Here is a 62,067-nt window from a genome sequence, read left to right as displayed (position 1 = left end):
TTCGACCATCGACCTGATGGAATCTTGGAAAATAAATAGGTTGGTTAGATAAAGTAGCTTCTTCTACCTTAAAATCATATAGGGTACATCAAGTTACTAATTTTGGCTTAGAAGATATTCTTGTTAAATGAATAAAAAAAGAAATGAAAAAAAAGAGAGATTTTTTTTATATGCTTATATATACATATTTATATAAATGTGTATTAGAGAAAATTTTAGGTAGAATAAAGTTATCCTTGTAAAAAAAAAAAAAAAAAAGTGTACAAGTGAATGTGGAGCCTACCAAAATCATGAACATTGAGTGTGGGGCTCATTCAAAATTATGTGGGGCCCACGATGAGACCTATTATGGGTAAAAATGGCCTAAATAAAGAGAAGAGGTCGGCTTAGATAGCTCAGCGGGACATGAGGTCGGCCAATGCCGGTCATGACTAATGAGCTCCTCAATGACCAATGTAGAGATGTCGACCAAAACCAACTCGGCTCGACACCTCTGCTCGGCCTCGCCAAATTAGCTCGACTCGGCACCTCTGCCTGGCCTCAGCAGGTCAGCTTAGCCTTGGTAGCTCAGCTTCGCTTCAACAGGTCTACCTGGCCTCGGTAGGTTAGCTCGTCCTCGGCAGGTCTACTTGGCCTTAGCAGGTCAACTCGGCTCAGCCAGATCAGTTAGGTACGAGATTCTCTTCCAGTAATACACGATAGGAGTAACCACTCACGACGTGATTCTTGCGTAACTACCGGCATCCATCATTCCCTGTAATGGCTGAAATTGTGTCTTAAATTACGGACCACACTGTCCTATCTTCACTATAAATAAGAGTCTCATCTACATTGGAAGGTACGTAACATCTCACACTCTCCCTTTACTTTTCAACTTAGACCCAGATTCTCTTGACCTGACTTAGGCATCGGAGGGTCCCCTGCTTAGACCAGGGTCTCCTTTGCTCATTGCAAGTGTGCAGGTCCAAGGGGCTGAAGCGATTCGGAGTTCGCGAGTCGGAGCGGAGAGTCGTCCAGATTTTGTCATCAACAGGACCCATCCAATTAAAAAAAAAAAAACTGGATGGTACTATTGCCCAGACATCCAGAGGTCGGTGACATTACCGCCGAATTGGCGGTACTACCACCCAGATTAAACTTTCTTTAAATGGCTACGGCTATGGCTACGGTTATAATCCGTAGCCATAGAGATCCCCCCAACCTTCAACCATCCACTTGAGGAAAAAGTAGGGGCATTTTCGACCTAGAAAAGCTGTCCTTACAGCCGAGGCTTATTCTGGTGAGGTAAAAAGAAGTGGGCCAAAAAAGGAAATGGGCCGTGAATGGGTCGTGCAATGGTAAATTTCTCTTTCCCCCGCGGCCACCGAATCCGCGTCCGCCCGTTGGATAGGAGCGGATTAGGTGTTACCCGGGAAAGACCTTAGTGGGTGTCATTCTTAACGAGTGGGCCAGCCTTATAAATATGTTGTACATCCACACCGTTCATCTTCCTTTTTTTAATCATTATGTGAGTTATTCCAGAATAGAAAAATATCTAACTGTCTGGACCACACCATTGGAAAAAGTGATAACTGACTATTAAAAGCTTTTTGTACGCCAAAAAAGTTTTAGATCAAGCTGATCTTTGTTGTTTACCTTCATCTAAGCTTGTTTAACCTTATCAACAGATTTGATGGAAAATAAATATTATGAATCTGCGTTATGGTGGGCCCTAGAAAGTTTTCAATGGTACGCGTTCAATCACTGCTATTTCTTACGGCGTGGTCCACCCGAGATTTGTATTTATTTAGACCGCGTCCTGGCAACACCTAATCCGCTCCCCCAGTGGACACCCGTGACCAGGAAAATACCCTGCGGCATGCACTGCTACCACAGCTCGTGGTGCATTACGATCTTTCACGCTAACATGCCACGTTTTCAGAAATACAGTCTCATGAAGACGATGGTCCCTACTACGAAGCGAGTTTTGTCGAAATTCAGGCTGATCCTGCTGACTAGGTGGGTCACACCTGGATGTTGAGCAAGACCAACGGTTTTCGATTTTTTCCAACGGTGGAGCGTACCTGATTATCTGATCAGCCTGATATTTGTACCAGGTGATCTTCACGGCAAGGGTAACCGTTTTCATGGTGCCGATTTTCTCCGCAAGTGGCATGCAGCTGGGAAAGTTGGAACGGTACCACAAGTGGTACATTCACAGTAGGTGATCTGTGCTCTTAAGCTGATAGTAAAATACACGTATTAAGTTGATGTGTTTCATCCACTGTGCACGTGGCACACATGAATGCCAAAGCAGACCGACAAATCACAGGTCCCAACGTGGATGGAGCCTAACATTGAAATCAATTTGATTAAAATAAATGCGCACTACGAATAACATGGTCTCCTCACCAAATTCAATTGGAACAATCAGATAGTTAAGATAGGTTGGCAAGTTTAAAAATTTTTATATGCTTCATGTAAGATGCTTGTTAGCATTTGGACGGTCCTGATCTCTGCAAATATAGGGCACGTGTACAATAGATGGGACACCACAACTTAGGAAAATGATGGTCAAATATTACCGGTTCCGCAACGGCCGATTATTCCAAAGGGTAATCGAGGGCTGACGTCACCATTCGTAGGTTCGAGCACCGAGCCATGTAGGTCAGGGTGGGCCCCACACGCTGGCTCGTGTCACCTTGGCGTGAAGCCCAAATGAGCAGGTACTTTCGGGTTCTTTTCCCTTTGGTTGACTGGGAAACGGATTGGCTACTACCCCTGACACCAGCCCCGGGGCTGGTGGTCGGTGCTCTGTGGGCCCAACCATGATGTATGTGTTTCATCCATTCTGTTCATCCATTTTTAAAGATCATTTTAGTGCTTGATCAAAAAAAATTAGAGATAATAAACCTCATATGGACTGCACATGAAAACAATAGTGATGGATATCCACCATTAATATCCTCCCAAGGTCACTGTACTATTTATTTGACATCCAATCTGTTGATTAGGTCATAGATGCCCAGATGAAGCAAAAACAAAATTAAAAATCATCTTGATCCAAAACTTCTGTGGCCCCCAAAATGTTTTTAATGGTCGACGCTCATTAACCACTGTTTCCTGTAATGTGGTCCAATTGAGATTGATATATATTTCATTTTTGGTCTTATATATTAAAATGATCTGTAAAAATAGATGGACGGCATGGATGAAACACATACATCATGGTGGGCCCCACAGCGCACCGACCATCAGCCATTGGCTGGTGTCAGGTGGAATCGCCAATCCGTTTCCGGTTGACCGGGCCTTCTCCTGCAAATATCTGGACTTTTGGAAAAGGATTGGCTACTCCCCCTGCCACCAGCCCGGTGGCTGGTAGTCGGTGCTCCGTGGGCCACCATGATATATGTGTTTCATCCATTCCATTCATTCATTTTTCACGATCATTATAGATCCTGATACGAAAATTGAGAGGGATATAATCTAATGTGGGCCACACCACAGGAAAACAACAGTGATTGAATAGCCACCATTAAAATAATCCTAAGGCCCAGTGTAATTTTTATTTGGCATCCAATCTGTTAATTAGGTCATAAAAGTCCAGATGAAGGGAAAAAACAAATATCAGCTTGATACAAAATTTTTATGGCCCCCAAAAGGTTGTTAATGGTCAAAGTTTATTCAATACTGTTTCCTCTAATGTGGTCGACTTGAGAGTGATATGTAACTCATTTTTGGTATAATAGCATAAAATGACATGTAAAAATAGATGGACAGAATGGATGAAATAAATAAATCATGGTGGAGCCCACAGAGCACCGACGACCAGCCATTGGCTGGTGGCAGGGGAGTAGCCAATCCGCGTCCTGGACTTTCTGGAAGTCGGACGTCAGATGGTGGAATGTTTGCTAATTCCACGGGCGTAGAGATCCGCACACACCCACACGAATACACACGTGCAAAAATGAAGCAAGTGTGTGATCTGATCTTTCCATAAGGTTTTAATTAATGCCTAGAAAATTTCACTTTTCATAAGGGCCACAACGTACAAAATAAATTGGCAGTTAAAAACTTTTTCCACCCATCCATTTGTTTCAATTCGCTGTGGCCCACTTGAGGTGTAAAATGATCTTATTTTTATGCCAGAAGATCCAGAAAGAATAGGTCACTTGATGGAAAGCTAGGATCTGATGCATGCATGACATACTGACACGTGTGCTCCCTGCAGATGTGCATAGCCCACACGCGTGTGAAATTAGCAAACCTTTGAAATGGTAAATTCAGATCCATACCTATCGAATTCAGATCCATATCTACCATCAATCCAACTATACCTTCCACTTGGTGGGGCCCACCATAGATTTCTCACGGCCTGAAGATATCTTATCTCCGTCAAAGAATCCATAAGCTACAAAGGACCGGCCAAAACAAGGATAGGATGTGGTCCACATCTGAGGATTCAAAATCTGAAGGTCCGGATTGTTCGATTTTTTTTTTTAAACCATGATATCTGAGTGGACCATTAAGTGGACACTCCAGATCTACGATTGAACCACCATAAATAGTATTTGTCGTGGGAATGATCCCTGATCACTGTCTTCGTTCCAGTTGTATGTGGGACACACCTGTGATGTGTATGTGGAATTCAAAGCATCTCCCTGAGTTGCAGATCAAGCTGGATTTTGAGACATAGCTCCAACATTCGTCCACGCATCTAAATGACGGTTTGGATGGCACTTACACGTTGGTCCATATCACGATCATGGGTCCCGTCTATGGACAAACGGGAAAATAAAAATCATTGGTCAAATGTTTTAACATTCAATTGGAATTTAAGTTTGGATTATATAAGAAACGGTCCATCAATTCGGTGGGTAGGTAGGATCATCCGTTCTGAGAAATATGAGGATAAGGTCCATCCATGGGGATCTTCCCCTGCCGAACATGGAGAAAATAGACCATCACAAGTGTCCACTTACGTGTCCTATCCATTTTCAAAAGGGAAATAACCCACTAATTACCTAATTAAGTTGGTTGAGCCCTCATAGACGTGTCATAGGATTTGATGATCCAGACCGTTCATCGTGTAGGTCTTATAGCGGACCGACTTATGGTAAAAATATCTCAGCTCATTAGAAGACCTTGACCATCCATTTGGACCTAAGCAGAAAGCAATGTGTCCTCAAGGAAGAAGACAAAAGAAGAAGTAGACCGTCTAGATTCTTTAGAAACAAAAGTTTAGGTAAAAGATCCGGTGATGAACAGAATGCTGACTGTTGATTTGATGGGCCATACCATCCCTGGCCCGTGTATCGTGATCAACCCAGTCAAATAATCCTTGCTAGTTGAGGGGGCGGATTGGGTATTATCCCTAAAATGATCGGTCAAAATAGTTGGATAGGATGGATTAACACCTGACGTGATTGTCTATCTCTAGCTAGACCCTGGTGAAGGTAGTAGCCAAAATTCGTGCCTACTAGTTGAAGGCTTCCCACCAGGGCATATAGATAAGGCCCCGACGACGTTCCATAATCCATTTCAAAACCTCCAATTAGTTGTTAGGCTCATAATCCATTTCAAAACCTCCAATTAGTTGTTAGGATCATTTGACAGGTGAGAGTTTTAGGACAAAAAAAAAAGAAATGGTGAGAGTTTTTGAAAAGGCCAAGCTATATGTCCTAGAGGGGGGGTGAATAGGACAATGCCAAATAAAAACTTATAACAGCGGAATAATAAAGAAAATGATAGCCAAATTAAATAATAATGCAGGAAAGAAAAACAACCTCAAAATTCAGATCTTGAGAGGTTGATACAAACGTTATTCTAAGGACAACGTTACACCAAAAACAGAGTTTATGGTAGGACAACCTTATTTCTAAAAAGGTCTTTGTATCAAGTCTCAAATCGAAGAGGAATACAAAAACAAATATGAACTGAATTGAAATAACTTGTAATTAAAGATGTATTGTTCTAGGGACAGCCATACACCATAAAAATGGCAGGGCAACCTTGCTGGAACAACTTTCAAATGAAATTGAAAAACAAGCTTATAAAGGAATAGCAGAAAGTAAATTCTAAGCTATCACAACATTCTCACAAAGCTTGAAATAATTACAACATTCACCACCATACATACATCCCACAAAAAGAATAAAAAAAAATTAAAAGAATAAAATAAACAACCACAACACAAAAGATTTATAGTGGTTCGCCTGTGTGTTCACCAACTGTTATCCAACAGTCACACAAAAAGCTACTCCACTCCTAATATCCTCACACAGGGGATATTAGCGTTCACTAAAGATAGGTTTTCCCAGGTTCACCCAAAACCCTTACAATTGTGTCTTTGTATGTGGGCTTACACAATTAAAAAAACCCCCACTTCTGAGTTTTCCTGGCTTTCCTCAGATAACCAATATAACAAGATTTTTCTGGCAAATCTTGAAAGAAACCAAAATAATAGAAAGGAATTTACAATATGTAAAATACCTGAATATCTTCTTCGTTGTAGCAGCCCGGTAGAACCAAATCAAAGTAGATGATTGAATGTCCAAGTTCAATGTCCAGTACTCGATTACAATGGTTATAGTTCTAATAGATTTTAAATTAAACCAAATAGGGCTTGCCTTAATTGATTTTGATTCCAAAGAAAGGGAATAACAATTCCTCTTTTCAAATCAGATTGGAATAGCAGAAACAAAATCAATTAAAATAAAGCTAAGGAAAGAAGATATTAAATAAGCACACTTAGCTTAGATGGAACACAAAATTATCTCTCAGAAGTTCGACGAAGATTGGCTTGAATACTATAATTAAATCGATGATTTCTTTTGAGATTCGTGCTCTATTTATAGGTGAGAAGATCGGGTCTTCGACTGGTCTAGAGTGCTCTTCGACTAGTCGAAGCCATAACAGATATTTGAAAGATTAGGCGGGATAAGCTCATACCGGTCTACGACTGGTAGCCCTCCTACGATCGGTCGTAGGTTTCCTTCGATCGGTCGAAGAACCTCAAAGGTTCGCTCGACTTCGAGTCGTAGATTCTACGACCGGTCGAAGATGCAGTCGACACTGTCTCTACGACTGGTCGAATTTCTGGACTAGTCGAAGGCTAGCAGATTTTATCCTAATATGTAACAAACTTACGACTGGTCGAGGATTTTCTTAGACTGGTCGAAGCAAGTCTAGGACTAGTCGAAGAAGCCCTAGGACTAGTCGAAGAACAGACCAATCACATGTAAAATAACATTCGGTTTATGTATCCGAAATGACCTACTTCTAAGGTCATCTTATGGTCAAACAAACCTCAATCATGAAGTATGGACATTGAAACAAGAGACCATGAAGAATGAGCCTTGAAGTCTTGATGAAGATTAAACCTTAAAGTAGCTCAATCTTGAAAGTGGCTTGAGTTTCAGCTTGAGTCTTGATTTCAGCTTGACTTTCAACTTGAGTCTTGAGTTTAGCTTGAGTCTCAACTTGAGTCTTGCCTTGTACTTTCTTTTCGGCTTGAGTCTTGTTTTGTGAGCAGCTCTTGCATTCAAGATCTTGAGTTTTGTACTTGAGAGCTTTGCTTGATGTGAGCTTAGCTTGTTCATGTATGTTGATCCTTGAGAGAGCTTCACTTATGCAAGTTATATATAACAGAGTATAATAGTGATTTTGGCACTACAAATTTGACAACACATAGGGATAGAAACTATAGCACTTACAGTTTTAGGACACCGATTAGCTACTGACTAGTTGAATAGCCATACTTGCGACCGAAGTGACGTCACCAACTTTTGCAGGCCCCACCATGATGTATATTTTGTATCCACACCGTCAATACATTTTGAGAAATCATTTTAGGCATGATATAAAGAATGGGGCAGATCCAAGGCTGGAGTGGATCCCACCACAGAAAACAGTGGAGAGAGTGACGCCCACCATTGAAATCTTCTTAAGGTCCACCATGATGTTTATTTGAGATCCAACCTGTTCATATGTTAAATCAGACATGAAAGAAGGGAAAACACAAATATCAGCTTGATCTAAAACTTTTGTGAACCTTAGAACTTTTTAATGGCAGGCATCACTCTTCCCACTGTTTTCTGTGGTGGGGTCCATTAGAGCTTTGGACTTGACTCCTTCAGCTTTGGACTTGGCTCCTTTGGATTATGCCCTAAAATGATCTCTACAAATAGATGGACGGTGTGGATACAAAACATACATCATTGTGAGTCTCGCTACTCAACCGGTAAGTATCTAATCCGCGTTCAGAGTTTTAGCACGTGGCTCAAGTATGCTAGGTCCCAAAAATGGCCTCTACAGATCCGACAGGGACTGCGTGGTGACTCCAACACCATGCAGCTACTTGGTGTCAGGAGCCATCAAGATGTGTGTGTTTTATCCATGCCATCCATCCTTATGCTAGCTAACTCATTTAATGCATGGTCTCAATTTTAAAACATATCCAAAGCTCAAGCAAACCACACCATAGAAAACAACATAGATTGAATGCATGTAATCCAAAACTTCCCGGAGGCTATGGAAGTTTTAGATCATGTTTGATATTCATGTTTTACCTCCATCCAATTTTGTGATGATAAATAAACATCACAGTGTGCCCTAGAAAGGTCTTAATGATGGACATCATTATACCGATGTATTTAGTGGCGCGCTTTATTTGTGCTCTGGATATGCTTCAACTTTGAGCTCATGCTTAAAATGAGCAGACAAAACATGTGAACAGCATGGATAAAACACATACTTCATAGTGGCCCCCACATATTCCTAACACTGTAGTTGTAGCTAGGTGGTGTTGGGATCACTATGCAATCAATATATGTTTAGATTTTGTACTTGCATGGCACATACACTGAGAAAGATTGGAGTAGGCAAGTTGTAACACCCTGAAAATCGGGGGTCGTGCATACACTCGACTCCCTAGTTCCCGGGGTCACTTATAACTGGTTTTCATTAATATGCGCTTAAATCAAGTATAAATGCGCAGCTTAGAGTTACCTGGAACATGGAACACAACCACAACTAGTCTACTGAAATGAAAAGATATATATATATATATATATATATATATATATATATATATATATATATATATATATATATATATATATATATATATACATGCCCCAAAGAATATATAAGGGTCGCCCAAGGCGTTGCCCAATAAAATTACAAAAATATATTAAAAAAGGATGATAAGCTGAGTTCACCACTCAGCGATCCACAATAGGCTGCTAATTTATGACGCACCGCCCATCAGCTGGAAGTAGAATAGCTCTTCCTCCTCGAACTCATCGCTATCTACAGCTACTAAAGAGTCTAGTTGGTGTTTTAAAACACTGTCCCAGAGTGGGAGTGAGTGATCAACTCAGTGGGTGCTATTAGTCTTAAGTTGCAACAAGCATCAATTTTAATAAGAATTTAATGAAAAGCAATCAATCATTAACATCTATCTAGTCTTGTTAATGTGCATGCATGCAGGATGATATGATGTATGCCCTCACCACAACGTTCCCTCGTGCGACAATATCTAACGATTGCCAATGCCAACACTCCCTCAGTGCGACCTCGACTGCCGAGTCGCCAACCTAACTAATGCCATGCAATGATGATGTTAACCGGGTTCTTAGTTAAGTCCATTCATCCAGTAGATTTAAGAATCTGATACACCCCACGTATCAAATGCCCTGAACTAGTTGCGAGGCTAAGACCCCTCAATATGTGAGGTCGAGACCCCGCGATCCTTGACCCCGTCGGGTTTCCCCCATCCCCGACTTCAAGCACATGGGGGGTGCTGAATATGGGGTCGCTCGCGGTCACTACGGGGAGGCGCGTCACCCCAGCGTAGGTCGACAGCTCGGACATAGTGTCCCATTCCACCATGCCCGGCTCACGAGACTGTGAATCAATATTCCATCCGGTATCGATAGGCTACAACGGTGGTGGGGTGTTTCAGTTTCCATACATATGTGAGCAAACAAGGTTAATAAACTAGGTGGGTCAGCCAGAAGACTAAACCGCATGAGCCCAGGCAAGTATGTGGCGGAACGACATCGGGTACAAGCGACCCATGTAGCCTAACTACTGCCGCCCACACTTACTCGTCCAAACCCATGGGTTTAACCTCAAGGTGGTCCTACCAACGGAACCACCTTCGCTCTCCTCATGTTCCTGACCAACCCAAGGGTAGGAATAGTGACTCATAGCATGCCAACTAGCAGGGTTATTATCTAGCATAAAATAATATCATATTTCATATTTTCTCAACATACAATTTAGATTTTCCTATCAAGCAAGCTACTAATATCATGAATCAAGAGTGCATGTGTTTTGTGTGGGTTAGTGAGGAAGCTAAGCACTTCCTATACTTAATAGAACCAAATCACATAAGAGTTAATGGATCATACATGCTATGAGGTAACATCATGTGAGAACCAAACAAGACAAGTACATGCAATCATCCATTCAAACCAAATCATACGAAAGGCAACAACATTCCATAACCATTTCATGTGAATCGATAGGATCAAGGGTATGGTCTTCCCTAGGTTTGTCTAGATTCTTCAAATGCATCATTCAAGCAAGCAAAATCATTAAACTCATACTAAAATTGGTGCTAGGCCACCTAAGAACAATAGTCCGCACCTTAAGAAGAGATTTCCATTCTTTGAGATCTTAGGGTTTGGGGATTTAGGTAAAACCACAATTTCCTAAATCAAAATCAAGAAAGATAACATTAATGCCTAGAAATCTACACTAAATTACTCTATTGAAGGGAAATATACCATTCTTACCTCCACTTCTTGGCATGGGTGGGTTTAGTGGAGGTTTCCTTGGAGAATGGGTAAAGAGTTGAAAGGTTGAGCTTTCTTGGGCCCCACCTCCTACCACATACTCCTTTTCTTTCTTCTTCCTCTCTCTTTCTCCTCCTTTCTCCTCTTTCTCTTCTCCCTTTTCCCTCTTCTCTCCTTCCTTCTCTAGGGCAAATTCGTATGGGGAGAGGGGTGCCCCAAATGAGGCCCTTATATAGTCTCAGGTTTGGTGTAAATGGCCCTAAGGGATGGGTTTTCACTAGACTAGACCTATGAGAAGGTCTTTCTAAGCTCTAAGGCTCACTATGAGGTGTACAAGTCAATATACACCGTAGGATAGTTAGTCCTAATGATGATCTACGTATGGATATGATTGGCCCGCCATTTGGATGCGCCAATCGACAAATATGATAAGAAGTCTGTTCAATGGTCATCGATAGTCGATCAGGGCCGCGGCTATACGGATATGAGCAGGGAAATATCCTTACACCATGGGTAAAGTTTGGTCGCAAACCGACGGTCTGAAATCCTCAACTTTGCATAAAAGTGGACGACTCAATTCACTTAAGTTCCAACTCCTTTCTTTAGGGTATTTACACTTCTCATGCACTCATCCTTCAGCTCAAGTTGACCGGTTCTGGACTGTACCAAGGTCCGATTCCCGCGATGGACGTCAAGCCCAATGAGACGAACATTATTCTATAGTTTTGGAATTAGTGGTCTACCAACGAGCGGTCTAGAGCTTGTTTGGATAACCGGGGCAGTTCTGGTGGCCCTCTGACCATGAAACTTATAAGATAGGTGCTTCATGGCCCGATGAAGGGCCATGCAAAATTTGGGGATGATCAGATATGGGGTTTAGTCGCACGGGTCTGATTCACGATCAATGGTCATCGTGCCACGATCGGGACCCAGATTTTGTGGGCGAGCGTAGAAAATAACATTAGACCTTTACCGTAAATCTTGAAGAAATTCGACAGTTGAAATGCCTGAAATCTCAGTTTTATTTACCCGTGTCAGATTCCAATTCTGGCATTGGTGAGGCGCATCTGGCAAGTGCCAGATTCCACTTCTGGGTGTCTACTGGGTCCGTGGTCTGCGATGGTCCCCAAGCCCAGTGAGATCTATGCTCTCCTAAATTTTTATAATTTTCTGACCTTCCCGTGTCACGGTATAGCCCGCACGGGCTGGTCGCTAGGTGTTAATGGCCATCTGGCTTGACGGTCCGCACTTGGCCCAATCACAACCCGACTGGTCTACTCTAATGGGCTAATCTTAACTTAATTTAGTTGTGGCACCAAACCATGAGTAGTTTAAACGAATGATCCTGCGGCAAATTGTTCACTCCCCAAGTATAGGGTTGTGATGTAGTAATAAACTCGGTAAGACCGAAGTCGAATCCACAGGGACTGAAACCTGTACGTTTCCTGAAACTAGATAGAAATAAAACTAGCCTAAGATGCAATCTAAATCAAATAGAATTTCAGAAATAATTGTGGAATAATTATCTAAAAACTTTAAACAATTCAAGGAAGGGAAACTAGGGATTCAGAGGATCCACTTGTAGAGATCAGGGAGATCTTATGCCTGCATCAAGGATTATGAGATTAAGTTGAACTTACTTGATCTGGTTTTCAAGAGATGAAAGGTATATGAATTAGAATGGATTCCATCATCTAACCATGCCCAGGCGACAAAGCAAACAACAGGATTAAACTAATTACCAACCAATCAACAGTGCATGAAAGTTAGGAAGGGTACTATCATCCAACCATGCCCAGGAGACGATGGTGAACAACAGGGCCTCCTGACGTCATAAACATCAAAAGAGAAAGAAATATTCAAAGTCATTGCAAACCCATTATAATTTCAGTCACAACAGACCATTAAAGACTGAGAAAATATTCCTTTAATAATTAAACCACAATCAAGTTTAATTCACAATTAAATAATTAAATCAACAAATAAAGTCTCCCATCTCAATACAAGCTTCACCTCTTAGCCCTAGCTAAGAGGTTTAGCCATACATGAATGGGTTAAATAAAACAACAAAATAAAAATAAAAAAAAAGAAAGAAAAGAACAAGAAGGAAAGAGAGAAAACCAGCTTCACGTTCCAGCCGCTACTCGCTCACATTCCCTGCCTGTGTGTTCCACGTTCAGCCCTCTTGCTCTCCATCTGACGTCCCCTATTCAAGCATACCCTCTTCTCCACGTTTGGAACTCTTTTTATAGCTTTTGGAGTGGTGGAAATCGGATTTGGGAAGCTATCGCATGCGCAGCGAAAGCCTTTTCACAGCCAAGTTCGGGGCTTCATAACTCTCGCGTTCCTTGCATTATTTCTGTAAAATCAGCGTCTCTTGGAAGTGTTTTGGCTGGCCTACACGATGGACGGTTCAGATCTGCCATATGATCAAAGATGGTGGGCCACAACTGCTTGGAAAGTCCGATTTCGTGGACGTGCGTAGCCTTTTGCACGTCCGGCGCTGACGTGATTGGTGGGCCCCACAGAGGTATTTTCTGGGAAATCCACCCCGTCCATTGGATTCAGGACGAAATTTCGGTCAAGAATGGGTGATTTTGAACGTCCATTGATGCGGAATCAGAGAAGAAATCACCCAAACATCAATTTGAACGTTGCAGGGTAGTCCACTTATGGCCTCTGTATCGTGCACGTGTGCTTGCATGGGTCCAAAAGTTTAGCATGGGTTTGAAGAACTCATGGCCCTCTACAATATGGACGGCTTGGATCATTCACTAGGACAATGTGTGGGGCCCACTGGCGTCCGCAAAAACGGACAGCGTCCGTCCGTTACACGGCTTAAAACGGCAACTTCCGTGTTTGGGAAGAAGACGCGTCCGTGAACACGTTGTGAGCTTTTGTTAATTCGGTGCGGCTCGCGTCCGTGAACACGTTGTGCACATACGCTGTACATATGGGGCCCGTTATGATCTTCAATCAAAATCCAATCCATTCATTCAATTAGTCCCCCTATTTAAGGCGTTGAGACCAGATTTTAGGCAGCTCCAGATATCAGGCGGGCCCAGAATCAACGGTTTATGGGCTGACCTGTCAGTTGGGGCACTTCCATAGTGATCCGAGGGCTGAAATTTGATATGTACGGTTAATTTATGGCCCTCAGGCCATATATGAAGTTTTGAGCCAATCAGATGGCGACAACTATGTGATCTTGCATTTTTCACCAATTTCGGGCCTCTTTAACGTGAATGACTTGATTTCCTCAGATCCCTGGTGTGTAATTCCATCGATCTTGGTCCCCTGGAGTCCGTCCCTTGCCTTGGGTGTCATCAGAGCGTCAAATCCATGGTTTAAGCACCCTTTTTCAGTTCATGCTTGTAAATACACTCTGCATCACAAACACGATTAAATCAGGCTATTAAACGGTATCATGCTTGTAAATCCATGCAATAAATGGGTCTGATATGCAATATTTGACCCTCAACACAACCCCCAACCAGCATTTTACTAGTCCCGAGCAAAATATGCGAAAAGTAAGTTGAGAATTACAGAATAATTTCTATAAACTCGAGTGATTTTTTGTAGAATAATCCAGATATGAGAATTTCCAAATTCATGAATGTTGGACATTACTTTCTCCTAGACTCAAGTGCACGGTAAACTTTATAATCAAGTTCAAAGTATTATTCCATTAATTAGAAAAATTCTAATCATTGAGATCTATGAGCATACAGTGTAATCTCAGCTTATCATCATTAAAATTTACTTCTCTATTTCAGGATATCACTGGTAACCAATAAGAAGATTCATGATAACCAAAACTTGCCTCACAGATCATCTTTTCATTCATTCAGCTTTTGATTTTTTTCATTAAAAGTAACGCCAAGAAGGGGAATCAAATCCTCACCTACAGGGAGCAAACCTATGATGAAGACTGTACACCCAAAATTTTTACATATCTCATAGGGAATTAAATCTACACCTATAGGGAGCAAACCTATGGTGTAGACCATTCGCCCAATCCTTTCAAATTCTCAGGTTGGTTCCTTTCAAACTTAGTGATTACCAAATTAACCCTTCCATATCAAACTGAAACCTTTATGTGAAAGCAAGATGTGTCTTGTGAGATCATGACTCAATCAATGTTTAAAACCTCCAATCATGGAATAACAATTCAAACTTAACTGTGAAATCTAAAAGATACTGAATTCAAGAGTCATAAATTACCAACATCACTTATCTTGTAATTCTAAATCCAAGATGGCCGTCAAAATCACTTCGAATTCATACGAAATTCCAGAAAAATTTAAAATTTTCACAATTTTTGCTCAAGACCAAGAAAACACTGATTAGGAAACCTAATCTCCCACCCCCAACCTTAAATCTACATTGTCCTCAATGTAAAAGAAATAAGCATGCAATGGAGATTCACCATGGGATATAAAAATTTGTACATTAAGTATTGAACAAATATCTAATTAAAAGAAAAAGAAATAACCTTTTATTTGGGAATACTTGAGAAATGGAGAATATCTCTTTTGGACTATGTGTATGCGAGCACGAACAGTGCTTCTAGGGATTTAGACCCAGTTCAAGAAAGAAAAACACAATCTCTTACCATATGGCTACACAAAAATTTTATGAAAATTTTCGTAATAAATATATATATTCACTTAAAAATAAAATTTTATTTTTTGTTGGGGATTCGTGCTGCAGAATCACACGGATCTAAATCTAGGATAGTAATCCAATGATACTAAGCAAACAAGAGAACACATAGATTTAACGTGGAAAACCCTTGCGGGAAAAAAATATGGCACAAAGTGATAGAATTTCATTATGAAAATAGAAATTACAAAGAGAAAGGACTTACTCGATTCGAACAGCCTCAAATCTCACCCTTGCTACACCCTGTAGAAATCGTAAAACCCTTTTAGGAACCCTTGAAACTCCTTTAGAAAGTTTTAACATTCATTAAAATAGCACTAGGGACCTCTATTTATAGTTTAGGAAACACCCCTTTCGCACCGACCTTAGAACAGTCCAGAAACCGCCTCAAATTTACACAGTTCGCGCGTAGTCTGCGTAACCCTCAACTCGTCGAGCCAGATCCTCGACTGGTCGAGACAAAAAAATATTGCTTGCTGGACTTTGAGTTGAGCGGACCTCGACTAGTCGAGTGGCCCACTCGACCGGTCGAGACAAGCTCTCGACCGGTCGAGCAGCACAGATTTAAGGCATCTGTCAACAATCTCCACCATGCCTTCAATCTGCAATCGTGTATCTTGCTGCCCTCTTCTCTTATCTCTACATCATATCATAGCTTCAGTTAACGCTTCTCGTGCACAATCCGTCCTTCTTTTACGCCATCGCCAAGCCTAGAGAAGTTACATAGAGCTTGAACTTACAAACTTCTTTGCAGGAACGATCTAAGTGAGCATATCTGCCGGATCAAAATCTACATGCTTAACCACCTTTGCTTATGTCTTCTCAAAAGGAAAAACATAGTCTTCTTACCATTTCACTGCTACCCAATATTGCTTGCCGGGGTACTTGCTCACAACACTGATAGCTTGTGAAATAACCGATCTAATTCAGACCATGGCATGTAATTGCTTGCCTCCAAGTGCAGAGGTTCGTAAGTAGTATCCCGTGAATACAGGGTCGATCCCACAGGGAGATGAATTGTGAGAAGAAAAAAAATCAAATGCAAAACAAACTAAGTAATAAAAATTAATCTGATGATTTGATTTTGGATTTTTGAATGGATGGGGTTCGTAAGTAGTATCCCGTGAATACAGGGTCGATCCCACAGGGAGATGAATTGTGAGAAGAAAAAAATTAAATGCAAAACAAACTAAGTAATAAAAATTAATCTGATGATTTGATTTTTGGATTTTTGAATGAATGTAATTCAATTGAATAAAATAACACCCAAGCTTCAAAGTTTCACACATATGTTAATGTTCCAAAATCATGATGACTTGGATAACACAACTAGGATCTGAGCACTATGGTCAGCCTAATCGGAAAATAAAATAGTTTAAATATTTTAATAAATGATATAAAAGATTAGAAAATGATGGATTTGCACCATTGACATATATTCTCAAGCGCCAATGATTTTAAGTATTCAATATCTATAGGATAATTAATATCAAATAAATATAACAGGTTAAGAACATCTCCTATCTAGGAAATCTGATTTTTCTAGGGTAAGCCTATCCATCAATGTGGATCTCATATGATGGAAACATATGGATCTCACAAGAGGATAAAAAAATAAAACCTAAATAATAGATAACATGCCTACACCATTTTTCTCATCATTAAAACAATTAATTATCATAATCTTAAAGAAATATTAAACTCATGTGCTTCCCTTTTAGCTTGGGCTAGAGGAAACTTAGAAAAACATAATTAAATTACAGAAATAAAAAGCAACAAGAAATAAAGAAAAAATTGCAAATAGAAAAGATCTAAAAAAACAACTTACAAAGCTTTAATAAAACTAAAATCTCTTTAAAAATCATAAATTTTGCTTTGGGATGCCTTGAATAATGTTTAGGAATGCCCTAGGAAGCCCTATTTATAAGTAGGGAACTCCAATTTTCGTATAAAGTTGAAAAACCCTAGAAACCGTCTAAAATATACGTATTTTTTCAAAATAGACTTCTCGCTGCATAGTTCGTTTAAAAAGACTTCTTGCTGCATAGTTTTCCAAAATAAACTTCACAACTTAAGAATACACTTTTTTAGGATGATTTCAGGATTCTTCACTTCAATTCTTCGATTCTCTTCATTCCTTACTTGGTTTTCTTGGATCTTTAACATGTGAATTCTTCAATCTTGGTCTCCTAAGATCCATCCCTTGCCTTGGTGATTTTTGAGCATCAAATTCTTACCTTTTAGCACCATTTTTCAATCCAAGCTCTTAAATTCACCTTCCAACACATACATGAGTAAAATAAAATATTAAGATGATTTATGTTTATAAAACTAAGATATAAATGGAAAAAATTATTCAATATTTGAGTCTTAACAGCATGCACTGCCAACCATATTCAAATAAGGCTCATGAGATATCCTGCTTTTCCTCATCTGTTTTGGGACTGTCCTGAGGAAAACTTGAGGAGAGACGCGTAGGGAACGCTCTCCGGCATATCTAGCCCATCACATCCTTGATTAATACCTACACACAAGGTATTTATCCTATGATTACCAAAGCCTATTCTTCTTTCAGTCTCAACGCCAAGAATCAATTTTGCAGTCCCCCGATCCTTCTCCTGAATGTCCCACTTAACCGAATCTTCAGTGCATTAATTTCAGACATGTCATAATTGGCAATTTATATGTCATCAATTCCTGACTCACCATGAAGGAATCAAACTACTGCCTAGGCAACAGGTTGAATCACGACCTCCTGCAAAGTCTTTTCTTAGCCCCTTTAACTTCGAAGCGCTCTAGTTGCTTCATGTAGATCTGCTCTTCACTTTCTCTTGCAGAAATACAGACTCCACATCCATCCTTCTAGCTTAAGATCATATTGGCCAACTAGCGCCAATCACGGATCTAATAGACATCTGCTATACCGTCGATGTGAATATCTCTGAGAAGCCGATCCATTCTCTTTGAGCATAACTGTTCACTACCAACCTCACCCTGTATCTATACTGTATCCTCCTAAAGATCCACTTGCATCCAACCACTTTCCGGCCCACTAGAAGCTCCACCTGCTCCCATATGTCGATCTGGTACAACGAATCATCATATCGCTCATAATCACCTTACACTTTTCAGCACCATGCTCACTTAGAGCCATCTGAATAGAAGATAATCCCTTGAGATATTGGAGTCGTTCATGTACCGCACCGATATCCTGCAATCATGCCGTGTGATTTTTCTCACAAGTGGCTACTCCACCTACTCTGTATCCCTGTCCCCGCGTCTCAGCGTTCCTGCCCTGCCCGCTCATGTGGCCATACCCAACATGCCACACACGTACAAAGGTGAAATCCACTACATCTTCTGCAGCTTCACCTTTTGAAGTACTTCCGATCAACCTGTATAAGTTACCGAGTCGTTGCGCTTTCATGATTATCCGTGCCCCTTTAGATACTTTAAGAACACCATCAATACCTGTGTACTTACATCTTTTTGTCCCACGCACACCAAGAGAAATTAGATTATACTTCAAATCAGGAACGTGCCTGACATCAGCCAGGGTAAGCTCCACCCCATCAAACATCCTGATGCGCACCGTATCAATAGCCACAACATTACAGGCAATGTCATTGCCCATAAATACCTGTCCACCATCGCACTCCCTGTAGCTGGTGAACCAACTCCGGTGAGGAGTCATGTAAAAAGATGCCCCTGTGTCTAGCATCCACTCGTCCTTACGATCATTATATGGCTGCCTGATAGTAGACACAGACAAAACATTACCATTACATCCACTCGATCCATCAGATGTGGCAGCATTGACCTCCCTATATGAAGCCTCAAAATCTTCGATTTAGAATTTTCACAATCCTTCTTCACATGTCCCTCATTCCCACAATTCTAGTACTTTACCTTTCCTTTGCCCTTACCATTGGATTTGGATCTAGAACTTGAAGAACACATAACTTATTCAGAATTCCTACCTCTTATAAATAGTGCATCAGAAGTTGTCCCCATGTCGCCGTTTAACTTTCTCATAGCTTTCCCTTGAAGGGTTGAGATAACAGTGTCGACACTCAGGCTTTTATTCGTGCTCCACATAGTGTCCTTGAATGACTCATACGATGCCGGGAGAGAATTCAGTAACATACATGCTTGTTCTTCATCTTTCATCACTTTCTCCATATCCAGCAATTTGCAAACTAATTTATTAAAGTTGTTGATGTGAGCCTCTAGATCTCCACCATCTGCCATCTTAAAGTTATACCACTGCTGATTCAAGTGTAGGTGATTTTCAGAGGATTTTTTCGCATAGACATCCTCTAACTTCGCCCATAACTTAGTCACAGTTTTCTCCCTCATGATATTGTAGAGAACTTCATCCGTGAGACATAAACGGATTGATGATAAAACCTTCTTATCAAAAGTATTCCATTCATCATCAGTCATGGTAGACTTTCGCTCCTCAAGAGCATCATCTTCACCTTACTTGATTAAGGAACTGATCATCATGATCTTCCATAATTCAAAATTATTTTTTCATGAGTATTTCTCAATCTCATACCTAGTGCTTCCCATCCTCCGGATTCAAATCTGTGCCCTAACAATTACTTTGATACCACTTGTTGGGGATTTGTGCTGCGGAGTTATACAGATCTAGATCTAGGATAGCAATCCAATAACACCAAGCAAACAAGAGAACACATAGATTTAACGTGAAAAATCCTTGCGGGAAAAAACTACGGCACAAAGCGACAAAATTTCACTATGAAAATAGAAATTACAAAGAGAAAGGACTTACTCGATTCGAACAACCTCAAATCTTACCCTCGCTACACCCTTTAGAAACCCTAAAACCCTTTTAGGAACCCTTGAAACCCCTTTAGAAAGCCTTAGCATTCATTAGAATAGCACTATGGACCTCTATTTATAGTTTAGGAAACACCCCTTTCGCACCGACCTTAGAATAGTCTGGAAACTGCCTCAAATTTACGCAGTTCGCGCGTAGTCTGTGTAACCCTCGACTAGTCGAGATAGATCCTCGACTGGTTGAAGGACCCTCTTGATCAGTCGAGCCTGACTCTCGACTGGTCGAGACCAAAAAGTACCACTTGCTAAACTTTGAGTCGAGCGGACCTCAACCAGTCGAGTGGCCCACTCGATCTGTCGAGCAGCGCAGATTTAAGGCATCTGTCAACATTTTTATTTTAAAAACACAACATATACATCATGTGATGGGTAAAAATGAATTGGTTAGATAGATGAGGTCGGTTCGGATATTTGTACACGTCTTGTGGTTGACTGGCATTGATCCTGACCAATGAGCTCTTCCATGGCCAAATAGTAGTAGTGATCCACTACGAGGAGATTTGCCTGCCCGATGGTCTTGTCCGCTAGAAGATGAAGTACCTCTGTTTCCTTCGAAAGAGGATGAACACCGAGCCCTCTCACGGTCTCATCCATTTTCGTGCTCCCACTAAGATCCTCTGTAGGTCCATCTAGGACATGATTCCGCACAAGATCGGATGTAGGACTGCCATACTCGCGCAGCTCGAAGTCCCAAGGGAAGGATGCTGAAGACATGTCCTCATGACACGAATTGAATTGGGAGATGACCCGACCACCGCCTACTAAGCACTTAGCTAGGGATAATCATCTTCAAGTCGACCCTGGGACTTTAGATCCTGATGCCAGTTCGGATGGTCGATCTCGGACATCAATTCCTTATGTTTTCAAGTCACAACCACTTGATCTTATCATTAAAAATCATTCCCAAGGATCTTAGGAAACAGTTTAGAAATGGCCACAACGCACACCGATAATTCGAAGAGTGCTTTTATTCATGTAATCGATTTTAGGCCTATAAATAGAGGCTCTATGTAAGACCCTACCTGTGTGTGCATTTCGTTCCTCCAGGTCTCGCGGTCCTACCGGTCGAATCCCGGCGATCTGCGACCTACGGATAGTATTTACGGTCATCCTCAAGTCCAGTCACATAGACCTGACCCGGATCGACTTGAATTTAGTGCCATAGCGACCGCATCATCACCGCAGTTCCAACGCCGTGTCTCGTGCGGCAATCCGAGTTGATCATGAGATATGAGCCGTGCACATTCTAGGCCGTTGATCATGATTGTGGGGCCCACCTAGGATTTGGTGTAATTCCCTAAGCCTAGATTTCATCTCCCTAGCCATCATAGGGTAGGTAGCTTGGACTAGGTTCTTAGCCCTAGGTAGCTAGCAATCATGAGTTCTCTTATCAAGAGAGCTCCTTTTTCACTCTCTCATGCTAAAGTTGCTTTTCCCTCTTCCCTAAACCTGATTTTTCTGAAATTTCTCTTCTCTAGGGAGAGAGAGAGCACCTCTTTTCTAGAAACTTAATCATTACATTGAATAAAACCTTTAGTTGCTAGCAATTTCACTTTATTTCTCTCATTTCGTCTCTTCTCCTCATCTCTCCTTCTCCCTCTCTACCCTTGGGACGTCCCACTCTACTCCCCATTCTCCAGCCCCTTTTCCCTCTAAAATCCCCTCATCTAACCATCCAACTTCAATCTCAACCTTAGATCTTGGAAGCTTGAGGTGGGTGAATAACTTTTGAGGTGGGTGTTTCAGTTTAGGATTTCTTTTCTTCCTTCTTGGATCTTTTCATTCCTACCTTGAGGAGCTGGTGGGGCCCACCAAATGATGGTAGAGGTCCCCAAGTATCCATGGATGAGGCCTATGGCTAACCATCTTGCATGCATGTTCCATAGAGGAGGCTATTCTCCATGGACCCCATCATGGCCTTTTTTTTTTAATCCATGTTCTTGAGGGGTCATCTAAACCCTAGACCTTGGTGGGGATGACATCCCCACCTTAGATTTGAAGTCTTATTACATGCATGTCTATGATGCTACTTGTAAATAAATATAGTGGAAGGTGTAATGTTTGTGATAAAGAGAGGGCCTCAATAGTGGCGGAGACCCTCTCTTGTGGCTGGATCTTGATTTTTTTCTTTCCTTTTTTTCTTTTCCCCATCCTCATTATCTGATCTCTGAGGTATGACTTACTTAGAGGCCTTGCAATATCCAGACCATCCAAACATAATGGATGCCTAGTGCAGTTCACACCAGGGACGTTGGTGCTCCTTTTGCCCCACATTTGATGCATGCAACGGATTTTGGGGTGGGGATATGGCCTGGATATTTGTGGGGCCCATTAAGGTGGACCATAACACCAATTTTATGAGGTAATCTCCTTTTTATTTGACTTATATGCTTAGATCATTCCATGTGTATATTGTTGTCCAGAAATCCTCTATATAGTTTCTGGTTGTTTTTGGACCAGATTTTGGGATTGATTGGGGGACCTTTCCTACCCCTCAAATATACTTTTCTTAAAGGTGGGGACCCCACCTACATGTCCCACAAATTTCAGCTCCATCTGACATGATTGCGGTCCCAGAGGAGTGGCCCAAGTGGGATGGACAGTCCAGATTTTCTGGACTGTCTAGCAACATGTCAGTTTGGAAGTCTTAAATTATAAAACAATTTTTGCATTGGTGGGCCACTTTTGTACACCCTATCTTATAGTATACATATGTGGGGATGTTAAAATCAATTTTTTCTAATTTTTGGAGATCTTGGGCCTACCCTATTGGGTGCTCAAAATAGGGTTAGTCATAATTCTGCACTAACCAGATTTTTGGACAATCTGTTTTCTTTTAATTCACAAAAATACTATCCTAACTCAGAAAAATCTGAAATTTTAACTGAACGTGGCCCACCCCTGGTAGGACCCACCTACCCAATTTTGGGTCCAATGAATCACCGAGGAAATTTTGGCAAGGGCTGGACGCTCAAGGCTGGGGCGTCCAGCATGGGCTGGCCATCCACCCCATTTTGTGGCCCACCTTGATGTGTGTTTTATCCCTTTGGCCTTTCTTTGTGTGACTCACTTAAGTATGGTTCATCCGGGTGTGGAGTACATAGGGTGGGGGCTGCCTTTTTGCTAGCACATGGGTTGGGAGTCCAGCCCATCGGGACGCCCGATGTGGACTACTGCTGGACCTTAGTCCAGAAGTGTGGCCCACCTTTTTCCCCAATTAATGTGATGTAATCTTATGTTATGGGGCCCTTTGACTTGAACGCTGGACTACTTGGACTGATGTCCTAATCGAATGGATCATTTTCTGGGCTCTAACAGGCATATAAACCTGTTCGGTTAAAAATCCAGCAATGTGTTATAATTATGCTTGGCCTTCGGGCTGAATTTTTGAGAAGTGGGGACCACCACATTATGAGTACTTAAAAGTAATAAAATCATGCTTAGAATCCCCTAATTTTGGGCTTAATTAATGCTTATTTTTCAGGCCCACCGTAGTTGGATGTTAATAGGTCCATGTATGTATCAAGTTGTTGGACTCTTTAGGCCCATAAGGGCTGAAACTTTAGATCTTGATGCCAGTTCGGATGGTCGATCTTGGACATCAATTCCTTATGTTTTCAAGTCACAACCACTTAACCTTATCACTAAAAATCATTCCCAAGGATCTTGGGAAACAGTTTCAAAAAATGCACACCGATGATTTGAGGAGTGTTTTTATCCACATAATCGATTTTAGGCCTATAAATAGAGACTCCATCTACAGTGAAAGGTACACACCAGTTACATCACTCAAGAATTCTGACTTAGGCATTCGAGGGGGTCCACCCTGCTATAGCCAAGGTCTTCTTTGTCCTTTTTTTTTTTTGTGGTTGCTGTTGTTGTTGTTACAAGTAGTCAACAGTTCAATAAGAGTTAATAGAATTTCTGCATCAACACATCATATGTAATGTTTCTTATATTTACTGTCAATTGGAGTTGAGAAATGCCGGGTGATCTTGCCCAGCTCATTGATAAGCTGCAGAGATGGGTTAGATTTTATTTTATTTTTCTTAACACACGCACCTGACACGCACCTGACACACGCGGTAGTAGGATTTCACCACATATGGGTTTCGAACCCAAGACCTAGTGTCGAAACTCCTTGGAGTCTACCACTGAGGCAAGGACTGGAACCCAATGGATGGGTAGATTGAGTTGGTCAACCCGGGCCCAAACCATTTACATAAACCTGAGCCTGACCTAGTGGCCATTTAGCCTGGCCCCACTCAGATCAAAAGCAGGTCCCGTTGATTGACCTGTCCCGTTGCATCCGGGTTGCCTATTCTCTTGGGCTCAACTTCAAAATAAAATAAAATCCCATGGGTGTGTCCTGAAAAGATGGTCAAAGAGACTGGTCCGTATCGAAGGAAGATAGCTCAGCGATCAAACGGGTGAAAGATTCGAATGTGGGTTTCGGTTGTCTCCATCCACAGCATGTAAGCAGTTTGAAAATTCTAACGTTAATCATGTGGTGTAATAATCAAAGATATAAATAATCTCAGTCAATTTGAAAAGCTATAGAAAATATGTAACTTGATTGCACGTCATAATGTCTTCATTTGGATCCGTCGCCCTTGCAAGTAGGCCCGTAGTGGGCCAGGTTGGCATTTACACTTCTATGTACTGGTGTAAATGGGCCCAGGCAAATAAAATCTTGAATATTGGGCTAGTCTGACCTTTCAAATCTATGTAAATCAAACCAGGCCCAATTTTATTTATGGGGAGAACTGATTACCTACACGTGCACTAACTTACAATGCAGGCATATCTTTCCCGTTAGCAAACCACTTGTGTAGGACATTTGTAGATCTGGTAGGTTTTGATGAAGATTACTTAGCACAAAAATCAGGCCAGTCCAGACATCAGTCAGGAATTAATGGTTAACAGACAGTCTAAATCAACAAACAGGCATGGCCCATCTAATGAGCGGATCAGCTTGATTTTTGAGATGAGTGATCTTCATGATGGGGCTACTGTTTTCATGGCACGGATGTTCTACACAAGGTGGTATGTTGGTAAGAAAGATAAGATAGAATGACAAGTTGTCCATCCATCTTTATACTTAGCTTTGAAGCCCACGACCGTCCGACTGGACTTTTGCTTAGCTCTTAGCCCATGTCAGTATGAGTGGGGCCCACCCAATCTACAGCCACACATTAGTGCAAATCACAAAGATGTGGCCCATCCTAGACACCAATAAAAAAGAGAGCATGGGGCCCACTTGAGAGAGAGAAAGAGAGAGCTACTTCTGTAAACAAAGTAACTTACACACAAACTCATCAAGCATTAGGAAAATTACAGGCTCATAGCTTAGCGTTCTGAAATCATGGGCCATCGGAAAAGTCCATATCGGCAACTGGTGTTTCGCTGCTCCGTACACGACGGACATTGCGTGCAGATGATCGTGTTGGGATTGCGTGCAGATGCTTTTCCGGCACACGTATTAGATGGTAGGACCACGCCCCGAGCGACGTCCCTATGACGGGACCCACAATGTACACCCATATCCCATGGTATATCCTGCTTGCAATTGCTGGGCCTAAAGTCCTTGCCGGGTTCATCGATCCTCCTGAGATTGGCCTAAGATGACTCGATTCCGGATTAATCATCATGTTTCCAAATATTCATAATTTTTCTTATTCTAGGATGTGTTTGGTTGCACCAAATATTACAAAAATTTATTAATCATGAAATTTCATGATGTTTGGTGCAACCTAAGAACCCTTAAATTGTGTGGTCATTTATTTGATTTATTTGAGTTGCTTCTTCTAGAGAAATTGGTTTCATTTATGGCATGTGCTAATATGTGTGTTCGAGATCCAGGAGACCCACCATGCCCTTTGGGTGGACCAAATATCAAGCTGGTCGAATTACCAGGTGGGCCACCCGGTATGTTGACTATGGATCATGTTTTTTTTTTTTTCCATCATCCACTTATTTATACACGTGGCCCATCTGATGACCACGACCAATCTAAATTTCAGAAAACGTGCCACCTGATAATTGCATATGGAGTCTGGCACCAAATCCAACTTGTTAATATCCACATTTGGACATGGGGGTTGGTTGGGTCCAATTCAGAGATAAGCTGGTTCGGGTCAGATTTATGTCAGGTTTGCAGTAAGAGGTGAAGGGGTTTTCCTCCTCAGTTCAGAGGAGAGGTAGTGCATCCCCTTGTAAAACAGATGTCTTTTACCGAGCCGCTCGACCGGTCGAGTGGGCCGCTTGACTCGAAGTCCAGCGGCTTGATTTTTTTTGGTGCTCGACCAGTCGAGAACCCGGCTCGACTAGTCAAGGGTTACGTAGATTCAATCCGGATCTTGTGTGGACTATGTAAATTTGAAGCGGTTTTCGCAGAGGTGTGGAAAGGAGTTTCCTAAACTATAAATAAGAGTCCCTAGAGCTATTTTAAGGCATGCTAAGACTTTCTATTTCACGTCCAAGGTGAGAGAGAAAAAAAAAAAGAGGAAGAGAGAGAGGAAGCTTGTGGAAGGGAAGATTCTGCTCCTAAAGGTGATCTACTGCGCAGTCGACGTCTCAGCGCTTCTACGTCCTCGTGATCGGTGAGTTTTCTCGGTTTTCGTTATTATCTTATTGTTCATCCACTCCTATGTGAGTGAAGAAGGTTTGATCTAAGTGGTGTGTGCTTGTGATCGGTTGTAACGTTCTACTTCATAGTGAATTGTTGCTTTTGACGAAGTCTCGTGGTTTTTACCTCTTTGAAGGTTTTTCATGTAAAATCCCTTGTGTCATCTGGTTTATGCTTTGATTTATTTCATTGCTTTATTATATCTTATAATTTTGGTGTTTTTGGGAGGCGAGATTCTAAGATTTTTGTGCAACGCTCCCAACAAGAGGAACCTGACCTTATCCATTATCTTCGGGGTTGTCCTTCGACCAGGCTATATGGGCCATAGCATGTGAATTTGGAGGTTTTAGGCATTATTCGGAGGTTTCCTAGGTTTTGGCCCACTTCAGGCTTGGATCAACTTGATTTTTCTGATCTAAAGTGAACATGAGGGGGTTAACACGATGTACGGAGATGATTAGATGAATACGTAGCGTCGGCCCGGCAATTGCTCAGTGCTACCACAAGTGGTGGTACCGTGAACCAATTTTAAATACCTAGGCAAGATATTTTTCAGTGCGTTCTAGCTTTTTATCTCTACAAACGGGCGATGTTTCAGTTACTGAAATGTGGATGTGATGGGACTTTCTGTATTAGGAAAGATATAATTCTATATGTATTTTTTTCATTTTATGTTTAGATTTGATTAGGATATGACTTCATTAGATTATGATTAATCTAATGAAATCATATCTTGGCCAAATCTAGATATAAAAAGGAAAAGAAATATATATAAAAATGGAAAATCAAATCTTTCCTAATATTCTGCCTACCATGCACTAAAAATCAACAAGAATTGAAGATCCTAGATAGAGAATATTTGGTCTTCATGGGAACCATTGTTTTTAGGGCGTGGATGGCTCATAAATGGATCCAAAATATCCCAATTTTGGATTACTGAAAAATGGGCCCTACCAGTAACCAATTGAAAGACCAAACGGTATTGTATATTCTCTTGGTCCCACCTATAGTGGGGCTGTCAATGGGTACCTGGATCCTCAGTACCTGGTGGACCAGCCCACATGAGTCCAGTTCCCATTTAAGAAAGTGGGTCAGATATGGTCTTACCCTTTGGACCTGTTAAAAGTTGTGTCTATTCAGGTTTGAGTCGGGTCTACTTGATGGCCCTGATTTAGGTTGGGTCAAGTTGGGTCTAGTCAACTCTACCTACGTCCAATTAGTTTTAAAAGTAACAAGACATTTATTTAATATATATATATATATTTTTCTAGCAATAGGAAAAAAAGCTTAGCCGCACACATGTAAGAGAGCCCGTTTAAACGCAATGCATATTTCAGAGTGACACACGTGTGTGATCTAATACTTCCATCGGATGGGTGTGACCACATAAATACTCTTTATTTTTCTGGAACCTAACTCATAATACCTGACTGGTAACCAGACCCAAATGGGTCTGGGTCGAAATCTTCAGGAACTTGACCTAGCCCAGCAATGCCCAAACCTAGCTTGGATATGGGTACTATAAGACCCAACTCAAACTTGGTTAGCTTGGATGAAGGTACTGTAGGACCCAACGTTAACCAGAACCATTGACTGCCCTAGATAGAGATGGTCCTGATTACCTAAAATGTTAAGGATTGGGTACAGATTGTGACAAGATGGGAATGAGGTCAGGTCTATTTTTGGGTGGTTCGAAACCATCCAACTGGGTTTGAGGTAGGCTGGGTCAACTTTGAGACGATTAAAACGCAAACCAATTAAATGAGTTTTGTGATAAACCCATCCTGACCATTTTCATGCCTAATATCAGACATACCGTTCGGGAAACTCATAAATGGGGTGACAGTAGGTTGGTTTGGCATGTGGGTCAATTGGTCCAACCCACTAATGAGGAAAGTTCTGGCCACACTAAATAGGTACTGGGTTAGGCTCGTGTTAGAAATGTGGTCTCTTAAAGTAGATGGGTTAACCTAACCTGCCCTGACCATATAGGTTATGGAGGGACTGGGTTGGACGACCCAGCCAGACCAGCCCAAAAACAAGGGCAAGCTAATAAAAGATAAGGGTACACATACATAAGATGTATGCATACGTGGGATAAGTATACCTTTAGCCTGATACTTCATTCTTAAGCCTGGGTTGGGTCATGCCTGGCAGGTCAGGTCAGGTCGAGTCTGATCCATTTACAATTAAATACGGCGGCTAAGATTGCGGTCGGGGTTGATTATTTTTAATTGGGTTGAGTCGTGTCATGGAGTAATGGGTAATGGGTTGGGTTAGGTGAAGGGAATTTTTGTTATTTAAGAGAAAAAAGTCACTCTATTAGTTGGGCTTACCCGGCGAAGAGCGAAGTTATGCAAACTGCAGAACCAACGGCGATCCCTGCAAGCTCACCCACCTGTTTTCAAACGAGTAAAACATAGAATATAGTCATGCAATATCAAAAATTAAAAATTGAAATTTTTTATATGTTAGGTAGAAAGACTCGTGGTCTAAAAACTCTACGCCACTGGACCAGAATTCACGAAAACTCGATCTGGTCATGACTTGGTCAGAGCTCGAGAAAACTCTAGAAAGCTCATCTGCTCATGACTTGGTCGAAACTCGAAAAAACTCTTAAATAAGCTCGAAAATACTCGGAATAACTCAGATTTGACTGGGCACAACTGAGCATGATTTGTATATTATTTATATTTATAAATATTTAATAGTAGTCAGAAAAACTCGGATAAGTTATCGAGAAACTCGACTCAACTAGGTGTTTTTAAACTATGGAAAGACTAAACAAGCCCTTAGAGTTTAAGGAAATTACGGCTTTGGTATCGGTCGCAACTGCACACGTGACAAACATCATGTTAAACGTTACGACTATCTCCATCACCAGTGCTTGAGCATCTGTTCCAGAAGGAGTTGTGGTCCCCAAATCCCTTATGGGTTCCAGCAGCTCGCGAAGTATAAACGATGCAATCAATGATCCTGATATCTGAGCGATCATATAGAAAGGTACCTGCCACAAATGAAAGAAAATTAATCAGCATTTATTTCTCCGTACCCATGTGTGGCACTCGTGAAATGTCCGGTCCCTTTGGGGCCCACCACCAAAATCACCCGGTACTGATTTAGACCATTGATATCCGTTGGTTTCGATGATGTGGCCTGCCTGATTGATGGGCCAGTACGTCTGTGTCCAGAACTCGTACAATGGGGAACGGTCACATGTGTACAAACGTATGGTCATTACCATACCATACGTTTCGACACCTGCGATGTGTATGGTGAAACCCAAAAAAAATAAATCGCTCAAACTGAAACTCAGGTGGGCCACAGCACAGGTCACAGGTTGAGATGGGATGCTGAGGCAGGGAAGGACGTGAGTTCTAGCAGAGTCTTTCTCACGGGGATAACTGTATAGAAGCTACCTAACCTCTCTCACAGGGATTCGAATCCCAAGGATCAAACTATCAGAATTCGCAACTTGCTATGAATAATAAACTTACTATTTATAGACGGTCTGATTTGGTTTACGCAACTTGGGCTTGGGTTTGCGAGATACGCCTGATTTAAGGGCTGGTGGTTTGGATCACTTTGGTCATCAACCAGGCCTTTTTTGATCGATCTTGGCCATGAAACTGTCCACGACCCATTCTACATCAGATGCTCACCATTGATTTCAGTGAGGCCTACCATGGTGTGTATACAAAATCCAGGCCATCCAAACGCTTCATCTTTCCTGCATGAAGGGTCAGAACAGATATGAAGATATTCAGCAATCCACCGTGGGCCCCGATCAGAATCAAGGGTGGGGATTCTCTCCCACCTTGTTCCCCTTGCTGTGCCAACCAAAGTTTTGGATACAGCTGATTTTCAGGTTCTTGGGGTAGCCTTAGAGTAGCACATGAATGACGGACCCACATCTTCCCGGTACCACTGGAGCGCACCTCTTTAAATAAAAGTTGAGATTGCAGAAATCAACCTAAAGGTTGGCAGCTATAAGCCTATAACTGTATGGCCCACTTACAACATACAACATGGTCATATCCAACTAGCGAGGGACAGACGTTTTTATCTGCCGATCCCATGCCCGGACACACGGCCCACCCAATGTTAGCCCAAGCACACTAAATAATGAATTGGACGGCTGTGGTGATATCTAGGAGGATGAGAAATCATGGTGATCCATCTTATTTTTTATTCTATATTTTATAGTTTTCGGCTTGGTAAAGATTCTGTAGATACTTTTCGTGGTGAAGTTAATAAAATGAAAAGGCTAGCCTAACTAGAGTTAGGTAACTAGAGTTAGGTACAAGGGACGTGCCTACCACGTGATTCATCCCATGCATTTGGGAACACGGACCGGACTTGGGATTGGGTCAGACACTGGTCGAGCGAACCGCCGCTGAAAAGGCGTGTTGACATATAATGGATTGTTAGGATCTAATCTTCCTTTTCTTATTTTCAATCATCTTTTATAAATGACACAAATACACTTTAATAAAACCGCTGGATCAACGTTTGATTTAGATAGTGAGGCCAGCTGTTGGATGTGCCACAACCTATAAATCGTGCCAGCCACAAATTTATAACAATGTCTATGCAACCATGCCTTATGTGGATGTCGAATAAAATCTCAGATTGAATGGATAGAAACACTCGACCATCGGCCCATCCTTGTAAAGACTAAAGATTGGTTAGTATGATGGCGGCATATTCACCCATAAATTATATTGTTGGTACCATTAATTAAATAGGACCCGGGTATATATGGTCTCATCTAACTATCTATTTACATTATGATGATTGTGATTGTGCCGACGGGAGGGCAAAGAAGCGTGCTCGCTTGACTGAGATGGAAGGAGCTTCACGCCAAGCATGCCAATATGACCCACGTGTATGAGATCCATGCCATTGATCAGTGCAGGTGTATTGTTGAGCATGCACTAGCCCAGAGTTGTAAAAGGAAAGATGCGGATCGCTTGCCAAAGACTTTCTCAAGAACTTCCTGCAACAGGAAGCTAGGTGGGGATCACTATGATGTTTGTGAAAAATCCACACCGTTCATCCGTTTTTTTTCCAGATATGAGGGCATGATCCAAACATGAGGCAGATCCAAAATTTAAGTCGGGTCCACAACAGGAAGTAATGAAGATTGAATGTTTGACCGATGAAACATTCATGAGGCCACATAAATTTTGGGTGAGGCTAATATTTCTGTGTTTTTAGTTCGTCCCAAGTATGAATGACAGATACACATCACTGTGGATCCACGGATGTTTCAATGAAAGGCATTTGCCTACTCACTTTGTCCTTCCATGCAAATCATTTATAGGTCCATGCCTTAACATTATATGGAAAATGGATGAACGGGTTGATTTCTCACAAACATCATGCCATCTAGCTTTCCGTGGCACGGATAAAATAAAAGCAGATGGCCGATATATATATATTGCACACGTGTATTGTGCCTTGCCTTGTTTCGGGTCTCAGTGCATAGTTAGAGTGCACCGTACTTGAAGCGAGCAGATTAGGTAAGACACCGGATCTACGAAGGTGTGTGGGACCCCTGTGGAGCCTACTGTGATGCATGTGACTTAAATCCACACTGTACAACCGTTTTGAAAGCTCATTTTAGGGTATGATCTGAAAAATGAAGTAGATCCAAATCTTATGCCGACCATGCCACAGGAAACAGTAGTGATTGAATCCCTACCATTAAAAACTTCATGGGGCCACTGAAATGTTTATTTGCCATCCAACAACCTGTTGAGAAGGTCACAAAGATCTGGATGAAGGGACCATACAAATATCAGCTTTATCCAAAGCTTCTATGGCCAACGAAAAGTTCTTAATAGCTGATTACCACGGTTTTCTGTATTATAGTCCACCTGAGATTTGGATCTACCCTAAAATGAGCTTTCGATGCAAACGTACCGTGGATGTAGTCACATACATCACAGTGGGCCAACAGTCAGGGTCCACCCACCTCGGTCGATCCAGGGCTCTCACCTAATCGACTAACGATAAAAGACCTAAACTTGGCACGTATGCTATGCCAACACGTGTGCCGAAAGTCTCCTTCCGTGCCGTGTGAGTCACCAATGCACTAACGCAGTATCTTTCACTCAGTCTACCACTTGAGCTATCGATCAGGGTGTGGGGAGTGTGATAATATTCTTGAAAACGGATTACGTGCTGGGTTACTCAGTAGGCTTTTATTGTATTGAGTAAACTCAGTTGGGCCCACCTTCAATATACGTGGTCTATCCACTTCGTCTATCTGGTTTTCCATCTAATTTAAGTGGTTGAGCCCAAAATTGAAGAATATCTAAAGATCAAGTGGATCACATCACAGGAAACAATGGGGATAATGATTTCCACCGATTGAAACCATGCTAGGCCCAAAAGTGATGTTTATTTGTCATCTAACCTGTTAATAAGATCATACAGACATAGATGAAAGGAAAACACAAATATAAGTTTGATCCAAGACTTCTGTAGCCCCTAAGAAATTTTCAATGCTATAAGTTCAATTCAACTGTTTCCTATGGTGTGGTCCATTGGAACATTAGATATGCTTCATTTTTTGGCTCAAGGTATAAAAATATCTGGTAAAATTGATGGACGGAGCGGATAAAATACATGGATGATGGTGGACCTCACAGGGTTTACTCAGTACGCTAAGCGAGGTGAGTTACTCACTACGCAATCCGCTTCCAGGATTACGACCAAAATATCCAATAATTACAGCATGCACAACCATCATATTCGAGGCACTTGTGGCAGGACCCGAAGATTCTCAGGTCAATCGGAGTTGGGCAGAGATCAGTCCGACGGCATCTTAGCAAATGTACGCACAACTTCACTTGTAGCAAGTGGGGCCATGGTTGGGTGATTCATTCCATTCCGACTAATGCTTCTACTTTTCAGAAAAAAAAAACCCAATATCAGGACTTTCTCACGTTGTTTTTGCATTTGCGTTCTTAACCGTCCAACCCTGGTCCAGGAATTAATAGTTTAAAAATATATTAACAAAGTTAATTAGATCCATAGTCTATCCATGGTGGGAGACGAATGACCAATGGTCTTGATTACAGAAAAATGGGCCCTACTTTCCTGAAATGGAAACCCACGCGTGCTGTACAGATTTTTTTTTTTTTTTTTTTTTTTTTTTAAAGCTTGTTAGTATACCCACTGTCAGATCACACTTGATTGTTATCAACCCCTCTGGGAATCGATGCCAAGACCTCCGTGTTGAAACGACGTATCGTGCACCACTATTTTGAAAGTGGTGAATGGCGGTGACTCATCCTTTACATATCGGGCATTCATCATGGATATCCAGACCATCCAAATTGTGGGACACACTGTGGATGAGGCAAACCTCTAAAAGGAGATTAATTGAGCAAACCTAACCGTCCAATTGATGGCTATAAAATGGATGGTTAAAACTTAAATAATAAGTGGTCCTAATTCCAAAGGCAGAATCAGATACCAACGATTATCTTTTCATTGTTATGTTCCATCCAAAGTCTATCAGCGATTTGGACGGTGAGGACTTAATTACAATCTAAGTACATGATGTGATACTTCCTCATGAATACGGATAGACGCGTACCTGTTTCCAAGGGAAGTGCCGGATAGCGGCAAAGGCAAACGTAACCGCAGGATTCATGTGCGCACCCGAGATGTGGCCCACTGCGTAAATCATGACCGTCACAATAAGCCCACCTGCAATCGATGGTCCCGGCTTTGGAATTGATTGTTCGTTGTTTAAATTCAATGCAGCCGAACCACAAGTCACAAATACCAGTAAAAACGTTGCTATTATCTCTGCAATAATCTGCAAAAAAAAAAAAAAAGTACATGAGCCAAATTCACCTACACGTGCATGAGATCAGATACGTTCATCTGATGGACCTAACCAGGATTGTCTGTACCCCAAAAAAAAAAACCCAGTAAATTGGATCGTTCTGATATAAATCAGATGAGTAACATTCCTCCATTATAATGCTTAGGAAATCCTGATCAGTGTTTTTGAGTTGGCGTTGATCTATAGTAAGGACCAATAGATGAACAGCTCAGATCATGTATTTAATTTCTGTATAGAGTGGAAAATAAGAAAATAATCTTCCTCACACCGGATCATTTCTAAAAAGAAAGGAAAGTCAAATAAAACAATGATATATAGTAATTAGAAGATTGCAATTCCTTGATGAAAGAAAGAAGACCCTTGATGCAAACTAACAAATCATTCTATCTAATTACAAAATTTCAAACTCTTTAATTAGGGTGTGTTTGGTTGCACCAAATATCAGTTCTTGATGAGTTGGCGAATTTTAACGGTCTTCGTTCTCTTCTTCTAAATCGTGAGGTGCGCTTAGACTATCTCCGTTCTGACGCTTGTTGCTTTGCAGACATCTCTATGGCATCTCTTAATAGATATTTGGTGCAACCAAACGTGTCTCAAGAAAGAAAAAAGTTGCATTCAATGCAAAAGAAAAGAAACTCATAAAACCAAACTAACATATAAATAGAAAGAAAAGAGAAGAAGTGGGAAATGTTGGAGAGATAAGAAGATGGCCAAAAGAGAAAAGGAAAACCTTTTTGGGAAAGCTAGGTGGGTAATGCTGCTGGTAGAGTCTCAAGATGTATCCGAGCTTTGGATTTTCGGATGAATTTCCATCTTGTGAGATGTCATGGATCTGGTTTCTGTTCATCGAAGCCATTCTCAAAATGAAAACTCTCTCTCTCTCTCTCTCAAGGACAAAATTGTATTTGCAAACTGCAATGCAGGAGCGGGCTACTTATAATGAAAAATCTCTCTCTCTCTCTCTCTCTCTCTCTCTCTCTCTCTCTACTTTTATTTGACATCAGTATCACTAAAATGGTAGGCTCCAATATGAAAATCATTCTTCTCGGGAATCAGACTGATCCACTAACTAAGTGGGCCACAAGTGTATGTTGAGTCAGCCGCCCCACGTCTGTCGATTTATTTCAAAGTGTCGCCCACCTGATGAACCGAACGGCCTGATTTTGTCCCGCGTGATTTTCATTGTGGCTAGCCTACCTTTTCCACGGTACTGATTTCCTTTACAAGTGGCACTCTGGCCTAAAAGATGGCAGGTACCTCAAGCTGTGGTACATTATCTGTAACTTGTGAGTTCTCCCGGGCGTGGCTTCGTTGGATCCCGGGATCCATCGAGCGAAATCGGATTAGCTTCTGCACCGCATGTAGAAGAGCCTGGCAGTACTTGAGTCCAACGGTACAAATTATGGAAAAAAGTTCAAAGTTCATTTATCATATCTACACCTTCCATCCATTTCATGAAATCATTTTTGGGCATGTGCTGAAAAAATGAATCATATCCAAAGCTCAAGTGGACCACATCACACATAGCAGTAGAGATAATAATTTCCACCGTTAAAATATTTGTAGGGCCCACCATAATTTTTTCTCCATCTAATTTGTTCATAAAGTGACACAAACATGGATGAAGTGAAAACAAATATAACACATACAAAACTTCTGTAACCTCCGAGAAAGCTTCAATGATAGACGTTCAATCTCTCACAATTTTATTCAATGTGGTCAACTTGATATCTGGATCTATCTTATTTTTGAACTCAACCCTTAGAATGGTTTGAAAAAATAGGCAGACGGTTTGGATATAACATGTACTTCATATTGGGCCCACAAAACTTACCCCAGCCAATCCTCTCGCGGAGTATATGTGTCCGGATAGCCCAAAGTCTCGATAGTTGCCTATAAGCCTTCCGGTCGAAAAACAACGTGGATGAAGACGTGTAGGTGCACTATTACGTGGTGGGGATTGCAATTTTCCATGAATTTCTCATTCGTCACTCAACGATGAAACTTTGCACCCCGGCCAATCCGCTCCCCGCCCCGAGGGGACGCGGATTAGGTACTGACAGGTTGAGTAGCGAGTCCGCTAACGGAGTGACGTCACTAAGTTCTATGGGCCCCACTATGATGTATGTGTTGTATCCACACCGTCCATCCACTTTTAGATATCATTTTAGGGCATGAGCCAAAGAATGAATTAGATAAAAATCTGTTGGAGACCCCACCACAAAAAACAGTGGGGAGAGTGATTCCCACCGTTGAAACTATCCTAAGGCCCACTGTGATGTTTATTTCAAATCCAACCTGTTCAAAAGTTCAAAAAGACATGGAAAAAAGTAAAAACACAAATATCAGCTTTGATCTAAAGCTTTTGTGGCCTTCAGAAGTTTTTAATGGTGGACGTCACTGTCCCCACTGTTTTCTGTGTTGGGGTCCACTGGAGCTTTGGATTCAAATCATATTTTTGGATATTGCCCTAAATTGATCTCTACAAATGGATGGAAGGCGTGGATACAAAACATACATAATGGTGGGGCCCACGGAACTTGGTGACGTCACTTCAGTAGCTACATGATCCCAGAAATAAAGTAGAACACACCACTGAAAACAGTGGTGCTTAACCATCAGAAGCTTATTTGTGCGATCCCTTCATCCACGTCTTTATGACCTTATCAACAGGTTCGATGGGAAATAAACGTTCAGGTGGCCCTAAGAAGTTTTTAATGGTGGGTATTCAATCACCAACGTATCCTGTGGTGTGGTCCATCTAAGGTTTGGATCTACTTTGTTTTTGGGATGATGCCCTAAAATGAGCTTTTGAAACTGCTGGACAGCGTGGATTTAAGTAACATACGTCATGGTGGCCCCCACTATCCAGGGATCCACTGAAGCCGCACCCCCTTCTCCCCATGCCAGGGAGTTTTGGTTGCAGGAATCTGCACCACGTGACAAAAATTACCGTCATCATAGGAGTTCCCTTTTCTTGCATGGGCCCAGTACCATTTATTTATAAATAATATTTAATCCATCCAAGATTCCACTGCCATAAATATTGAAAGCCTAAATCGGATTGCCTATTGAGCTACGAAGTTCACTCTCACCGTACCGAGTAAATTCAGTCGGGTCCAGCTTGAATGTGCGTGGCCTATCCACGCCTAATTTAAGTGGTTAGGTGGATTATACTGATCATTTACCTCTAAGTGTAAAGGTTCGTAAGTAATATCCTGTGAATACAGGGTCGATCCCACATGGATATAAATTGCGAGAAGGAAAAACTCAAATGCAAAACCAACTGAATAATAAAAACTAAACTTATGATTTGAATTTGAAAATTTTGAATGGATATAATTTAATTGAATTAAAATAACACCCAAGCTTCAAAATTCCACATATACGTTAATGTTCCAAAATTATAATGACTTGGACAATACAACTAGTATCTGAGTATTATAGTGAGCCTAATCAGAAAATAAAACAGCTTAAATATTTTAATAAGTGAAATAAAATATTAGAAAATTATGAATTTGCACCATTGACATATATTTTCAAGCGCCAGTGATTTTAAGAATTCAATATCAATGAGATAATGAAAATAAAAAAAATATAATAGGTTGAGAACCTCTCGTATTTGAAAAATCTGATTGATTTAGGGTAAGCCTATCCATTAATGTGGATCTCATATGATGGAAACATATGGATCTCACAAGAGAATAAAAAAAAACTAAACCTAAACAATAGATAACATGGATATACCATTCTTCTCATCATTAAAAACAATCAATCATCAAAGTTTAAAAAATTATTAAACCCATGTGCTTCCCTTCTAGCTTTGGCTAGAAGGAACTTAGAAAAACATAATTAAATTACATAAATAAAAAGTAACAAGAAAAAAATAAATGCAAATAGAAAAGATATAAAATAAAAAAATAACTTATAAAACTTTAATAAAATTAAAAACTTTCTAAAAACCTTAAATCTTGCTTTGTGATACCTTTAATGATGCTTAGGAATGCCCTAGGAAGCCCTATTTATAAGTGGGGAACTCCAATTTTCGTATAAAGTTGGAAAACTCTAGAAACCGCTTCAAATTTACGCAGTTTTTTAAAATAGACTTTTTGCTGCACAGTGTATTTAAAATAGATTTTCCGCTACGCAGTTTTTCAAAATAGACTTTAGAGCTTCATAATACACTTTTTAAGGACAATTTCAGGATTCTTCGCTTCAAATCTTCGATTCTTTTCATTCCTCACTTAGTTTTCTTGGATCTTTAGCATGTGAATTCTTCAATCTTAATCTCCTAAGATCCATCCATTGCTTTGGTGATTCTTGAACATCAAATCCATGCTTTTAGCACCCCTTTTCAATCCAAGCTCTTAAATTCACCTTACAACATATACATGAGTAAAATAGAACATTAAGCTGATTCATGTTCATAAAACTAAAATATAAATGAGGAAAGTTATGCAATATTTGCGTCTTAACACAACCCCAACCAGCATTTTGCTAGTCTCGAGCAAAATAAGCGAAAAAAAATAAAAATAAAAATAAAAAATAATTTTAAAAATAAAATTAAAACGAAAAAAATTCTAACTACACCACTTTCGCAGGTAAACTCGATTGCATTTAGCATATACAATAAGCCTTTAAACCCCTAGGTTTCTCCTAGTGGATGAGTTATACTCTCATGAGGGTTTTCAAAAATGTTACCCACAAATATTTAAAAACATGAAAATAGTTCAACACCCAGAAATTTATACAATTACGCTTTCATTCATCATATGAATTCCAAAACAAAATAATACTTACCCTAAGTTTGAAGTTAGTTAGAATCTCAATTTCCTAATCCATTACATCCTTGAGTTCAGAGACCTAATCAAAATTTAGAATAGTTATAATCCAATATCCTTAAGTGCTCCGTGACACTAGTCTAATTTTGAGAAATATGCATGTTCCCTATCCTAACTCCTTTCAATCATTCCAAGAATATAAAATATCTAGTTATTTCATTTTTTTCATGACATTTCTTCTTTTATCATCATATCCTCATTATTATAAACCACCCTTAGATGAAGATTCTCACCGGGTTTACTTCATAACCTAAGTAACGCACTTGTAATGGTAACAGTAATGGATACTTAGGTATCCTTACTCCGGATTACTGACATGATTGTTATGATCATTGCATTCAGACTCTATAATAAAATTTTCTTTTTTCATCATTTTTTTTCAATATTCTCTCTTTTAAGCATATATCAATGGTACTAGTTCATTCAACCTTGTTTGAATCAAAATTTGTTATTCTAGTTTACATATTATATTCCTCACTTAGTTAGCTAGGGTGTATTGTGGATTCAGTATATCAAATTATAACTCACTTTAAATTACTGATTAGATAATTGAACTCAAGTCTATAATTTTCAGTTATCAGATTTCTAACTACTATTAACCTAAACGAAGTATTAAATTTACCTTTGGAATTTGCATAATATCATGTTCACATTCTTGTATATATTATTTTGAAAATGTTGAAAAAAATTTCTCATAAACCTATAAAAAAAAAATAAATCACATGGATGACTATCCACACCCTTAACCTAAAATTTACATTGTCCCCAATGTAATGATAATGTAATATAGAGAACAATAAAAATAAAAGAAAGAGTGGATAATACCTACCATGAAGAACTCACCTGCTAGGTGACACTAAAAAATTGAATATAATACAACTCCTACATAAATGCTTCGTCAGACTAGGAGCATCAATCTGAATATTCTGGCTCATGAAGAAGGACGGACTCATCTCCCAAATGAAAGTTTTTTACATAAGGCTTCAATATCTAACCATTAACCTTGTACATATTGCCATTACGTGGATTCTCAATTTCAATAACTCCATGAGTATAAACATTCTTCACAATGAAGGGGCCTGTCCATCTTGATCTTAACTTTCCCGGAAAGAATTAGAAACGAGAATTTACAATAGTACATTTTGCTAAGGTTCAAAATTCTTCCTCAAAATGTTTTTGTCATGAAAAGCTTTGGTCCACTCTTTGTAGATTTTACAATTTTCATATGAGTTTCTCCTCAGCTCCTCTAACTCATTCAACTCTAATTTTCTTTGTTCACTTGCTTGGTCCATATCAAAGTCTAATTTCTTTATTGCCCAATAGGCTTTATGTTCCAATTACACAGGTAATTGACAAGCCTTCCCATACACCAATCTGTATGGGGACATTTCAATCAGGGTCTTATAAGTAGTCCTATAAGCCCATAAACCGTCGGATAGTTTGAGGGACAAATCCTTACTATCTGACCTTATAGTTTTCTCTAAAATGTGTTTGATTTCCTGATTAGAAATCTCAGCTTGCCCACTTGTTTGTGGGTGGTATGGAGTGCTCACTTTTTGTTTGATATGCTATATTTCTTCATCAAAGCCTCAAATGTCCTATTACAAAAGTGAGACCTGCCATCACTAATGATGACCTTTGGAGTTCCAAATCTAGAAAAAATATTTTCCTTGAGGAATCGTATGACTACTTTGTTGTCATTGGTCCTACTCGGAACTGCCTCAAGCCACTTTGAAACATAGTCCACACAAACCAATATTTAAAAAAATCCAAAAGAAGATGGAAATGAGCCCATAAAATCAATACCCCAACAATCAAATATCTCCATTGATAAAATTGGGAATAAAGGCATCTTGTTATGCCGGGACATTTTTCCCAACCTTTGACATCTATCACATGCAACACAAAAAGTATGTATGTCTTTAAACATAGTGGGCCAGTAAAAACCACACTACAGGATTTTTGTAGTGGTTTTCTTAGCAGAAAGATGGCTACCACATGCTTCCATGTGACAGAAGGAAATAACATTCTGAACTTCATCCTTTGGGACACAATGTCTAAAAATCTTATCAGTCCCATATTTATATAAATACGGGTCATCCCATAAGAAGTTCTTAACCTCTTTTTTAAAACACTTGATATCTTGTGATTTTCAATGATATGTCATTTTTTCTGTTACAAGATAGTTCACTATATTTGCATACCAAGGTAATTTGGAGATCACAAATAATTGTTCATCAGGGAGAGTGTCCTGGATATGCATCTCCTCAGTGGAATCATCTAACATCAATCTGGAAGGTGATCGACCATTACGTTTTCTATTCCTTTATTATTTTTTATCTCTAAGTTAAATTCTTGGAGTAAGAGGATCCATCTCAAAAGTCTCGCCTTTGCATCCTTCTTAGATAACAAATATTTCAAATTCGAGTAGTCCGTGAAAATGATCACTTTGGATCCAAGTAAGTAGGACCTAAACTTATTCAAAGAAAAAACTACTATAGGTAACTCTTTTTCAATTGTTTAGTAGTTCACTCAGGCTGAGTTTAGAGTTCTACTTGCATAATGAATAACGTAGGGTCGTTTATCTTTACTGCAGTCTAAAACAGCCCCTATGAAATAATCACTTGCATCGCACATTAGTTCAAAAGGAAATATCCAATCTAGTGGATGCATGATAGGTGCAGTGGTAAGGGATGACTTAATTTTATTAAAGGCACTTTCACACTCATCTGTCCACTTAAATGAGGCATCCTTTTGAAGAAGATTAGTCAAGGGTTTAGTAATGACACTAAAGTTCTTGATGAATCTTATATAAAAACTAATATGCTCTAGAAGTGATCTAATATCTCTAACAGTTCGGGGGGATAGGTAATCACGCCCCAAACTCAGAAACTGGGCTCACAAAAATTTTCGATTGCCGAATTCAGTGCTGATAGCCTCCGTTTTATCCCATTCTTGGCTCCTAGCGTCCATACGCCAGATTCCAATCCTGAGATCTACAAGGAGGATTTTTCAATGTATATTTAACTCGTAATAAGCATAACCATTAGTTTACCCAAATCACAAAGGCAACATCATCATCACATATCCACTAATATAAACATTTGAATACAGTACTGAAAGGAAAATACATACATTGAAAATGCTCTAGAAGACCGCTGCACGCTCCAAGCTCAACGCTGCTACGACCTAACGCCACCTGCATGCATCTATTGTGCATAAGCTTATAGATAGCTTAGAGGATGGTGAAAGTGTGAATGACTATGCAGGAGTGCGAAGTCGAGATGATAGTACTTGTATCGCAGGCTATGAGGTCCATCACAAGGGGCTTCTATACAAACTAGTCCCATACCTAATTTGGATAGTCAGACTCAATGTGATAAATTTCTGATCTCAGGTTGGTCGCGCCCCCCAATTGAAATCCTGACCATTGAGAATGTACACATATCAAATTAGTTGTGCGCCACCAGCCTGAGTGGATAGTGAATGAATGAATGAATGAGTAAGATGCTGAGTATACAACTCCTGCTCAATAAGTCCACATATCAGTACCGTACATCTCTGGGATCATCACCGGGGTCTAGTACACTTTACATGCAATCGTCGCCCATTGGATGTGCAACCATGCAAGTGAAAGTGACCTCACTATCCGCCTGGCCAGTAGTCAGCTAATATCTACTCGGCATGTCGATAGCGGACCCAATCATGAGCTGGTCAAACTTAGCCTAGCTATGCCCACTACTCTCTGGTGGGTAATGCCACCACCCCTTCCCAACCAACCACAACACAGTGGGAGACGTAGCCTTCTCGTATTCAGCACTTAGGTGCTCATGTATCTACTCGGTCTCGACGTTGGGGCGTCTCCTAGCCTTAGAGGTTTAGAAATTTTTACACAGAGCCATTTATAGCAGCCCGATGCTAGTAACAGATTTTCGGTGTCCTATCTGGCCATCCACAGCATGCCCATGGAGGCTAAGGCCCTGATGTCGATAGGGCATACAGTAATCACAACACACATTGTAAGATATATGACTCATACAATCTAGTCATGCATCAATTCTGCGCATACCGTGCGCTCATGTGAGACAATCTCTGCCTATCAGGGAGTCTCATAACAACTTGCCCAATGACATATGCAATGGTCAACCACATTTTATAACAAACATGCAGATGATGTGTATGGACATGTATCATGATACTATGCTGTCACATACTCATAATCGGTATTGACAACTGGCACCCACAACTGGCACCCATAATCGGCATCGATAATCGGCCTATATAATCGGCCTCGATAATCGAAATTGACCTCGATAATCGGCTTCGACAATCAGAATCGGCCTCGATAATCGGCCCATGGGAAGGTCACAACGTGGATATTTAACCATCATTGCCCATCAATGTAGACATTTAACTAACATTGCTTCTAAGGAGTAACCCACATAGAGCCAAACGTATCGTGGGCCCATGGCCTCACACAAGGACCCCATACACATCACTATGAGCCTCACTCATGGGCCGCATAACATGGACCTAATACGCATCACAATGGGTCGTAATAATGGGCCTTATATACATCAAGTGGGCTGCATCATTAGGCCGCACTAATGGGCCTCATATACATCAAGTGGGCTGCATCAATGGGTCGCATAACATGTGCCTAATACGCTCCACAATGGGCCGCAATAATAGGCCTTATATACATCAAGTGGGCTGCATCAATGGGCCGCACTAATGGGCCTCATATACATCAAGTGGGCTGCATCAATGGGCCGCACTAATGGGCCTCATAGATGAGCTACAAATATATCAAGGTGGGCCTCACTCATGGGCCACAAGTATATCAAAGTGGGCCTCTCGAACGGGCCACAAAATATATCGCAGTGGGCCTGACGGATGGGCCACAAAATACATCAAGGTGGGCCTCCCAGATGGGCCACAAAATACATCAAGGTGGGCCTCACAGATGGACCACAAGTATATTAAAGTAAGCCTCAAGTAGGAGCTTGGATTACATCTAAAATCATTTCAATAGTTGCAGGTGCAACATGTGTATCACTGTACACTATCATTCTATGGGGCACATGGCACCGTAATGATGATTAGCACCGCCTAAACATTGTCTATGTAAATCAGCACTGTCCAAACATTGGACAACACCGTCCAAACATTGTCCATGTAAATCTGCACCGTCCAAACATTGAACAGTACCGTCCAATCTGGTCTAGCATCGTCCAAATGGTTTAGACAATGTGGATGAAACAAATACATTACGGTCGACCTACCAGCACCGTCCAGGAATGGACGATGTGGATTTACAATGCATACATCAAGGAGGGACCCATAGAACTTGCTGACGTCAGTGCAGCAACTATCTACTGCTAGATGGATGGTCTTAATAAAACACATGGTCCCACACCATGTGTGAGGCTGGACGGCCTAGATCACCACCGTCCCACCCACTGGACGGTGGGATAAAACACATACATCATATTTAGCCCCACTTGTGGGCGCCACACGTACCAGGCAGGTACATTCAGCTAATCCACTTCCATGGAGGTGGGTCCCACGTGGGCACACCTCATATAACATAATATAATATTATTTATTATTTTATTATTTTATTATATATATATATATTTTAAAGGGAGCAGAGTCCAGGCCCTGGACGGCCTGGATGAAATAATACATTTGGTGGGGGACACCACGCACCAGGTGGGTCCCACGTCCAGTCCACCCGAATGGACGGTCTGGATGAAACGCCCGCATCTGGTGGGTCCCACGTTGACGTGGCCCACCAAAGTTTGGATCAGGCTGATACTTGTATTCCCTTCATCTAGGGTCTGCCAAAAAAATGGGCAGCAGTAAGGTGGGCCTCACTACCGAGTAGCAGTGGATCTTAATCCATTCATCAAGGTGAGCCACAACAGGGACAGAAAGAGAGAGAGAGAGAGAGAGAGAGAGAGAGAGAGAGAGAGATAAACGGTGATGATGGGAGGAGCTCCGCCACTATGAGTTCCTCCATGATACAACAATTAAATCTAACCCTAAGAAAGCACCCACCTTTGATCTCCTCTTCCTTCTTCCGCCCATAGCCTCTAGAGCTCCAAGGGAACGATTTCAATGGTTGAGATGATCTTTGGATGGTGGAGATGGGAGGTAGGAAGGTGGGCCACACAAGCTCTATCCATGGAGCTTGGAGCTTGGACGTGGGTTGCTTGCTTGAAAAATGGAGAAAATGAGAGAGAGAGAGAGAGAGAGAGAGAGGATGGATGGGTGTTAGTGATGGAGTGATGGGGAGAGAGATGGGTGAAGTAATGGAAAGTTGACTTTTTGAGATTACTTTTGTACTTGGGGATAGGATAGAGTAATGGGTTGAGTGATGGGTGTACTTTGACAAGTGAGGTGATTGATGTGATAGATTCTCTTAGGATTACAAAACATGGTATTTTTCTCGAATTGAATGTGAGCCCACATCTCCTGACCTGGGTATCACATCGGCGCGTAATACGCGGCATCGGAACCGCGATAATAGTGCGGTCGCAAGGGTACAAGTCTTGAATTGAGCCGACTCAGATTGACATGATGCAACTCAGGGTCGCGCGTAAACGCCGATTATAGATCGCGGGTCATCGAAATTTGACCGGGAGGACCGTGGAGGCCTAAGGAAGGGTACGGGCTACGATATGAGTCTTACAGGTAGATTAACAATAATGTCGAGTTTTGAATGATCTAGCTCGATTCTATTTTTGGAGATAACATGGCCCAAAATAATTTTCTTTTGAACCATGAAATGACATTTCTCCCAATTTAAGACAAGGTGCTTCCCTTCACACTTAGATAAGACAAAATATAAATTGTTGAGGTATTCCTCAAAACTACTCTCAAATACAGAGAAGACATCCATGAAAACCTCAAGAAACTTCTCAACCATATTTGAAAAAAATACTTAACATATACCGTTGGAAAGTTGCTGGGGCGTTACACAATCCAAATGGCATCCATTTGAAAGCAAACATGCCAAATGGACAAGTGAATGTGGTTTTCTCTTGGTCTTCAAGGGCTATCTCTGTTTGGTTATATCTGGAATATCCATCAAGAAAACTATAGGATTGACCTGCTATCCTCTCTAAAACTTGATCAATGAATGGTAGAGGAAAATGGTCATTCTTTGTGACCAGGTTCAATTTTCTATAATCAATGCAAACATGCCAACCAGTGGTGACACTTGTTGGTATGAGTTCATTATTAGAATTTTGTACGATAGTTATTCTAGATTTCTTTGGGACTACTTGAATTGGACTCACCTAAATACTATCAGATATTGGGTAGATGATTCCCACATCCAACAATTTGATCACTTCATTTTTTACAACTTCCATTATGTTTGGATTGAGATGCCTTTGAGGTTATCTAATTGGTTTGGCGTCCTCATCGAGGTGGATCCGATGGGTGCATATGGAAGGGCTTATACCCTTCATGTCAGAAATGGTCCAGCCCAAGGCTCCTTTGTGATCCCTTAAAACATTCAAGAATTTAATCTCTTAATCCTTGTATAAAAATGAAGAGATCACTACAGGATAAGTTTTATTTTCACCTAAGTATACATACTTAAGCTCATTTGGTAGTGGTTTTAAATTAAGTTTTAGAACATTGGTTGGTGATGACAGAGGTCATGAGTCCTTGATAGATAAGATTTGAGTGCGCGGTCTCCATTAGTACATACCAATGTCCTCGGTGGTAGTTGTAACGTTCCGACGGTACAGAGGCCCGAGTACCACCTTAGGCAAAAAAAATCACTAAGGGTCAAATTCTGTAGAAATTAGATAAAAATTAATAAAGTACTAAACTGAATTAATTGGTAAATTATCTTAAATCGCTTTCTATACGAACTACAAGACCCAAAACTAGTAGAATCGCTAACTCTATATTACCTAAAAACATAAGATCAATCTCAAAACCCAGTTGCCCTTGGGAGCGAGTTGAAACTCCATATCATACCTAGATCATTGGTTCAGACCGTCAGATTCTGACCCATCTACACCCTCGGATATAGAAAAATTTCCAACACATGTTAGTGTACTTGTGGCCCTGATCGAGTGGCTATGATTGTTGAATTGAAACTGATCCTCCACGGTCGATCCACTGATCTGATTGGACCGAAATCTTAACCTAGTCTAAATCCAATGTCAGGGAACTTTCCCCAGACAGTTGCAGAGAATGGACCTCCATATGAGCTCCGTTGGACTGAAACAACCACCATTTGGCTATAACCTGAGTATATCATGGCCCTGGGGCCATTTGCGTTAGTTCTGGGCCTATATAAGGGCTTTAACCCACCACTTTCTCATTCCATACGATTTTCCAAACCCTAAGAGGGAAGAGAGGAAAGAGAAGGAGAAAGTGAGGAGAAGTGTGAGAGATCCTTGGAGTTTGCTGCAGCGATTCTTCCTTGCTATTCCATAGATCGAATCATCCCTAAACCTATCTACACAAGCGATTCCAATTCCGTTCTTGGGTAAGAAATCCTAACCCTAATCTGTTTTAAGTATCCAAGCAGGTGAATCAACGAAATAGCTAACCTATTTTGTGATTCAGGTAGCAGTTGTGCCGTAGACAAATGCGTAGTATTTGAACTAAGTTCGATACGAGTCTATCGACGAAAGCTGCGGACTGTAATTGTTTAGATTATGGTTTTCATGGCTTTCAATGTCAGTAATGGTTTATGACTGACTTGTTTGCTATCACATGCGCCTAGATACAACGTTTTCAGCGTCTTACACATCTATATGAATTATGTAGAATATAATGCATTTCATGTGTTTGTTAAAATGTCTGAATGAATATGGAATTATAATTTATGCTTGTCATGCTTGTTAATTGAAAATACATGATCATTGTATGTGTGACAACTCCTTTGTGAAAGGATTCACCATAATATAGGTTATAACTAATATATTACATGTATGTTGTAGTGTGTAGTCTAGGTGTTTGATAAAATGCCTAAATGAGTAATTGTTCGATGAAATGTGTTTATTAAAGGTGTTGGGATGAGATCCTCAATTACCTTAGTGATTCGAATAGATTTCTCTATGTAATTTACATTAGGCTTAATGATTTATGTATGAAACGTACATATGTGATGTCATGCTCACTATGATTTATAGAATGCTCAAATGATTGAAATGCATGAGTTGGTTGCTAAATCCTGTTATGACTACTATATGAGAATGCTATTACTTGGAGTATGATTGGGACTACTACGTAGTCCAGGCAATCGGTAATAATTCCTGTTTAGTGGCCGAATTAGTCTTGCCACATTTGATGCGTTCGATGAATCCGAGTCATACGATAATTGTCGATAGTGGTACCATATCGATTAATTCAGCGTACACTCGTACCGGCTGAATTTGTCTAATAAACCGATTGGCTTATTGTGTGTTTATCATGTGTGGACGCTACTGCTTGAATTTAAGGTACCACTTACTAATGTAAAACCCGCTTCAACTATGGTACCACGATCCGCTAAGACTCATGAGCCGGGCATGATGGTATGGGACACCGTGGTCAAGCTGTCGGCCTACGCTGGGGTGACGAGCCTCCCCATAGTGAGTAATGAGCAACCTAAACCCATGAGCCGAATACGGTGGTATGGGATACTGTATTCCAGTTATCGACGTCCATTGGTGCAGCCTGGTTGTGGTCCCCAGTTGGGTTGGTGACGAGCCTTCGAAAATAGACTATCAGTTGGTAGGGCATTGGTTGTAGTGACCTCAAGTGTAAATTAAGCCTACGTTGAGGTGACGAGCCTCTCGTAGCAACGTATGGTATAAACTCACGAACTTGCTTATCGTATGTGATTAACTAGGACTAATGACTCTAGATGAATTATTGTTTGCGTAAATGACTTAAAGGGAGGTACCTTAGCTTCTCAAACCTGCTGTATGAATAAGTCTAATTAAGAACTTGGCTAATTACGTACATGCACCGCATTTGCATGTGCCTTTGACGCTGGAGTTGAGTACAAAGGAAATGGTGTATGCCGCGATCGTGAGATGATGTCGCAGAGGGAGTGCAGGCGAGGGCATGCATCATTAATACATATCATCCCTGCATTAATAAGAATAGCTAGGATTGTTTGATGTATTGCTTTATCATTACTGCTTGACTGAATTGATAACTTGTTAACCTTTGCTTTATAGTTCCACTGAATTAACTACTCATTCCCACTTGGAACGGTGTTTTAAAACACTACCCAGACTCTGGTTTAGATGCAGGTAATGGTGGAATCTATGCAGCTGAAATAGACTTCATAGGTAAGGAGGAAGAGTTCTCCTACGTTCAGCTCTCAGGCGGGTCTATGTAGACCCCGTGCTGATTCGACGAGTTTATAGGGACTTATGATTTGGTCAAACACCTTACATTTGATAATTTCTTTATTTTGAACCAATACATGTATATATCCAGCCCGGTAACATACTCATACTCCAGAGATTATGAAACACTTATATACTTTATATATCTATCTCAGTCTTCCGCTTTTCAAATTACATTAACTCTAGAGTATGATATGCTATTTTAGTATAATCTCACTCATGTTTAAATGCATTAATATGGATAACATTCAAACATCATTATCTATGTTGCATAAGTGATGTTCTAAACCTTGGGAGTTGAGATTTGCTCGACCCCCGATTTTCACGGTGTTACAAGTTGGTATTAGAGCATGATTTGGATTAAACTGGACCTGGGTTATGGTAACACGATGTATCCTGACGTACTTTGACTTAGGAGGGAGCGATGAAACGTAGGAACAGTCGTAGGATTCCCAGTTTCGCCAATCGGCGAAATTGACTTTGAAATTTAACCTTTATGCATCAGTGATCATGTGAAATGATCCCAATTCCTTTCTAAACCGTTGATCGACGGGTTTGGATGATAATTTGGTGCATGTTGAGGGTCAAATATTGTATATTAGATCCCAGTTATTACTTGGATCTACAAACATAATACCGTTTAATGGCTGATTTAATCATGTTTGTAATGCAGGGTGTGTTTAAGAGCCTAGACTGAAAAAGGGTGGTAAATGCATGGATTTGATGCTCAAGAGTCACCAAGGCAAGCGACGGGCCCTAGGAGACCAAGATCGACTGATTTGCACGCCAGGGATCCAAGAAAATCGATGAATTGAAGCTCAAGTGGCCTGAAAAGTGTCCAGAATGCAAGATCATAGGGTTCCCACCATCCGATCAGTTCAAAACTCCATACGTGGCCTGAAGACCATTAATGAACTGTACACGTAAAATTTCATCCATTGGATCGCTGTGGAATTGGCCCAACGGACATATCAGCCCATAAAACCATTGATTTTGGGCCCGCTTGCTATCTAGATGTGCTTGAAAATTGGTCTCAACGCGTTAAATGAGCTAACAATACGGATGGACGGAGCGGATTTCTCACGAACATCTTCGTAGGACCGCATGTGCATCACATGTGCACAGTACACAAGTGCACCAGCCGTGCACTGAATTCCTCAAAGTCGGTCAACGCACGCTGACCGACGTCTTCTTCTCCAACTCAAACACGGACAGCGTACTCACGCCGTCCGCCGATTCCGTGCAGTGGGGCCCAGTTTGCATCCAAATCATAAATCTGGACCGTCCATTGAGTCCAGAGGGAGGGCGTGACCCTCACCTAGGTGGACTTTTCCGAAAAAAAACGTGGATCGGATTTTAACAGTCTAAACGCAGGACGGACGGTAGGGAGAAAAATCTGTGGACCACGCCAAAACTTAACAAAAACCAGCCCATTCTGACCGAAAAATCGAGAGGAATCTGATGGACGGGGTGGATTTCATCAGAAACATCACCACGGGTCCCACCGAACACGTCAGCGCATCCGCGTAAGCCTTACGCGAGTCCGGGAAAACCGGAAGTTACGGGTAGTTGCGGGCCACCGTCTGTGAACGGATCATCGATCCAAACCGTCCATTCGATCATACAAGGGGTGCTTACACTCACCACGTTGGCAGTTCTCAAAGAGGGGAAGACTCCTCCTCTCAAACGGATTTCAAACGCAATCAAGTTATGCGTTTCCTGGCGCAGAGCAGAGTTCCGCGAGGAATCTGCTGCGAATGATTCCGCACTCCAGCAGGTCGATTCTGCTGATTCTCTACCACCCCTCCTTGCTCTATAAAAGGAGAAGAAGGAGAGAGAGAAGGGCATCTGAGATTGGAAGGGTGAAGGTGAAGCAAATAAGAGGTTTTCTGTTTTTTTTTTCCTGTTATATTTCTTTTGTTGCTTTGTTATTATTTTTTTATATATAGCTTCATCATATTTATGTGTGGCTAAACCTCTTAGCTAGGGCTAAGAGGTGAAGCCTGTAGCGAGATGAGAGACACTATTTCATGCGTTTAATTTAAATTTCTAAACTGAACTTGGTTTTAAGTTGATTATTAAAGGAATATTTTTTCAGTCTTTAATGGTCTGTTGTGACTGAAATTACAATGGGTTTGCAATGGGTTTGAATATTTCTTTTTCCTCTTTTTTCTATGTTTATGAAGTCAGGAAGCCCTGTTGTTCATCATTGTTCCATGGGCATGGTAGGATGACAGTGCCCTTCCTGATCTTCATACATTGTTGGTTGGTTGGTAATTAGAGTATTTCTGTTGTTTACTTTGTCTCCTGGGCATGGTTTGGTGATGGAATCCATTCTAATTCATATACCTTTCATCTCTTGAAAACTAGATCAAGTAAGTTCAGTTTGAATTCCATAATCCTTGATGCAGGCATAAGATCTCCCTGATCTCTACAAGTGGATCCTCTGAATCCCTAGTTTCCTTCCTCTGAATTCCTTAAAGTTTTACATTAATCTCTCCCCATTATTCATCAATTTACATTTGATTTTGATTGCATCTTAGGCTAGTTCTATTTCTACCTAGTTTCAGGAAACGTACAAGTTTCAGTCCCTGTGGATTCGACCTCGGTCTTACCGAGTTTATTACTACATCACAACCCTATACTTGGGGAGTGAACAAGTTTTTGGCGCCGTTGCCGGGGACTGACGGCTACGTTTTTTCTGAAATTAATTAGTTTTAGAATTAGGTTAGGATTAAGATTTTACTTACTTTAGGATAAAAGTTTTTATTTTATTTTATTCTATTGTTTTTAGAACTTAACCTGTTTTCCTGTTTTGTAGGATCCTGACATAAGTTCTTAAATTGGTAATTCCTTCCTAATTTCTCTACTTTTTCTATTTTTTTAGAATTAAGGTTTAAATCTTAGAAATTTTCTAACTCTAGTATTTCTCTATTTGTAGGAAATAGTTTATTTTTAGAAACCTTCCTCTTTTGTTTTTAGAAACTAGGTTAGTTATTTCCCTTTTTAGAGATTAACCTTCTATTTTTGTTCTCTAGTAACTATCTAATTTTAACTCTTTTAGAATCTAATTTGTTTCCTAATTTATTTTTAGAATTTTTGTTTAGAAACTAACCTTCCTATTTTGTAGGCCTTTAAAATAGAAATTTCTAATTCGGTAAGCTCCTTCTCTACTTCCTATTTTTCAGTTCTCTTTTAGTAATTTACTTTTTAGTTTAGGACTTTCCTAATTTATTTTAGAAGTTTCCACTTTCTTTTAGAAATCAGTTTACTACTACCTTTCTTTTAAAGGATTGTTCCTCTCCTTTTTAGAATCTAACTTATTTTATTTTATTTTGTAGGTCTTTAACTTAGGGGCTTCAATTTGGTAATTTCTTTCCAACTCTCCCTCTCTTTCTTTTTAGATTTTCTTTTCCTTTCTTAGGATTAGGCTTTGAATTTAGTTGAGGGCTATGAGTGTTTCATGCTCAAGTAGGCCCGTGACAACACTCGACGTCTCTTGACTGAAGGAGGATTGGTTGACCGGGAGGACCACGGAAGCCTACGGGACGGTACGGGCTAGAATACGGGTCTTACAAGACCAACCTCCTCTACTTCCACCCAGGGTGGAGGATACCCAAGATGAGAACGAGGTACATCAGGCACCCCCGCCTCGTACTTTACGAGATTATCTACAACCGGCGGGAGTGAGTATGCCCTCATGCATGATTTTTCCTGAAAACACAGGACAAATGGACATCAAGCCAGGAGTTATCTAACTCCTTCCCAAATTCCATGGACTTGAATCTAAAAGTCCATATTTACATTTGAAAGAGTTCGATAAGATTATAGCTACATTATGTTTTCCTAATGTATCTGAGGATACAATTAGGCTGAAACTCTTTCCTTTTTCCTTAAAAGAGAAAGCTAAGACGTGGTTACATTCACAGCGTCCTAGATCCATTGGCACATGGAACGACATGCAGAGGGAATTCATAAAAAAATTCTTCCCACATCATAAAACGATCACCCTCAGAAAAGCAATCATGAACTTTGCCCAAAAAGAAGATGAAATATTCTTCCAATGTTGGGAAAGGTTCAAAGATTTGGTCAGTTCATGCCCATAACACGGATTTGAAACGTGGTGCATTACAAATTTTTTCTACGATGGACTGACATCTTCCATGCGCCAAATGGTCGAGACAATGTGTAATGGAGAGTTCATTAATAAAGATGTCGACGAGGTATGGGACTACCTCGACAGTTTGGCTGACAAAACACAATCATGGGACTATTATCCAAAGTCGAACACCACGTCTAGGCCGAATCAATTAAAGGAGAAAGGTGGATTATATCTCTTGAAAGAAGAAGATGATCTCAAGTGTAAAGTGACTACGCTCATAAGGAAAGTTGAGGCCATGGAAGGAAAGAAGGATAAGGTGAATGAAATTGTTTGCGGCATCTGTGATTGCAACATTCATACAACTGAAAATTGTCCTACAATACCCGCCTTTCGAGGTGTGTTGAATGAACAAGATAATGCCGTAAACAACTATCAAAGACCTTTTACTGGACCTAACTCCAATACGTACAATCCTGGTTGGAAAAATCATCCAAACTTTAGTTGGAGGAATGGACAAACGGCTACTCCTCTAGGTTTCTTCAATCAAAATTCAAATCAAGTGAAACCTCAAGAGGAACCGGTTCAAAATTTCATATAAGAGCTGGCTCAGGTAATGCGGGGAATTACAGATTTTATGCAAAAGATAAATTCTCGTATGACGGTTATAGAAAAGGGGATGCTTCCTGCACAACCTCTCCCCAATCCTAAACCGCAGTACGAGATCAATGATCCCAGCTCTTCAAATCAGATGGGGCACGCTAAATCCATCACCACTCTTAGGAGTGGAAAGATCATTGATAAAACTCTTCCGGTTAGGCCCAAAAAGCCTCAAGAATCAGAAGAGGACAACAATGATGGATCCAGTGATGCCCCACAAAAATTAGAACCGGAACTTCTAGAGAAGCCAGTTGCTCCATTCCCCTAACGGTTGGTTTCACCAAAACCTCTCTCTAACTCTCAGGATATCCTAAAAGTGTTGAAACAAGTGAAAGTTAACATTCCTCTACTTGATGTTGTGAAACAAATACCTTAATATGCCAACTTCCTGAAAGACTTATGCACGACCAAACGACGGCAGAGTATTCAAAAGAAGATCTTCTTGACCGAGAAAGTGAGTGCCATCCTAAAGCAAGACGTGCCACAGAAATTCAAGGATCCCGGTAGCCCAACCATATCATGTGTAATCGGGGACCATCGAATTGATCATGGACTTCTTGACTTAGGAGCGAGCGTCAATCTGATTCCCTAAGCGGTATACAAATAGTTAGGTTTGGGTGAATTAAAACCCACCCTAACCACACTACAACTTGCTGATCGCTCTATTCGTGTACCAAGAGGGATAATTGAGGATGTGTTGGTCCAAGTTGATAGATTTTACTACCTTATAGATTTTATCATCTTGGACACCGAACCTATCAATAACATAAGCACTCAGATCCCCGTCATTCTTGGTCGCCCATTCCTTGCCACTTCAAATGCAATTATCAATTGCAGGAATGGTGTCATGACTATGTCTTTTGGGAATATGACATTGGAGTCAAATATCTTTTTCAATAACAGCAGAAACTTAGAGGAGGATGACGATTTCCACGACATTAACATGATTGACTCTTTTGTGGAAGATACGACACCTCTAACCTTATCCTCTGACTCTCTAGAGACGTGCCTGGCCCACTCCCATGATTTTAATGATGACATGATTAGGGAGATGTGCACCTTGCTTGATACTGCACTGGTACTTGAAGTTAACTGGTGGAGGCCACAATTTGAAAAATTGCCACAAACCGATGTAGTGCCTCTACCGTCTAACCTCAAGCCGCCGAAGCTTGACCTAAAACCTTTACCCTCTAATTTGAAATATGCCTATTTAGGTCAAGATGAGACATACCCGATAGTGATCTCTGCCCACCTGGAGAAAGAACAGGAGAGTATGCTCATATCTACTCTCATTGAGCATAAAGGAGCCCTGGGATGGACGATAGCGAACCTCAAGGGAATCGATCCCTCGATTTGTACTCACCGCATATATCTTGAGGATAATGCAAAAACCACTGAGCAACCACAACGTAGACTAAATCCAAACATGAAGGAAGTGGTTAAGGCCGAGGTTCTTAAACTATTGGACGTAGGTATCATATACCCCATACCTTTCCTTCATTTCCACCCCTCTGAACTTTCAAATTTTTAATTTTCTCTCTCAAAATCCTCCCTCCATTCTCACATCTTCTTCACCTTCTTCATTAAATACCCATCTCCAACATTTTCTTAAGGAACCCATCTTTTACAACCACCTATTGCCTTTTATCCCTCTCATTTGAGCATACCAAGCTCCCTTGCTGACTCATAAATTCCAAAACCCACCAACCTATCTAAACTTGTAAGCTTTTCAACACTATGGCCCTCTTAGAGATAGTGGCCGTCGTATTTTCGCTCTCCACACTCCTCTCTCTCATGGGAAAGAGAAGAGCGTCATCGACGAAGCCGGGCCTAGCCGCGCAACCCGTCTAAAGAAGAAGGCGGGCGCTGAAGCTAGCACAAGCGCCGCCCGAGAGCGAAGGTCAAAGTGGGATCTCGATCCCCAAATTCCACTCAAAAGAGTTCTACCGGCAGGCATCGAACATGGTAAGTTTGGTAGCCATAGGGTTGTGCTTGAAGCTCATGTAGACGAAAGGCTATTTGGGCTGTATCCAGTGATGGACCTCCTGGTGGACGTCGGGTGGGGTCCCATATTTGAGGGCAAGTCTCACGCATGTGAGAACACTGTTCAAGCCTTCTATGCCCGCATCGGAATCCACTACTGGAGCCCCTACAATTCACCATTCCTGTGGGAAGGCAGGAAGCAACAGTCAATGTAGATTTGGTGGCCCGGATCATGAGAATTCCATGAGGTGAGGTGCATGCTAGCGAAAAGAGTCTCAAGAGCATGCGAGAAAGAGATTGCCGCACATGGTACCTTTGCGGTAGACTAGCTCACTGGAGGGGAGGCCAATGCCTCCCATCGACGGAATTGACGGAGGATTTTCGCCTGCTCCACCACATATTCACATATAATGTGTATCCAAGGTAGGGCAACCGTACCAAATGCACTCGTTTGATGGTGGATTTCCTGTATAGAGTTAGGTAAGAAGATAGGCTGTGTCTGCCTACGTTCGCCCTGCTACAGATAGTCCAGACTGCGCGCTCAGTTAGGAATGATGTCTCACTTCCATTTGGCCGACTTGTATGCAAGATTGCTCGAGAGTTCTCCTGCAGACTTAACATGGATGACCTACGCCGATCCGCTTCATTAATGAGACTACGCTCAACAACATGAGGATTGGCCTTCGACAACGTCAAGCCCGACTTGACGAGTATGGGGATGAGACACAAAGTGAAGAAGAAGAAAGTAACGAAATAGAGGAAGAAAATGAGTCAGAAGGAGAGGGTGAGGAAGAAGAAAAGGAGGCCCAGGACTCTGATGGGGGCTCTCCACCTACTACACATGAGCCCCACCATAATCGGGCTGCTATTGAAGCCCGCTTGGCAGAGCTTGAGGAAGGCCAGGTCGCCCTGCGACAGGTGGTCAGCGAGACCCGGGAGTTCATGAAACAAAAATTCAAGAAGGTGTCTCGCACCTTAAAGGCTATCCTGTGCTGCATGCAGGACAAGGGCGCTTCTGTACCTCTACGATCTGTACCACCAGTGCAGCCATTTTACTGACTACCCATACTCCAAAATAGGCAGCCTTAACGACCTATGGCAGCACAACCAAATCATCCTCAATAAGCCCATGTGCATGCACTTGCAGCTGAAGCACTTGAGTCAGCAACTGCAACACCCTTAGCCTCTGAAGTCACTGCCAACACTCAAGGTACTAATGCTAAGTACATATCATTGATTGAAAAGAAGACCAATATATTGAGAGATTGTTCCTATGTCATATCAAAGATAGGTCTTGAATTTCAACTCGTTCTAACATACGGATCGATACACAAATTCTTGAACCCTGAGAGTAGACACAATTTTAAGGGGGGTAGAAAAGTTATGAAATCAGTCGGGTTAAACTTGGTGGACTAATAGCCCACTAGCCCAGGATCGAAAGAAATTGATACAAGTTATACGTGAGGTTAGGTCACTAAATAGAAGCTGGATCTTCCTTAGAAGGTCAATAATGAAGTCGTCGAAGGAAAGCAATTAGGGTTCAAGTATTAAACTAATTCATATGAAAGAATAGGCCTAACAATGGATTACTAAAAAAAATAAAATTTATTAGAATAATATGATAACTAGAGGTGACAAATGTGTTATAAATAATAGAAGGGTCGAAACGAAAAATTTCTACAACTTCGAGTTGCCAATAGGCTAGTCATATCTTTTCATATTAAAGTTTAGTATTTGGTGTCTATTTAGGAATTAGCTATAATCATACTAGGAATCATCCTATGATTAAATTTAATTATATAGATATATTTTAGTTATTTTTGTGTAATTAAATTAGGACCCTTGAGTAGGATTGAGTTTCATAGTTTAATACTCCGTAAGCTCATGTTAGAGGCAGACTACAGTAAAATATTATAAGTTTCTTATCCCCATGTAAATTCAAGGTTCATACCGCATCGAGGAGATGTCCGTCTTCTTTCCTTCCTTGCGGCCTTAAGTCGCTAACTTTCCAAACTTCTGAAATATTTTAGAGCTTCAACTCTTCCTTCCCTTCCGAAGTTAATGAAATTGAAGTGCAACCTGCCCATAACCCCCTAGCCGTATGATTGAAATGGTGACATACAGATATAATTTTTAGAGATTTAAAAACCCTTCTAGTATAGTCTTTTGACTATGAGCACCATGGAAGAACTTATTATCCACCAAGTTAAACATAGGTCAAACAAGAGCCCTCGTTGAACAAGACACGAAGGACAACCTTATAGACACAAGGCTTGAACCTCCTAATGAATTATAATACCCCTTAAATACTTAGGATGAACAGATTTTGGAATTTCAAAACCATATCCCTACGAGGCATTCGCGGCTCAACTCAATTCTCAATCTTGAGTGATTACCAGAGGACTCACTGCTTTAATCGAGTAGAAGACTAGGATTCATCAGGATTAAGAAGGGATATAACGCGTTGTCTGCCCTGGTCAGGCAGGCAATCGACGTATCGAATTTGAGCCTACTACAACTGTCTTTCTCCCAATCGTAAAGAGTAGATTATACCACCCTTAGGTAAACTTTATTATCAAACACTTAGCACGATAATAATGATTTGGACATTTATTTTCAAACCTCAAAGGTAAAAACTTTTAAGGGGGGTACACCAATATGAGCTAGACTGATATAGTTATTATATACCCTAATATGTATATAAACCCGAAACCAACAAAACTACGTAAATGAAATAATAAAACCTTTACTTATTGCTCTTAGGAAATTTCGGGGATGAAATTGTTCTTTAAGGGGGGTAGATTGTAGTGTCCCAGAAAAATCCGTATAAAGACCCGAATACCGCCTCAGGCAAAAAAATCACTAAGGGTCAAATTCTGTAGAAATTAAACGAAAACTAATAAAGTACTAAACTGAATTAATCAGTAAATTAGCTCAAATCGCTTTCTATACGAATTGCAAGACCTGAAACCAGTAAAATCATTAACTCTACATTACTTAAAAACATATGATCAATCTCAAAACCTAGTTGCTCTCGGGAACGCATTGAAACTTTGTATCGGACCTATATCGCGCGTCAAAAGTCCGATGACTACGAAACTATACGGTTATGACCGCCTTACTAGGCTTGATGACCATCACGGGAATCGATCCCAAATAGTATCCAGAAATGCACAACTTGAGCTCGGAGCAAAGTTTGTGACAAAACGTGAATACCTTTAGAAAAAGAACTCAAACTTAAGTGAATTGGGCCGTTCGCTTGCAGGAAAAATCTAAGGGTTTAGACCATTAGATTCTGACCCAATTACACCCTCGGATCATGAAAAATTTTCAACACATGTCAGTGCACTTGTGGCCCTGATCGAGTGGCTATGACCATTGAACTGAAACTGGTCCTTCACGGTCGATCCACTGATCTGATCGGACCGAAATCTTAACCTGACCTAGATCCAATTTCAGAAAACTTTTCCCAGACCATATGCAGACAATGGACCTCCATATGAGCTCCGTTGGACCAAAACAGCCACCGTTTGGCTATAACCTAAGTATACCATGGCCCTAGAGCCATTTGCGTCAGTTCTGGGCCTATATAAGGGCCTTAACCCACCCCTCTCTCATTCCATAAGATTTTCCAAACCCTAAGAGAGGGAAGAGAGGAAAGAGAAGGAGAAAGTGAGGAGAAGTGTGAGAGATCCTTGGAGTTTGCTGCAGCGATTCTTCCATGCTACTCCACACATCAAATCATCCCTAAACCTATCTACACAAGTGATTCTGATTCCTTTCTTGGGTAAGAAATCCTAACCCTAATATATTTTAGGTATCTAAGTAGGTGAATCGACGAAATAGCTAACCTATTTCGTGATTCAGGTAGTAGTTGTGCCATAAACAAAGGCGTAGTGTTCGAACTGAGTTCGAGACGAGTCTACCGATGAAAGGTGCGAACTATAAATATTTAGGTTATGGTCTTCAAGGCTTTCAATATTAGTAATAGTTTATGACTGACTTGCTTGCTATCACATGCGCTTAGATATGACGTTTGCAGCGTCTTACACATCTATATGAATTATGTAGAATATAATGCATTCCATATGTATGTTGAAATGTCTGGATGCATATAGAATTATGATTTATGCTTGTCATGCTTGTTAATTGAAAATACATGATCGCTGTATGTGTGGCAACTCCTTTGTGAAAGGATCCGCCATCATATAGGTTATAACTAATATATTACATGTATGTTGTAGTGTGTAATCTAGGTGTTTGATAAAATGCCTGAATGAGTAATTGTTTGATGAAATATATTTATTAAAGGTGTTGGGATGAGATCCTTAATTACCTTAGTGATTTGAATAGATTTCTCCATGTAATTTACATTAGGCTTAATGATTTATGTATGAAATGTATATGTGTGATGTCATGCTCGCTATGTGTTTATAGAATGCTCAAATGATTGAAATGTATGAGTTGGTTACTAAATCCTGTTATGACTACTATATGGGAATGCTATTACTTGGAGTATGATTGGGACTACTACGTAGCCAGGCAATCGGTAACAATTTCTGTTTAGTGGCCGAATTAGTCTCACAACATTTGATGCGTTCGATGAATCCGAGTCGTATGATGATTGTTGACAGTGGTACCATGTCGATTAATTCAGCGTACGCTCGTACCGGCCGAATTTGTCTAATAAACCAATTGGCCTATTGTGTGTTTACTATGTATGGACACTACTGCTTGAATCTAAGGTACCACTTACCAATGTAAAACTCGCTTCAACTATAGTACCACGATCCGCTAAGACTTATGAGCCGGGCATGGTGGTATGGGACAACGTGGTCGAGCTATCGGCTTACGCTGGGGCGACGAGCCTTCCCATAGTGACCAATGTGCAACCCAAACTCGTGAGCCATATACGGTGGTATGGGATACTTTATTCAAGTTGTCGGCCTCCATTGGCGTAGCCTAGCTATAGTCCCCAGTTGGGTTGGTGACGAGCCTTCGAAAATAGACTGTCAGTTGGTAGGGTATTAGTGGAGTAACCTTGAGTACAAAATAGGCCAATATCGGCGTAGCCTAGCTGTGGTCCCCAGTCGGGTTGGTGACGAGCCTTCGAAAATAAACTACCAGTTGGTAAGGCATTGATTGTAGTGACTTCGAGTGTGAATTAAGCCCACGTTGAGGTGACGAGCCTCCCGTAGCAACCTATGGTATAAATTCATGAACTTGTCTATCGTATGTGATTAATTAGGACTGACGACCCTAGATGGATCATTGTTTGGGTAAATGATATAAAGGGAG

At 40.9% G+C, this 62,067-nt stretch overlaps 1 protein-coding gene and 1 non-coding gene across 2 annotated transcripts; both read right to left on the bottom strand.

Annotated features, from left to right (window-relative positions):
* Nucleotides 1–25,581: 25,581 nt before the first annotated feature.
* Nucleotides 25,582–35,664, bottom strand: LOC131231412 (aquaporin NIP2-1-like). The gene is made up of 5 exons (XM_058227586.1): nucleotides 35,541–35,664; nucleotides 34,556–34,780; nucleotides 29,756–29,950; nucleotides 29,280–29,341; nucleotides 25,582–25,934 (listed from the first exon to the last, which is right to left on the bottom strand). Exons 1-5 carry the CDS (start codon nucleotides 35,655–35,657, stop codon nucleotides 25,679–25,681), a joined length of 855 nt encoding a protein of 284 aa, XP_058083569.1. The 5' UTR covers nucleotides 35,658–35,664; the 3' UTR covers nucleotides 25,582–25,678.
* Nucleotides 35,665–54,034: 18,370 nt separating this feature from the next.
* Nucleotides 54,035–54,141, bottom strand: LOC131238218 (small nucleolar RNA R71). The gene has a single exon (XR_009167626.1). It is a non-coding gene; the product is annotated as a small nucleolar RNA R71 (small nucleolar RNA).
* Nucleotides 54,142–62,067: the final 7,926 nt, after the last annotated feature.

This window comes from Magnolia sinica, chromosome 2 (genome assembly GCF_029962835.1).
Source record: "Magnolia sinica isolate HGM2019 chromosome 2, MsV1, whole genome shotgun sequence".
NCBI classification, from domain to species: Eukaryota; Viridiplantae; Streptophyta; class Magnoliopsida; order Magnoliales; family Magnoliaceae; genus Magnolia; species Magnolia sinica.
The sequence above is the reverse complement of the archived record's forward strand: the minus strand, read 5'-3'. Positions and strand labels throughout refer to the sequence as shown.

Excerpts from the sequence above, each read along its gene's own strand:
- LOC131231412 (XM_058227586.1), bottom strand. The coding sequence starts at position 35,657 with ATGAACAGAAACCAGATCCATGACATCTCACAAGATGGAAATTCATCC. Across the intron at positions 29,951-34,555 it reads GGCACTTCCCTTGGAAACAG|GTACCTTTCTATATGATCGC; the intron begins GTACGCGTCTAT and ends CATTTGTGGCAG. Across the intron at positions 29,342-29,755 it reads TTGCGACCGATACCAAAGCC|GTGGGTGAGCTTGCAGGGAT; the intron begins GTAATTTCCTTA and ends GTTTGAAAACAG.